Genomic DNA, 72,089 nt, shown 5'->3' on the forward strand with positions numbered 1-72,089 from the left:
TTAACCTCCACCCTCTGGCGTCTGTCCGACAGCCAGTTTCTGATCCAGTTCACCACTTTGGGTCCTAACTTCAGCCCTTCAAGTTTGTTCAACAGCCTCCTATGAGGAACTGTATCAAAGGCTTTGCTGAAATCCAAGTAAATTACATCTAGCATATGTCCTCGATCCAGCTCTCTGGTCACCCAATCAAAAAATTCAATCAGGTTCGTTTGGCACGATTTACCTCTTGTAAAGCCATGTTGCCTCGGATCCTGAAACCCATTAGATTCAAGGAAGTACACTATCCTTTCTTTCAGCAACACTTCCATTATTTTTCCAACAACTGAAGTGAGGCTCACTGGCCTGTAGTTTCCTGTTTCATCCCTGTGACCACTTTTATGAATAGGGACCACATTCGCTCTCCTCCAATCCCCAGGAATCACTCCCATCTCCAGAGATTTGTTGAACAAGTCTTTAATAGGAATCGCCAGAACCTCTCTGAGCTCCCTTAGTGGCCTGGGATGGCGATGGATGTGTGGAACGACCTCCCACTGGAGGTAATAGTAGGGTTACCAAATTTTCCTTTGGGGAAATCCAGACCCATGGCCACACCCCCAGGACCGCCTCTATCCCGCCCTGTCCCTCCCCAGATGGCATCCGTGCATGCGCCAGCACGACGCAATGATGTCACCGTGTTGAGTCCGCGCATGCACGGATGCCATTTCCCAACGCGATTATATGAAAAGCTTATGAAAACCTGGACAAAGTGCCGGGTTTTTGAAAAGCCATCCGGACCCCCGGACATGCCCTCAAAAGGATGACATGTCGAAGGAAATAGAGGCAAAGACCGTATTCTGAATTCAAGAAAGCATGGGACAGGCATGCGGATTGTCTTAGGGAGAGGAAGAGAGAGTGGATGGTGTGGATGACCAGACTGGATAGGTCATATGGCCGTTATCTGCCTTCATTTTCTCTGTTTTGAGATAAATTGATATAATGATATAAAATACCTTTCAATAAATGTACAAGAAAGTAGACACCAAAATTAAAATATTTTACCACACATTCAAGCCCACGGCAAATTGCATTCAGCTGTCCCTGTGGAAAAAATGATTGCACTTCTGATGTTTCAGCCCGGGTAAATTAATACTTAGATAAAGTTGGAACTTTTTGGCTTAAAGAGTCATTAGCCACGGTACAAAGCCAAGATTAAGGTACACCGGGCCTGATTCTAAAAACCATTCAGTAAGTTAGAAACATGACAGCAGCTAAAAGCCAAATGGCCCATCTAGTCTGCCCATCCACAATAACCATTATCTCTTTCTCCAAGAGATCCCACGTGCCTATCCCAGGCACTTTTGAATTCAGACACAGTCTCTGTTTCCACCACCTCTTCCAGGAGACTGTTCCACGCATCTACCACCCTTTCTGTAAAAAAGTATTTCCTCAGATTACGCCGGAGCCTATCATCTCTTAACTTCATCCTATGCCCTCGCATTGCAGAGTTGAAAGAGACTCGAATCATGCACATTTATATTACGTAGATATTTAAATGTCTCTATCATATCTCCCCTCTCCTGCCTCTCCTCCAAAGTATACAGATTGAGATCTTTAAGTCTATCCCCATAGCCTTATCACGAAGACCACACATCATTTTAGTAGCCTTCCTCTGGATCGACTTCATCCTTTTTATATCTTCTTGAAGGTGAGGCCTCCAGAATTGTACACAATATTCTAAATGAGGTCTCACCAGAGTCTTATACAGAGAAATCAATACCTCCTTTTTCCTACTGGTCATATCTCTCTCTATGCAACCTTGCATCCTTCTAGCTTTTGCCGTCACTTTCTCAACTTGTTTGGCCACCTTAAGATCGTCACATACAATCACACCCAAGCCCCACTCTTCCATAATGCATATAAGTTCTTCACCCCCTAAACTGTACCACTCCCTTGGTTTTTTGCAGCCATATGCATAACCTTGAATTTTTTAGCAATAAATTTTAGTTGCCAAATTTCAGACCATTCTTTAAGCTTCGCCAGGTCTTTCTTCACGTGTCTACTCTTATTTTCGTATCATCCACAAAGAGGCATCCCTTCAGCAATATTGTTTATAAAAATGTTAAAAAGAACAGGCCCAAGAACAGAACTTTGAGGCACACCACTGATAACATCCCTTTCCTCAGAGCAATCTCCTTTGATCACTACCCTCTGTCGGCTTCCATTCAACCAGTTCCTGATCCAACCCATCACTTTGGGACCCATCCCAAGGACACTCAGTTTATTTATTAGACATCTGTGTGGAACACTATCAAAGGCTTTGCTAAAATCTAAATACACCACATCTAGCGCACATCCTCTATCCAATTCTCTGGTCACCCAATCAAAGAAATTGATCAGATTTGTCTGACAAGATCTACCTCTAGTGAATCCATGTTGCCTCCAGTCCTGTAATCCACAGGATTCCAGAAACTTGACCATTCTCTGTTTTAAAAGTGTTTCTATTAATTTGGTTACCACAGAAGTCAAACTTACCAGCCTGTAATTCCCTACTTCTTCCTTACTTCCACTAGAGTCGGGAGTGGGACCGGAGGACTGGAGGAGACAGTTCCAACCTTGTCAGTTTGGCTGAGAACTTTTCAGCAGCCCCTCGTAGGTGTGCACTGGGGACAGAGTAGGGTTACCGGCCTCCCTATCACCTCCCTGACCCCTCCACAACTTACTTTTTAAAACCTGGTGGTCTAGTGGGGAAGGAGCGATCTTCCTGCGGCTCCTGCCCCATGCAGAGCTATGAACATAAAATGGCTGCCGTGAGTTCCCGTGGTCTCGTGAGATTACCGTGGGAATTCACGGCAGCCATTTATGTTCATGGCTCTGCATGGGGTAGGAGCGCAGGAAGACCACTCCTTTCCCACTTCACCGCTAGACCACCAGGCTTTAAAACGTAAGTTGTGGAGGGGTCCGGGAGATGGGGGTGGGTCAGAGTCAGCCCTAAAGTTATTCACAAATTTTTCTTATTTGTGGGCCAGTTTTGCCCTTAACCCCGTGCTGTGACATAGTAATTGGGGGGGGCAGTCTTTCCTTGGGCGCCGTCTGAGCTGGCACCCCTCCCCCTCTCCATCCCCTCTTTCCTTCCCACTCCTTCCCCCCACCGCGCATGAGCCTTCACTCTTCCCCCCATACCTCTAGCTCTTCGCCGACACGAGCAGCAACTCCAGCCTCTTGCTCGCGCCAGCGTCGGCTCTCCCTCTGCCACTTCTGCGTCCCATGCCTAAGAAGTGACATGGCAGAGAGAGCCAACGTCAACGCGGGCAGCAAGTTGGTGACGTTGCTCGCGCCAGGACAGTGAAAGAGGAATGGGAGAAATTAAGGGGGGGGGTGGGAGAGGAATGCCAGTAACCCAAGTGCCTCTCACCCTCGCTATGCCATTGCCCCCGTGAATATGGAGAGGAAGTGTAATGTGATTTATCTGGGCTGCTGACAGCAACTTGCGCTTGACCCATGTACATGCCCACTTGCAAACTAATCTCTTATAATAAAATGCTAAGCGCGCATGCGCACTCGCACCGCTTGTTGCCTGATCTTTAGTTCCTTGGTCGGCGGAGTGCGCATGCACGCTTACCACGCACGGCCAGACAAAGTTCAGATGCGCTCCAGGTTGGCGAGTCGATAGTGTCTAGGATCCCTGGTAGCGGGGGGGGGGGGTCAGCGCTGGGGCCAAGGGGGGAGGTGGCGACGGGCCCGCCATGTCGATGAGGAGGAAGAGATGCGGGGTGCGAGCACGGCCAAAGGGAGCCATTGGGGCTTGCGCGCGCTGACCTCTGGGCACACGGGCAGGAGTCGTCGCCGCCGAGGTGGGCTTTTAAGGTGGACTGGGACAGTTGCAGTCAGGCGCCCTGGCGGGTTTCCGTCTTCAGCCAATAGGGAATAGTTATGGTCCACCGGTTCAAAACTGCTAAAATTGCCTCTTTAGAGGAAATTATTTGATCAGTAGCTCTTGCAGTTTTAGCACAAGTCCCACTTCATTACTAACACTAAAATAACCTTTTATATATATATCTACTAGCACCCGTTAATGTAACGGGCTAAAACACTAGTAATAATAATAATAATTTATTTTTATATACCACCTAACCGGCAGTTCATAGCGGTTTACACAATAGGTACTATCCGAGATATGCGTGCAATTATAGAGTAACACTGAGCCACATCTGTTGTAGCTTACACATAAATGTCAGCATCTACTTTATTAGAATTACCACCAAAATATCGTTATCTAATCTGGGCTTCTACAAAAAGTGCCAACAGCAGTAGAGAAGCCTTTTTTTTTTTTTATTTTGTCTGTTTGTTTATTTATCACCCTCCCTTATCCAGGGCGAGGTGCAAGTTAATATACAAAATAAAACATAACATTTATCGTTCAAATCACATCAAGAAAACACTATAACAAATTACATAAATACATAAAAAATCAAATTGCATATGACATACACGTCACATCAACGACGAACATCATTTAAGGCCAAAGTACTGGCCAACCCTATCATAATACATCAAAATGTAAAATTGCATAAGGCATACAAGATGCCTCAATGACGAACATCGTTATACCAAATAAAGCAGATCAGACCATCGAAAGCCTCCGTGACCAGCACTCAGCACTCAACAGGCATCACTCCTTCCCCCTCAGCCAAACTCAGACCACATATTTCATCTTGTAGCATCTTCCTATGAGAAGAGGCAATTTGAAAAGGTCTAAATATTGACTTTTGACCAAAACAATATGTTGTTGAGCTCTAGATAATGCATTAATACATGGAGGGTTAGATGCTTCTTCTGAATCATCTGCCGTGTAATTTGTTTCATCCTCAAATCGCACTACGTATACTAAAAATATGTTACCACACATAAATCAGTCGCTTTTGGCAAGCTTACATTGCTAGACAAGTGCTGAAAAGCTGCTAAGCCCGAATGAGAGAGAGATCATTTGGCATAAGGCAGGTCACACTTGCTTCGCAGAGGTTTTGCGAAAAGCTCATAAGCGGGGAAAAAAGTTGCTAGCAGAAAAATAATAAAAGCAATTGCATACGTGCGGTTTCCAAATAATCGAAACGACAGCATCAAGAGTTGGAAGGACAAAAGAAGATTAGGTAGAGCCTTACGTCAGAGATCGCATTTGGCGGAACTGATCGCTGTAAAGAAGTTCAGCAGATATTCCATTTATTTCAAACAGATAAGATAACCACCATATTTCAGGCCTCCCACTCACAGGAAAGGAGTGTATGTTACAAGACAGACCTTATTTGTGAATCATTCTGAAAGACTTTATGCCATGTTATATCTAACCGTTCAACAATGAGCTGGTGGGGCAGCGGTACCGACATCTGCGCACTGGACGAATGCAAGCCACCAGTTCTGCCGCTATCACACTTTACCGTTAGCGTTCTGAAGGGGATAGGGGTGGGGAATCCCCGCAGTACACTTAGAACTGTCGCACTCCCTTTGAGGGTTGGGAGGAGGAACCCAAAGCTTCCGTTCTCTTACTGTTTAGGAGTTTTCAGTGTAGTGGGGGGTTCCCCCACACACACCCCTAGCAGGAGTGCGAGCAGTTATAAGTGTAGTGGGGGGTTCCCCCCCACACCCTCGGAACACTAACGGTAAGGTATGAAAGCAGCAGAACTGGTGGCACGCATGGGTCCTGCGTGCAGAAGTCGGTGCAGGATTGTCGGCGCGCCAATGTCTGACGTGCTTTTGACATGCCACCAGGGCGGTACACCGATGTGTTTTTGACGTGCCACCAGGGCAGCTGACCCGCAAAATCCCCTGATACCAAGATATGGGTTTGTGGTGCAAAGAAGGGCATCCGTCATGAAAAAAAGAGTGGGACCACCCCAGGCACCATTTTGGTGGGGGCATCGGCACCTCTCCTCATCCCGCCCCTGCCCCACTCCTTTCTCCTCCTCCCTCGCCGTGCATGCGCGCCTTCACTCCCCCCTCCCACCTTATGTCTAGCTGTTGCCGATGCAAGCAGCCGCTCCAACCTGTCGCTCACGCCGGCCTCGGCGCTTCCCTCTGACGTTAATTCCAGCTCCCTCGACTAGGAAATGACATCAGAGGGAGAGCCGACGCTGGCGCGGGCAGCAAGTTGGAGATGTTATGCACGTCGGGGAAGTTAAACAGGTAGGGGGAAATGGAAGGGGCGTGCTTAGAGCAGGGGAGGCGTAGAAGAGGGCAATAGAGCCTTCCACCCTCACTACGCCAGTGGGGAAAGGATGGAACAGCTGGTTTCCCCTTGAGGAAAAGCTAGAAATGTTCAGCTTTGCAGCTTGAAGAAGAGAATCCAGTGATAGAAGTCTATAAATTAATAAATAGGGTGGAACAGATAAATAGGGAAGGCAAATTATTTCAACCCCCACACCTTTACATGGTCACATGGTAGACTATACTTCTCCCTCCGTATTCGTGGTTTCAGCAATCGCGATTTTGATTATTTGCGGTTTTTAGCTTGCTGGCTTCTACCCTACCCCCTCCAAAAAAAATTGCGTCAGCTTGTATAGAGAAATCGCTGATTCCAAGCGTTTACAGAGAAAAATCGCCAATTCCCTCACTTTTTTGCCTCTCCTTCAAGAACAGGCCAGATCTCCCACCATGTTATTCACGGTTTCACCACATTCACAATGTTTTTTAATAGAATACAGCGAATAACATATGAAAAAGTTATTCGCGGGCCTGTTAATCCCCTATCACAGTGAATACGGAGGGAGAAGTGTATTTTAAAAGTTAACAGCTCGTTGCCAAAGTTTACCATTGTTCATATTCCTGTCTCTGTACCATATTTTATTATTGTCTATGCTTTTCATTTAGATGCCAAATTCCACCTTGTCTTTGCCTAGCTCAGCACCAAACTGTATCTCTGCCATACGGAAAGCGCTTAGCCGCTAACCGCTTCTCACCGCTCCCCCTTTGATCCACCCCTAAAAAAAAAAAAAAAAAAAAAATTAAAAAACTCTCATCCCTTCTCTTGGCCCTGCACTCAGCCAGTTTAATCCAAGTTCTCCTGCTACTCCCTCCTCTACCTCTCTCCCCCCCCCCTGCTGCAGACTCTCACACATCAACCTCCCAGTCCTAATTCCCCGCCATGAACCCTTCCTTCTGGATCCTTCTCCTCCTACTCTGCTCACCTCTCTATACCTCTCTCTGTCTGAAACCTCCCTCTCCCAACCTACTCGACCCCGCTCACTCCAATAACATCTGCCCTGGACTCAAAATCCCCACACTGATTCGCACCAGAATTCCCCCTCTCAAGAAAAACCCTCGAAAAGTCAACCAAGATTCTCTAAAACCCCTGCCCACTGCCAATCTTCCCAACACTGCCTCAGACTCTCTCACCCCAGTCCCGACACTTTATTGCAATGCCAGATCCGTGTGCAATAAGACCCAAATCTTGAAAGACCTTCTAGACGAGCACGACCCTGGATTCCTATGCATCACTGAATCATGGATCGCCAAAGACGATCTATTCACACAAAACGAACTCCTCCCCCACGGTTACCAAGGCCTCTTCTCCCCCAGACCCAATCGAAAAGGAGGTGGTCTAGCACTCCTCTACAAATCTTTCTTTGACGTCCAGCTCCTTGAGACGGGCACTCACGCTTCCCTAGAATATTTGCTTGCCTCTGTCAATGACGAACTCCGCACCCACCCATTGGGCATCCTGTTACTATACCGCCCACCCACCCCTTGGACCAAATCCTCCAATATCGTCTTTGAGACCATAACAAATGCCTTCCTTAAATTTCAAAGACTTCTGATCGTTGGTGATATTAACCTCCACCTTGATGACACCAACAGCAAGGACACGACTGAATTCAACAACTTCCTTAACTCTCTAGGCTTCCCCTCACCCACCCCTTCTCCAACCCACGAAAAAGGGCACACTCTAGACCTCACCACTTTCCTTGATCTCACCGACTACAAAACTTCAACCGACGACACTCGCTGGGAACAAGTCCCTTGGTCCGATCACTTCTTAGGGACTACCTGCCTCCCCATTTTCATGTCCCATCTTGACTCCCCACCCCACCCCTCTCATTCCATAACCTTTCGCAAAAAAACCTCGAGCAATCTATTCTGGTCCAAATTCCTCAACCAACTCTCCTCCAACCCTAGACCTACAGACCCCGAATCCCATTGGCGCAAATGGACTGCCCTCTCCGAGTCCACCTACCACTCCCTTGCTCCAATATCCACTAAAACCATCTCCTACCCCCGAAAGGCCCCCTGGTACTTACCTCTTCACAGAGAACTGAAACAGAAATGTCGCGCTCTAGAGCGCAAATGGAAAAAATCCAAATCCCCCTCTGATAGACAGACCTGGAGGATCAATATTAAACTTTACAATTCTACACTAAAAAAAGCCAGGAAAAACTTCTTCGGAGACAAGATCTCTAGATCCAACAACCAGATCAGTGCGCTGTTCAACATCTGGCGCTCCCTAACTACAAAAAAGGACCCATCTGTGCTCCCACCGTCTCTATCAGCCGATGCCCTCGCAAATTTCTTTAATGAAAAGGTTACCACCCTAAGATCCTCCTTCCCACCCACAGTCTCCTACAATTCCCTGACCTCTACTGACCTCAACCCTACCTTACCTATATCCACCCCCATTCCCGCCGACAGATCTTGGACCGCCTTCGAGCCTGTTTCCGAATCGCAAGTCTCCAAACTCTGCCTCAAACTAAAAACCTGCAAGTGCACTCTGGATCCTTTCCCCTCCTATCTATTCGAGAATATCCCTACACAGGCCATCGCTTCCCTCACCGAACTCATAAACTCTGCCCTAACATCGGGCCTTTTCTCCCCCAACATGGGACACATTTCATTGACTCCTCTACTGAAAAAGGCCGAACTTGACCCCTCCATGCCATCAAACTACCGCCCCATAGCAAATATCCCTCTCCTAACCAAGTTATTAGAATCCATCATATCCACCCAACTCTCATTCTACCTAGAAAGATTCTCTATTCTCCTACCCCACCAATTCGGCTTCAGACCCAACTTTAGCACCGAATCCCTCTTGGCCTCACTAATCTCTAAGGTGCAACATCTCCATTCTCGCAACAAATTTGCTGTTCTCCTACAATTTGACCTCTCCGCAGCCTTTGATGTCGTCCACCACGACATCCTAATCTTCCAACTCTCCGAAATAGGCATAAGCTCCACAGTCCTAGATTGGTTCTCGAAATTCTTACGCTTCCGCTCCTACACCGTTAACACAAACGGTACCTCTTCCCCCCCCTGGAAGCCAAAATGTGGAGTCCCGCAAGGCTCACCCCTCTCCCCTATCCTTTTCAACATCTACATGTCCTCTTTGAAACTCCTCCATCTATCCCCCCTAGAAACTCTCTACTCCTACGCTGATGACATCCTCATCCTCCTCGAGACCGACTCAAACCTCTCAAACCTTGCTGATAACATATCCACATGTATAACGAATCTCCAATCCTGGGCCCAATCTGTACAAATGAAACTGAATGAGTCCAAAACAAAACTACTTTGGCTCGGCCCAATTTTAGATCATTTACCCACCTCCATCCCACTACCATCCGGCCCCACTCTTCAGCTTGAATTTTCAAGCAAAGTCCTAGGCATCGTCATAGACTCCTCTCTCTCCTTCAATGATCACCTCAACTCCTTGGTAAAAAAATGCTTCTTTAGCCTTCATATGCTGAGGAGAGTGAGATCCTGCTTTCATCATTCTCACTTCACCGTTCTCGTTCAATCTACCATCCTCTCTAGACTGGATTACTGTAATTCCATCTACATAAGCCTAACTAAGAAAAACCTCCATAGACTTCAGCTAATTCAGAACGCCGCGGCCAAGCTTATTTTCGCAAAAGGCAAGTTCGATCACGTCTCCCCACTCCTCTCCAAGCTTCACTGGCTCCCAGTATACTCCAGAGTCCTCTATAAATGTGCCTGCTTAGTCTTCAAAATCCTACATGGCGTCCTCCCTCCCGTTATCCCACTCCTTTGGAACTCCTCAAACCCACACCCCACTAGACCCTCACAAAAACTGAAACTGTCTTTCCCCTCTATAAAAGGTATATCCCGCGCAGGAAAACTTGGAACATCCCTCCTCTTTAGAACCACAGAACTCTGGAACAATCTCACACCTCCGCTCAGAAATTCAAGCTCCTTCCAATCCTTCCGCAAACACTTGAAAACTTGGCTCTTCTCAAAAATCTAATTACTTCCCGTTCTCTAGCAACCGGTCCCTCTCTAACTTCTTAGTCCCTCTCCTTTATCCCTTCATTGTAGTTCCTTTCCTCTTAACTTCTGTAAACCGTGCCGAGCTCTGCGCTTGCGGAGATGGCGCGGTATACAAACCTAAGATTTAGTTTAGTTTAGTTTAGTTTAGTTATGGGTTTAAAACCCCCAGGGCTCCTTTTACAAAACAGCGGTATAGGTTTCTACCGAGGGCCTCCGACGCTCATGGGAATTCTGTGAGCGTCGGTGCATTTTTCTCGCTGGTCCACAGTAGAAACCTCTTCTGTTGCTTTGTAAAAGCCAGCGTTCGTGGAGTAAAATAAAATAAACTCCAAAAAAGCTACTGTTTATCCCTGGATATAAGCAACAAGGTCTATCAATTGATCTGGATGGGCTTCTGCCGGACCTATAGTTTGACCCCCATGTCTTGTGTCCTTGTCACAGAGCTTTTTGGAAACACAAGTCCTAGATAAAACTGGATTCTTTGCAGGTTGTTTTTACTGAACCAATCAAATAATTATCCAAAAATACTGAAACGCGAGAGCTTTTGAGAAAACACAGATCCATTTCATAATCGTAGCTAAAAGTATGTTTATGCTTACCTTTGCTTGATATACCTGCCTTTCAGGACCTATCAATCAAAATGGCTTATAGAAAAACAAATGGGGAAAAGATGCCAAGTTATTGACAAAAAAAAGAGACAGGAAAGTTATAGCAAATCCTTAGAGGAAAACTTTTTTTTAAAAAAATGAATAGAATCTAATTGACATTGGCTTCCATAAATGGAGATCATACTGTAGCCAGAAGTCCATGAGTAGGTTTGGTGGGTGCACATTTCATCTCCCTGACCCCACCTCCCACTCTGCCCCCAAACCTCATCCACCTGCTCCCTGCCCCCTGCTCCTCCACCAAATTTTAATATTAAACAACTTAGCCAGCAAGAAAAAAAACCAGGGGGGGGGGAGGAATAGAATTACCAGACATCTGGGAAAACCCGGACATGGCGGACTTTCCAAAACCCGGCAGTTTGTCTGGGTTTTGGAAAGTCCCGAGCTCCATCCACATCTGGAGGGCATCTGAGCATGTGTAGATAATGTCACACACATCTGAGCATGCTCCAGAACCCCCCACCCCCGGATGCGGCCAGAGCCTATCAGGGAAGAAGAAAGGAGGTCTGTGGGGGCAGGGCTGGAGGCTGAACTGGGAGGGACTGGGGCGGAATGGGGCAGAGCCAAAGGCGAAACTGGGTGGGGTCGGAGGCGAAACAGGACAGGGCCACGTGTCTGGAATTTTGCAGCCTGAAAAATGGTAACCCTGCAGAGGGGGGAAGTCATGGGACTTCATATACCATCTTTCTGTGGTTACAACATGTGAATTGCATATTAAATACAGGTACATGTACTCGTCAACTTACGACCTATTCAGGTTACGACTGTTCGACTTTACGACGCGTTTACTACAGTTTTCCCCGCCAGCTGTTAGCAGCCCCAATCTCCCGCACTCCCAAGTCTCGCTACGCAGCAGTAATAATATAAAGAGGAGGAGGCGCCACAACGAATGTTCACCACAAAGGGATTGTGCTATGCTTGACTTAGAAAGTAAGAAAATGTGGATAAAATATTACTTTAAGATGATTACAATATCATTACCCAGTCTAATACAGTATTCTTACCTTAGTCTAACATAGGCCGACTTACGACTCGATGAACTTACGACCTGTCAGTCGGAACCAATTACAGTCGTAAGTTGACGAGTACCTGTACTTATTTTTTATACCTGAGGCAATGGAGGATTAAGTGACTTACTCAGAGTCACAAAGTGTTCCCCAGGATCAGAGGACACTGTACTAGGCACCAGTGGCATAGCAAGGATGAGAGGTGCCCCGCCTCCGCCCTCTTCTCCACCCACCCCACCCCATCTGCTCCTTTCTCGCCCCTTCCCCTTTAATGTTCCTGGCATGAGCAGCAACCCCAACGTTGGCTCTTCCTTTGACATCACTTCCTAGGCACAGGTCCAGGAAGTGACATCAGAGGAAGAACCGACGCTTGAGCGAGCAGCAGGTTGGTGTTCCTTCTCACGCCGGGATCATTAAAGAGGTACAAGGGATAGGGGCACTCACGGTAGTGGTGGAGGGGGCAGGGAAGGAGCGGGTGAGTGGAAAGATGGACAGGTGGCGGTGCCCCAACCAAGATGGCGCCCAGGGCAGACTGACAACCCCACCCCCACCCCTTACTACGCCACTGCTAAGCACTAGGGCTACTCCTCTACTTGGAACCCTAAGCTCTGCCAGCTAAAGATGTCAGAACCCACCAAATAGTTTATAGTTTGTTTATTTATAGTCTGCTTTTTCCAAAGGTGCCAGCGTCCACACCAAGGTGGCGACCGGGGCAGTCTGCCCCACCCACCCTTATTACACCACTGGGGCCAGGGATCTCTGCCAGCTACATCAATAGCATGCCAATGTGACTGCATGAGAAAAAGAAGACATTTGTATAAGACAGCTCCATTCTGTCTTAATGTTCATCCTTATCTTAATTTGATGTATTTTATCTGTATGGCATGTTTTTAACTTGATGTTATTTTACTTACATTGTATGTATTACCTTTTTGTTGTGAACCGCTTAGAACCTTTTAGGTACAGGCGTTATATGAAAAATAAATTATTATTATTATTATTATAGTATGTTCCATGCATAGTTTTAAAGAACTATTAGAATTCCTGAGAGGAGATTCTACCATTCTGTGTCCATGGAAATCCCACCTCCCTCCAATATTTTTTGAATAAGGTCTTATGTCTGCTAAAACCTCAATTACCCTCGCTTTTTCAATCTTCTAAAACAATCCCACACGTGGACTATTTAATTGAAGAAGAACACAAGCGGTCTCAGAAGAGATTCGCTTATTTACAAGCAATAAGTTGTTTGAGCAAGTACAATGAAACATCTGGAAACCACAAGAAATGCAGAGAAAATGTCATTTAGCTATTATTTTTCCATTTATAAGAATCACATACTTGCTGGAGTCAGAGACTCAGGGTTATCATATAAAAAAAATAACATCTATGAAAGAATAGAAGAAAAAAAGCAGAAGGAGGTCTCTCATATGATTATTAAAACACTAGTCTTTAAGCCCGTTACATTAACGGGTGCTAGAATAGATATGTGTGCCTGTCTTTCTTTCTTTCTATCTCTCTCCTTGACCGCTGTCTGTCTTTCTTTCTGTCTCTCTCTTTCCTCGGCTGTCCACCACCACCCCTTGCCTGCTCCCTTTGTCTAGCAGTAGCCCTTCTCCCTTCTTTTTACCTCCCCCCTGTCCAGCAGTAGCCCTTCTCCCTTCCTTTTACCTCCCCCTGTTCAGCAGCACCCCTTCCCTGCTCCCCCTGTCCAGCAGTAGCCCTTCTCCCTTCCTTTTAACTTTTCCCCGGTTTTCATGGTGGTCTGCAGTAGTTTTGGGGTCGCAGCATCGTGGAAGAAAGGCAATGTTTAAACCACCGCAGGCTCCTACTGATGGGGAAACTTCCGCACGCTCTACTGCGCCTGCGGAAACCACCGAATGAAACAGCTGCACTCTCCTTCTGTCTCCTTGTGCCCCACGCTCCGCAAGCCGCCCCATGCGCCTCAAATCGAATTTGGCACGGAGGCACACATCACAGCGGCAGGGATCACGCCATTTCAACAGCGCATGCGAGGGTAAGGGTTTTATTAGAATAGATAATAAAGCCCTAACGCATCAATGAATTCTAATTAAGGAGTTAAAATTCAGTCTGCAGCTGATTAAACTGCTTCTGGCCACAGGCTGAACTAACGCTGGATATTCAATGCTCGGGCATGCACAGGTATGTCTGCTGACCTGGAAGTTAACTAGGCACCACCCAATATTCAGGGCAATGCCTGGTTAAGACAGCTGCTTTGCTGTCCTCTCGTCATGCAGTTATTTATTTATTCTGTTTTCTATGCTGTGCTCCCAAGAGAGCTCAGAGTGGTTTATCTGAATTTATTCAGGTACTCAAGCATTTTTCCCTATCTATCTTGGCGGGCTTACAATCTGTCTAATGTACCTGGCGCAATGGGGGGATTAAGTGACCTGCCCAGGCTCATGAGGAACAGCGTGGGGTTGAACCCATAACAGGGTGCTGAGGCTGCAGCTTTAACCACTGCACCACTCTAGAAATCAAAATGGAGTAAAAGTGAGCCAGCATCAGGCAAGAGGAGTAGAAGCAGCAAGGGAGAAAAGCAGTTTTAGAAGCAAAAACGAGCAGAGGAGGGAGACAGAGGAGAGCAGGAGGCTAGGGGCTGGGCGAGAGTTAGCTCCGCCCACCCCCACCGCGTCAGAGGAGTCAGCACCCGAACCCCCCATAAAAGGGGGCGGAGCCAACGACGAACGTGGTGCACAGCATCAGGCAAGAGGAGTAGAAGCAGCAAGGGAGAAAAGCAGTTTTAGAAGCAAAAACGAGCAGAGGAGGGAGACAGAGGAGAGCAGGAGGCTAGGGGCTGGGCGAGAGTTAGCTCCGCCCACCCCCACCGCGTCAGAGGAGTCAGCACCCGAACCCCCCATAAAAGGGGGCGGAGCCAACGGCGCACAGCCGTTAGGCGCGCGGCGAAGGCGAAGGGCCTCAAGAAGGGCCAAGTCACTACACCCAAGAGCACAGGGAAGGACTGAAAGGTGAGTTAGTGGCAAGCAGCGCAGAAGAGACGAACACACAAGCAGCAGTAAGGTAAGGAAGAGAAAAGACAACACACACAAGAAAGCAGCAAGGCAAGAAGCAGATACAGAAGGAACAACCACACACAAGCAAAAGTTAGGCAAGGTTGTGCAAAGGCACCAGGCACAGAAAGAACAATCACACAAACAAAAGTAAGGAAAGGTAGAGCGTAGGCAGTCCATACAAAGGCAGAAGGCAGTAAAGCAAGAAGCAGGTGCAGAAGGAAGCAGGCACCGAAGGAACACGTAAACTTATCTGTTTTTTTTTTAAAGTAGTAACCCCGATGGAAGCAGAAGGTAACCAGAAGATGAGCTTTCCAGTGTTCTGCGCGGACTGTCATATGTATGACTACCTCCCCTCGGGGAGACAGTCATACGTATGCAGTCGGTGTCAGGAGCTGAAAAGCTTGAAGAAAGAAGTCAAGCGACTTGAAGACAAGATACAGGAGCTAGAAGGACTTTACACCACGGAGGACCCTACCAGGGCATTTGAAGACTTCAGGAGTGAGAAACACATCGAGAAGGAAGTCAGGGAACTCGAGGAATTCATTGAGGAAGCATACAGGAGGAGGGTGGAAGAGAACGAACTCCAGATGAGAGATGATGCAACACCAACTTGGAAGGGGGAGCAAGAAGCAGATGACCTCAAAGAAGACACCCACAGAAGAATACCACACGAGGGGGAAGAATTGGCTAGTCGATGCCCAGAAGAAGAGAGAGCTAAGCACACCGAGGACATTGACCTGAGACCGATAAGAAAATTGAAGAAGGGAAAGTCAGCGATCCTGGTGGGAGACTCGATATTGAGGCATGTGGACAGCCACATAGCAGGAGGAAGAGAGGATCGACTGGTGACCTGCCTCCCAGGAGCGAGAACCAAGGACATCGTGGACAAAATTGGGAAGGTCCTGGAAGGAGCGGAGACGGAAGAGACCGCAGTAATGATCCACATCGGGACGAATGATGTCAGCAGGAGAGACTACAGAAGAGGCACGCTGATAGAACAGTTCAAGATTCTAGGAAGGAAACTGAAGATGAGGACCCAGAAGATAGCATTCTCAGAGATCCTACCGGTACCGAGGACAGATGTGAAAAGGCAGGAAGAACTACAATCAATAAATGCATGGATGAGGAGATGGTGTGAGGAAGAAGGGTTCCACTTCGTGAGGAACTGGACAACGTTCTGGGGCAAGAGCAAGCTCTACAGGAGAGATGGACTGCACCTGAGCGTGGCGGGAACAAGACTTCTAGCAAACAACGTCAAGAGAGGAATAGAACAGGCTTTAAACTAAGAGAAAGGGGAAAGCCGACAGTCGACCTAGCGTCGATGATTCGGAAAAAGGTATCCCGTGAAGATACTAAGGGGAAAAAAGGCAGGGAAGAAACAAGAGACAAATTACAGGAGTCAACTAACCCAGAAGAGGAGGTTAGAAAGATTGTAGCAAAAGAGAAGACACCAAAGACTGAAGCACAGGGAAAAGAAATGAAGACGACAAAATGCCAGGATCTAAACTGCATATATACTAATGCAAGGAGTTTAAGAAACAAAATGGGGAGCTAGAAGCCATGGCCAATGCAGAGGACATAGACATCATTGGAATCTCTGAAACGTGGTGGAATGAGGAAAACAAATGGGATACAGCACTGCCGGGGTACAAGCTCTATCGCCGGGATAGATCAGGTCAGAAAGGAGGAGGAATAGCCCTATACGTAAAAGAAAGCATACAATCGACAAGAATGGACACAGCGGAGATGATCAACAAACTGGAATCGCTATGGGTTAAAATACCGGGTAGGAAAGGGCATGAAATAAAGATGGGCCTATACTATCGTCCACCCGGGCAAACTGGAGATAGCGATAAAGAAATGGATGCCGAGATGAAGCGAGAATGCAAAAGTGGTTACACAGTTGTTATGGGAGACTTCAACTATCCTGGGATAGACTGGAGTCTTGGAAGCTCAAGATGCGCTAGGGAGACAGAATTCCTGGAGGCTATACAAGATTGCTTCATGGAGCAGCTTGTTAGAGAACCGACGAGAGGAAATGCCACTCTGGATTTAATCCTAAATGGACTAAGGGGACCTGCAAAGGAAGTGGAAGTAGTGGGACCGTTGGGAAACAGTGATCATAATATGATCAAGTTCAAGGTTGAAGTAGGCATACCGAACGGAAAGAGAACCATAGCGACATCTTTCAACTTCAGGAAAGGAAACTATGAAGCAATGAGGGAAATGGTAAGGAAGAAACTTAGGAACACTTCCAAAAAATGGCAAACAGTAGAACATGCCTGGTCTTTTTTCAAAGACACAGTGAGCGAGGCACAAAATCTGCACATCCCCAGATTCAGAAAGGGGTGCAAAAAGGGTCGAACAAAAGACCCAGTATGGATGACTAAAATAGTGAAGGAAGCGATAGGCAATAAGAAAAATTCATTCAGGGAATGGAAAAAGGACAAAACTGAAGGGAACCAGAAGGAGCACAGGAAGTATCAAAAAGAATGTCACCGTGTGGTTCGAAAAGCCAAAAGAGAGTATGAAGAGAGGCTAGCCAGGGAGGCACGAAATTTCAAACCGTTCTTCAGATATGTTAAAGGGAAACAGCCAGCTAGGGAGGAGGTAGGACCGCTGGACGAAGGAGACAGGAAGGGAGCGGTGAAGGAGGAGAAAGAAGTCGCAGAAATACTCAACATGTTCTTCTCGTCTGTATTTACAAACGAAGACACAACCAACATACCGGAACCTGAACAAATATTCAATGGAAATCAAGCAGAAAAATTAACATCCATGGAAGTGAGCCTTGATGATGTACACAGGCAGATAGAAAAACTTAAAACTGACAAATCCCCGGGTCCGGACGGAATCCATCCCAGGGTTCTGAAGGAATTAAAGGAGGAGATAGCGGAACTACTGCAGCAAATTTGCAACCTATCCTTGAAAACAGGCATGATCCCGGAGGATTGGAAGATAGCCAATGTCACGCCCATCTTTAAAAAGGGATCAAGAGGTGACCCGGGAAACTACAGACCAGTGAGTTTGACTTCGGTTCCGGGGAAACTGACGGAAGCACTGATTAAAGAACACATCGATGAACATCTGGAAAGAAACGAACTTTTGAAAACAACCCAACATGGTTTCTGCAGGGGGAGATCGTGCCTAACGAACTTATTGCACTTCTTCGAAGGAATTAACAAACGGATGGACAGAGGAGACCCCATAGACATCATATACCTTGATTTCCAAAAAGCCTTTGACAAGGTGCCTCACGAACGTCTACTCCGGAAACTGAAGAACCATGGAGTGGACGGAGACGTACATAGATGGATCAGAAACTGGTTGGCGGGTAGGAAACAGAGGGTAGGGGTGAAGGGCCACTACTCGGACTGGATGGGGGTCACGAGTGGTGTTCCGCAGGGCTCAGTGCTCGGGCCGCTGCTATTTAATATATTCATAAATGATCTAGAAACAGGCACGAAGTGTGAGATAATAAAATTTGCGGACGATACAAAACTATTTAGTGGAGCTGGGACTAAAGAGGAATGCGAAGAATTGCAAAGGGACTTGAACAAATTGGGGGAATGGGCGGCGAGATGGCAGATGAAGTTCAACGTTGAGAAATGTAAAGTATTGCATGTTGGAAACAGAAACCCGAGGTACAACTATACGATGGGAGGGATATTATTGAATGAGAGCAACCAAGAAAGGGACTTGGGGGTAATGGTGGACATGACAATGAAGCCGACGGCACAGTGCGCAACAGCCGCTAAGAAAGCAAATAGAATGCTAGGCATAATCAAGAAGGGTATTACAACAAGGACAAAAGAAGTTATCCTGCCATTGTATCGGGCGATGGTGCGCCCGCATCTGGAATACTGCGTCCAATATTGGTCTCCGTACCTTAGGAAGGATATGGCGTTACTCGAGAGGGTTCAGAGGAGAGCGACACGCTTGATAAAAGGGATGGAAAACCTCTCATACGCTGAGAGATTGGAGAAACTGGGTCTCTTTTCCCTGGAGAAGAGGAGACTTAGAGGGGATATGATAGAGACTTATAAGATCATGAAGGGCATAGAGAGAGTAGAGAAGGACAGATTCTTCAAACTTTCGAAAAATAAAAGAACAAGAGGACACTTGGAAAAGTTGAAAGGGGACAGATTTAAAACGAATGCTAGGAAGTTCTTCTTTACCCAACGAGTGGTGGACACCTGGAATGCGCTTCCAGAGGGAGTAATAGGGCAGAGTACAGTACAGGGGTTTAAGAAAGGATTGGACAATTTCCTGCTGGAAAAGGGGATAGAGGGGTATAAATAGAGGATTACTGCACAGGTCTTGGACCTGTTGGGCCGCCGCGTGAGCGGACTGCTGGGCATGATGGACCTCAGGTCTGACCCAGCAGAGGCATTGCTTATGTTCTTATGTTATGTTCTAAGTATAGCCCAACAAAGCCATTGTGACATCACTGATGAGGTTGGCTCTTAGGCACTGGTGGAATGAAGCATTATGATGTCACAATACTAGCTCTCATTATCAGAGGCTGAACCTCTTCACACTATTTATTCAATTTTTTATACTGTTCTCCCAGGGGAGCACAGAATGGTTTACATAAAATTTGTTCAGGTTCTCAAGCATTTCCCCCTATTTATCCTGGGGGGAGGCAGGGTTCATGTACTGTGATGTCATAATGCCTCATTCCACCAATGCCTATGAGCCAACCTCATTGGTGATGTCACAGTAGCTTGGTTTCCCTATACTTGTGCCCATTTACTAGATGCATTTGCCTCATTGAAACGAAATGTGTGGAATAACTTTTAAGTTCCATGGCTCCACGTCATATTTACATATTTATCTGACCCTTCAATCCTGCTCTTCTCTTACCTCTTCGTACTCGTCCCCTGTTCCCACCCTACCACCTTGGTCACTCAACTGTCTCCCACTCCTTCCCAATTCTTTCTGATCTGATGTAACTTTGCTGTCTTGTTGTATACTCCTGTTGGTTACTCCTGTCCTCTGAAAAGGCTACTTATGGCACTGCCCATTTAAGTGCCATAAGTAGCGTAGCAAGGAGGAGAGACGCCCGGAGGGGTGGCGTCCCTTCTCCCACCCGCTGCCTGCCGTGCATGTCTCCCCCTTCCCTTCCGCCGCACCTCTAGTTGAAGTTGTTGCTCGCGGTAGTCAGCAACGTGCTCCTCGCCACCCCGTCGGCTCTCCCTCTGCCGTCATTTCCTATGCGCGGCACCCAGAAGTGATGTCAGCGGGAGAGCCGACGGAGTCGCGAGGAGCATGTTGTTGACCGCTGCGACCTACAACTTCAACTAGAGGTACGGGGGAAGGGAAGGGGGCGTGTGCGTTGTTATTAATTGGGGGGATGTACAAAGGCAAAGATGGGAGGGGAGGAATGGGAAGAAGTGGGAGAGGGGTGGAGAGGACAGGAGTAACCATAGTAATGAAAATGCATTCATGTGACTTATATTGAAAACGCAAAAAGTCAAGGGAACCATACTGACAACGTGGTGATGTGATCACGTGTTAACGTACTGAATGTGCACGTGGCCTTCGTTCGGCAGGCGTCATCTAGAGGCGTGCTGAATTGTCATTGCGCTGAGTTATCGTTGCGCTCAATTGTCTGGTGCTCAGTTATCGTTACGCTGAATTGTCTTGCGCTGAGTTATCCTTGCGCTCAATTGTCTCGTGCGCTATTGTCTTTGCGCGGTATAGTCTTTGAGCTGAGTTGTCTTCGCGTTTTTGTCGGCGCGCGATTGTCTTGCGCGCAATTGACCTGTCACCCAGGAGGAGGAGTGCTGGCGTCCTCATGAACGTGGCGCCAGGGCCGGACCTCCCCCCCCCCTTACTATGCCAATGAGTGCCATCAATGTTGGGTTCCAGCTCACTCAGGGAGTTTAAACTGGCAGGAGTCTCTCCTGCCTAGTTAAACCCTTTTGAATATCAACCTTCCCCAGAGGACAAATAAAGACGAAGGTGTGTTAAGGAAATAGTGTTTGATAAACATTTCACTTGGTAGAAGCTGTTCCGAAGCTGGTTTTTAATTTTACCAGCTTTGGGCAACTAATAAATGAGCCCTGATCTGAAAAAAAACAGAAAGTCAAATCTATCTCTGTCAGCCAGGAAACCATTTTCCACAACACAACCTCTCATCAGAGTTCGCCTATTGCTTTGGGCACTGAAGGAGACAAAGAACAGGTGCGTGTGAACACATCTCAGCGATTGTTTTGTAAATTGCTCCATGCTTATTCATCTTAGGGTTTTTTTTTCTTTTGTCCACAAGACTGACAGTTGGGAGCAGTAAACTGAACTGAAGTAGTCAAATTTCACGACTTACATACCAGTGCATGGTTTAAGGGGAAGTAATATTGGAGGACGTGCGCCCATGGCAAGGATTTATTTTGTGCTTCTCTTGAAGTTAAGGACAACAGAAGAGCTGGCAGTGGACCACTGTGCTCATAGACAGAATAGGCGTTAGACTGCACAAGATGAGTCATGAGATCGGAAGCTGTAGACGTGAAGAATCATAATTCCAAGTGGCTATTGTTATTCGTACAAGAAAAAAAAAATATTCTGTTGTGAAAGACAGATCAAGGGGCTAGATTCACTAAGCCCACCGATCAACTTCCGACCACTTAGTGACCCCTTTACGACCCGATTTCCCTCCGACCCGATTCATTAACCTGTGTCCCGATCATCCTCCGAACCACTCATGCAAATGAGGGGGAACGGCGTTCAAATGTACGCAGGCAGTGATTCACTAAAATAAAAAAGCAACACCGACTGGGCTGGCCAATCAAGTTTCAAGTGTAAATTAATTTTAATACACCGACCATCGACTTGCACCTGGACGGTTTACAATGCTAAAAATGAAAGGTTAAAATAAATTGTTATAGGGGGAGGGGAAATGTGAACATTAAGTGGACAAATTACAGATGCAAACATGAGCTTGAGGGTGAAGGGGGAGGGGAAAGTTAATAATTACATCATTAAAAACAAATTAAAAAAGGGAAGGGGGAGGATATAATATCAGGGAAGGGGATCGCTTCTTAAAAGTGGTTCATATTTATTTTCCAAAAATAAGCAACTGCTGAGGACTAGTCACTGAGGTCCTTTCCGACTGCCCTGCCTTCTGCCGCCCTGCTCTCTCCTGCCTGCCCCAATCTCCTGCTCTCGCCCTGAATCTCTCCTGCCGCCCCAACTCTCCTGCCCTTCCCCGCAGCGCAAGCCTGTGGTTTTAACCCGAGGGCTCGCAAAAATGTTAAAAACACTTTAAAAAAAATTTCTCTGCCGGGCTTGGAGGGCTAGCACATGCGTTGGGATCACTATAGAGCAGGGGTGTCCAACCTGCGGCCCAAGGGCCGCATGCAGCCCCGTGAAGTATTTTGTGTGGCCCCGGTCGAGGGCGATGCACTGTTTTCCTCTGCTGCCCCCGGTATTTACCGTCTTGCTGTCTCCCTCCTCTGTCCTGCTGCAGCGTTTGCGCATTTGTGCGGCCCCAGAAACATTTTTTTCGGCCAATGTGGCCCAGGGAAGCCAAAAGGTTGGACGCCCCTGCTATAGAGCGATCCGTGCAGGCAGTTGGGGGCGTGATTCTGATCACCCTCATTTGCATGAGGGCGATTCATGAATCAGCTGCACAGACACGGATCGGATCCGATCTGTGCCCTTAGTGAATCTAGCCCAAGGTATAGGTTGTACCTTGCCATAATTCCTTCTGTCAATTAATACATATTTACTGGTACAATTAAATTTATAAGGGTCAATGCCCAGCATGGTTTTAAGCATCTACTACTGCTATTATTACTTATCATTTCCATAGCACAGCTAGACGTACACAGGGCTGTAAATGAAAACATTCAAGAGACAATCCCTGCTCAGTAGAGCTTACAATCTAATCTAACAGTCAAACAGGACAAGTAGAGGGTTAGAGAGTTTCTCTGGCATGGGTACTTTACAAGTGAGTGGGGGTTAGGAGTTAAAGGCAACCTCGAAAAGACAGGCTTGTAGTCAGGATTTGAATACTGCCAGGGATGCAGATTGACATACTGAGTCGGGCAGTCTGTTCCAGGCATATGGTGCAGCAAGAGAGAAAGAACGTAGTATGGAGTTGGCAGTAGAGGAGAAGGGTACAGATAAGAGATGCTTGTTCCCGGGAAGGAGTATAGGGAGAGATAAGAGAGGAGAGTAACAGACCACCTGGACCGGATGGTATACATCCCAGAGAGCCGATAGAATTTAAAAATGAAATTGCAGAACTATTGTTAGTAATTTGTAATTTTTCTTTAAATTCCAACATAGTACTGGAAGACTGGAGGATCGCCAATGTGACGCCGATTTTTTTAAAGGGTCTGATGTCAGTGCTGAGCAAAATGGTAGAGACTATTAGAAAGAACAAAATGACAGAACATATACCCCTCCTTTTAGAAAACCGCAAAAGCGTTTTTTAGCGCAGGCTAGCACGCTGAATGCTCTGCGCTGCTCCCGATGCTGATAGAGCTCCTATAAGCGTCGGGAGCAGCACAGAGCATTCAGCATGCCAGCCTGCGCTAAAATACGCTTCCATGGTTTTATAAAAAGGGGGTCATACGTATGGATTAATGAGAGAAAGCCAACACGGATTTAGTCAAGGGAAATCTTGCCTCATCAATCTACTGCATTTCTTTGAAGGGGTGAATGAACAAGTGGATAGCTACTTAATACTGTGTATTTGGATTTTCAAAAGGCATTTGACAAAGTACCTCATGAAAGACTTCTGAAGTAATGTCCTATTAAGGATTAGGAACTGGCTGAGAAATAGAAAACAGAGAGTAGGTTTAAATAGTCAATATTCTTAATGTAGAAGAGTAAATAGTGGAGTTCCCCAGGGGTCTGTGCTGGGACCACTGCTTTTTAACATCCTTATCAATGATGTGGAGATGGGAATAGTGAGATAATTAAATTTGCCGATGACATAAAGTTGTTAAATCGCAAAAGGATTGTGAAAAATTGCAAGAGGACCTTGTGAGACTGGTCATCACAATGGCAGCTGCCATATAATGTGAGCAAGTGCAAAGTGATGCATATGGGAAAGACGAACCTGCACTAAAGCTACGTTATGCTGGGTTCCACGATCGGAATCACTGCCCAAGAAAAGCCTGACTAAGAAAAGTCTTCAAAGACTTGAGTTGATCCAGAATACTATGGCTAGGCTGATCTTTGCAAAAAGTAAATTTGATCATGTTTCTCCTCTTTTGCTAAAACTCCATTGGCTTCCAATTATTTCTAGAGTCTATTTCAAATGTGCTTGCTTTACATTTAAGATATTGCAGGGCATCTTTCTTTCCTTCCTTCCTCTATTTTGGAATTCTACAAGATCTGAGATTACCAGACCTACTCGAAAACTTAAATTATCCTTTCCTACGCTGAAAGGCATCATCCATACTGGAAAACTAGGGAAGTCTCTTCTTTTCAAAATTACAGGAATAATTTTCCTTTCCTGTTGCATGATCTTGGCTCTCTTCAATTATTCCGAAAACATCTGAAAACTTGGCTTTTTTCAAAATTGTGATCTTCGTTTCTCTCTATATTATCCCTATCCCTATTTCATTTTTTTTCTTTAATTTTCTGTAAACCGTGACGAGCTTTATTTTTTATAGAGAAGATGCGGTATATAAGCTTAAGGTTTGGTTTAGTTTCGTTTTGTTTAGGTGTCATAAGAACATAAGAATTGACGCTGCTGGGTCAGACCAGTGGTCCATCATGCCCAGCAGTCCACTCACCCGGCGGCCCCTAGGTCAAAGACCAATGCTCTAAATGAGTCCAGCCTCACCTGTGTATGTTCCGGTTCAGCAGGAACTTGTCTAACTTTGTCTTGAATCCCTGGAGGGTGTTTTCCCCTATAACAGACTCTGGAAGAGCGTTCCAGTTTTCCACCACTCCCTGGGTGAAGAAGAACTTCCTTACGTTTGTACGGAATCTATCCCCTTTTAACTTTAGAGAGTGCCCTCTCGTTCTCCCTACCTTGGAGAGGGTGAACAACCTGTCTTTATCTACTAAGTCTATTCCCTTCAGTATTTTGAATGTTTCGATCATGTCCCCTCTCAGTCGCCTCTTTTCAAGGGAGAAGGGGCCCAGTTTCTCCAATCTCTCACTGTACGGCAACTCCTCCAGCTCCTTAACCATTTTAGTCACTCTTCTCTGGACCCTTTCGAGTAGTACCGTGTCCTTTTTCATGTACGGCAACCAGTGCTGGACGCAGTACTCCAGGTGAGGGTGCAGCATGGCCCAGTACAGCGGCATGATAACCTTCTCTGATCTGTTCGTGATTCCCTTCTTAATCATTCCTAGCATTCTGTTTGCCCTTTTTGCCGTCACCGCACATTGCGCGGACAGCTTCATCAACTTGTCGACCAGTACTCCCAAGTCTCATTTCTGGGGGGTCTCTCCAAGTACCGCCACAGACATCCTGTATTTGTGTATGAGATTTTTGTTACCGACATGCATCACCTTACACTTATTTACGTTGAAACTCATTTGCCATGTCGCTGCCCATTTCTCGAGCGTGGTTATGTCACATTGCAGATCTTCGCAATCCCCCTGTGTCTTCACTACTCTGAATAACTTTGTATCGTCTGCAAATTTAATCACCTCACTCGTCTTACCAATTTCCAGATCATTTATAAATATGTTGAAGAGCATGGGTCCAAGCATCGAGCCCTGCGGTACCCCACTGGTGACGCTCTTCCATTCTGAGTATTGTCCATTTACCCCCACTCTCTGTTTCCTATCCGCCAGCCAGTTTTTAATCCACGTGAGGATTTCATCCTTCATTCCATGGCTCGTAATTTTACGAAGTAGTCGTTCATGGGGAACCTTGTTGAATGCCTATTGAAGATACATTGAAACCCTCAGCTCAATGTTCGGTGGCAGCTAAGAAAGCAAACAGAATGTTAGAAAATTTCAGGAACCGAATGGAAAACAATAATGAAAATGTTATGGACGCACCTCGAATATTGTATGTGTAATTCCGGTTGCCGTATCTCAAAAAAGATATAGCAAAATTAGAAAAGGTACAGAAAAGAACAACAAAATGATAAAAGGGATGGGACAACTTTCCTGTTAAAGCGGCCAAGGCTCTTCAACTTGGAGAAGAAAGGGCTCATGGGTGATATGATAGTGGTCTATAAAATACTGAGTGGAGTGGAAAGGGTAGATGTGAATCGCTTGTCTGCTTTTCTAAAAATACTAGGACTAGGGGGCATGCAATGAAGCTACTAGATAGTAGATTTAAAACAAACTGGAGAAAATATTTCTTCATACAACATGTAATAAAACTCCAGAATTCATTACATGAGAATGTGGGGAAATCGATTAGATTAGCAGGGTTTAAAAAAGGTTTGGAAATTTCCTAAAAGAGAAGTCCATAGACCATTACTCGGACTGTAGGAGGGTCACGAGCGGTGTTCCGCAGGGTCGGTACTCGGACCGCTGCTGTTCAATGTATTTATTAATGACCTAGAAACAGAGACGAAGTGTGAAGTTATAAAATTTGCGGATGGCACTAAACTCTGTAGCAGGGTTAGAACTGCGGAGGAATGTGAAGACCTACAAAGGGACCTGGACAAACTGGAGGAGTAGGCGAATAAATGGCAGATGAACTTCAATGTAGAGAAATGCAAAGTCATGCATATAGGGAAAAAGAACCCTATGTTCTGCTACAAAATGGGGGGATTAGTACTAGGGGAAAGTAACCTTGAAAAAGCCTTGGGTGTGCTGGTGGATACAACAATGAAATCAACGGCACAATGTGCAGCAGCCTCACAGAAAGCAAACAGAATGTTGGGTATTATTAAGAAGGGTATTACAACCAGAACGAAGGAAGTCATCATGCCACTGTATCGTGCGATGGTGCGCCCGCATCTGGAGTACTGTGTCCAATATTGGTCACCGTACCTTAAGAAGGACATGGCAATACTTCAGAGGGTTCAGAGAAGAGCGACAAGAATGATAAAAGGTATGGAAAACCTTTCATACGCTGACAGGTTAGAAAGGCTAGGGCTCTTCTCCCTGGAGAAGCGGAGACTCAGAGGAGACATGATAGAGACTTACAAGATCATGAAGGCCATAGAGAAGGTGGAGAGGAAAAGATTCTTCAGCCTATTGGGAACCACAAGAACAAGGGGGCACGCGGAGAAATTGAAAAGGGACAGGTTTAGAACCAATGCTAGGAAATTCTTTTTCACTCAGAGGGTAGTGGGCACCTGGAATGCGCTTCTAGAAGTTGTGATAGGTCAGAGTACATTACGGGGTTTCAAAGAAGGATTGGATAAATTCCTGAAGGATACGGGGATTGAGGGATACAGATAGAGGTAGAGATAGGATTATGAAAGAGTGTAGATAGAAGGATAAATAGGATTGAAGGGTTTTAGACAAAGGATCACCTTACAAGTCGTGGACCTGATGGGCTGCCGCGGGAGCGGACTGCTGAGCGCGATGGACCTCTGGTCTGACCCAGCGGAGGCAACTTCTTATGTTAAACAGCACAAAATCTGTTTTACTACTTGAAATCTAGCTGAGTACTTGGGACCTGGGTTGGCCACTGTTGGAAACAGGATACTGAGCTTGATAGACCTTTGATCTGTCCCAGTATGGCAATTCTTATGTTCTTATGCAGAGTGAATACACTTGTAAGTCAATAAGCGGAGTTTGAACTGTATGTGGAAATGGATAGGGAGCCAATGAAGTGACTTGTGTCTCTCCTCTTTTCTCTCTCCTTGTGCACTTCCCAGAGAGCTCCGTTCCTTGGATGGGCTGCTCATGGCTGTGCCCTTCTCCTCCTCTGCCAATTCTGGTCTTCGTTCCTTTCATCTGGCTGTCCCCGATGCCTGGAGTGGACTTCCCAGGTGTGTCCACCAGGCCCCTTCCCTTGTTTAAAAGCAGACTGAAAACTCACCTTTTTGATATAGCCTTCAATTCATAACCTTACACCCCACTACCCACCAACCCAGCCAGCAGATTAACTGTTCCCCTTATCTGTAACCATGACATCCTGACAAACACAACTTACTCCACCCCACACAGTCTGGCTTCAGAGCCAACCACAGCATGGAGACTAATGGACACTGCCAGACAATACCTCTGTACAGGCAAGAAAATCCTGCTCATATAACTAGACCTTTCTGCAGCCTTCGACCTGGTTGATCAAGGCATTCTCATACAAACTCTAGACTCCATTGGAATATCAGACAAGGTACTTTCATGGTTCAAAGGCTTCTTACAATCCAGAACCTACAGGGTTAAAACAAAGCAAGAAAAATCAGAACCCTAGTTCAACCCCTGCGGAGTTCCTCAGGGATCACCCCTATTACCCACATTATTCAATATATACATAGCCTCCCTCAGCTTCTACCTAGACAAACATGGCATAACCTCATACAGCTATGCAGATGACATCACTATTCTCCTCCCCTTCGACCACCCAGAACCCACCATGACAAGCACAATACACAGAACACTCGAAATAGTAGCAACATGGATGACAGAGCACAAATTAAAACTTAACCCTGACAAAACAAACTTCATCCTCCTAGAAAACAATAAAACTCCTACCTTAACAAATCTAGTAATAAACTCGATCTCTTACCCTATTCAACCCACACTAAAACTTCTGGGAGTACTAATTGACAGAGGCTGTACCATGCAACCACAAATCAACAAAGTAATAAAAGCATCATTCATGACCATGAGAAATCTAAGACAAATCTGAAAATTCTTCGACAGGAAACAATTCCTACTTTTGGTACAATCCCTTATCCTTGGACTAATAGACTACTGCAATATACTATACCTCCCATGTACAGCAACTATGATAAAACAATTACAAACTATACAAAATACAGCCCTAAGACTCATCTACTCATTGAAAAAATATGACCATATCACAGAAGCATACCATGACTCACACTGGCTCCCAATACAAGCAAGAGTACACTTTAAATTCTACTGCCTACTATTCAAAGCTATTAATGGAGAAAGCCCAACCTACTGGAATAACTGACTAACTCAATCCTCCTCATCCAGGCACAGGAGAACATATTCACTTTTCACACATCCACCATCCAAAAATGTCAAACAAAAAAAAAACTATATGACAACCTAATAGCCACCAAAGCAGCTAAACTGGACAGACAAATCACCATTCTGTTGTCATTAACCACAGACTAGAAAACCTTCAAGAAAGATACTAAAACCCTACGCTTCAAAAAATACATAAAACCTATCTAATACGACCAGTTCCTACCTAAACCCCACCTACCCACTCTACACCCTTAATATACTCTAATATGCTTCTAACTACCCAACTAATGCCAAAATGCCTCTATTTACCAAACACTTACCACCTTAAGATCTCGACAAGTCTTAGGTAATTCTTATGTTATTCTTATGACATCTCTTATGCTACTCCTGTAAACTTTTATGTAATCTCTGAAAACTTTTATGTAATCCGCCTTGAACCGCAAGGTATTGGCAGAATAGAACTCTAAGTACTTTCTCTTCATCTTAATTAATCTTACTTATTGCATTTCTTCTGTTTCTACTGTAAACCGCTTAGAACCTCACGGTACAGCGGTATATAAGAAATAAAATTATTATTATTATTATTATAATGTAATGTTTGTTTAGATTGTAAGTGCTTTCAAGCAGGGACTGTCTTCCTTGTGACTCTGTACAGTGCTGCGTATGTCTGGTAGCACTATAGAAATAATTCATAGTAGCAGTAGTGGTGTGAAGAGTTTCAGTTTTTGGGAAGCAGAGCTGAGATTGTGATGTCATAATGCCTCATTCCACCAGTGCCTAAGAGCCAACCTCATTAGTGATGTCACAATGGCTTGATTGTCCTGAATTCCCCTCTGCCTTCCTACCCAGCCAGCAGATTAACTGTGAAGGGACACGTATCAGTATCATGTACCTTGGTAGTTTTCCTTAGGCTATATGGTTTGAAGCTGTAAGAAAACCAGACCCTGTTTGTTTTTCCTTTTCTGATGTTTGATAAGATGTGTGTTATCTTGTTGTGAAGTGACTTCAATTGTTTTGTTAAGCAGTATTTGCAAACAGCTTTAGATGAGAGGCTTTGCTGGCCAAGGCTCTTCTGACCTTTTGGACTCCAGTCTTGAGATAGAAAAAATGCTGATTTCTTTAAAGTTTCATGTGACCTGTGTCCATATATGGTTTGCTGACACATGCTGACAACACTGATTCATTTAGAATGATATAAAAGAGATGTAAAGCTCACAATAAAATTGGACATGTTTGAAAGATGATTTCTGGTCTTTAAGATATGTCCCCAGGTACCTGACTTCTGAAATGACAGAGACAGAGAAAGTATGGGGCAGGAATCGGGACCTAATCCTTTTCAAACTGTTCCCCTTATCTGTATCCATGATATCCTGTTTGTCTGTCTTGTCTGTTTAGATTGTAAGTGCTTTCAAGCACGGACTGTCTTCTTTGTGACTCTGTACAGCGCTGTGTTTGTCTGGTAGCGCTATAGAAATAATTAATAGTAGTAGGGGTGATGTGGGCATGGCTTCTCTGGTGGAATATGTCATGCAGCAGAATTTTAAATGGATTGAAGGTGAGAGAGATGGTTTTGTCAAAGACCTGTGAGAAGCAAGTTGCAGTAGTCTAGGTGAGAGGTGATAAAGTGCATGGATAAGGGTTTTGGTAGTGTGCTCAAAGAGGGTCAGATTTTGGAGATATTATATAGAAAGAAAAGACAGGTTTAGGCAGTCTGTTGGATCTGTGCATAGAAAGAAAGGGAGGAGTCAAAGATGACCCCCGAGGTCGCAGGTTGACGAGATAGGGAGGATAAGAGTGTTATCCACTGAGAAGAGTGGAGGGAAGAGGAGAGGTAGGTTTAGGTGGAAGGTTAAGAAGCTCAGTCTTGGTCATGTTCAGTTTTTCGTGGCAATGGGACATCCAGGCAGCAATGTTGAGGTTGAGACTCGGACCTGGATACCTGTAGAGATTTCTGGTGTAGAGAGGTAGATCTGGGAGTCGTCAGCATAGAGGTGGCATCTCCTACCCTGCCCTTCAATTTTAGTCCAAATCTCATTCATAATAAAGGGAGGAAAGCTGTTGTTTCACAAACACTGGACCTGCCTGAAACATTTTACATATTTTTCAAATGAATACTTTCTGGAATGTCCACTTGCTTATTTTGTCTGTCTAGGTTTTAGAAACCGGCTATGTCTGTTGCTTGAGGAGAAACCATTGAGTCATATTTCTTGGCTTTTATTACATGGGCTAGGTTTTATAAAGTATGCAGTAATGAGGGTAATTATCCTGATTTAAAACTTTTGGTGGAAGGAGATACCGTACATTTGGTTATGCCAGAGTAGAATGAAAATGTGAACTCCGAGGCTGGTATCACCAGTAGTTCAATATCTCACGGCAAATCAACAGATAAATTTTAGCCATATAAGAACATAAGAACATAAGCAGTGCCTCTGCCGGGTCAGACCATAGGTCCATCCTGCCCAGCAGTCCGCTCCCGCGGCGGCCCAAACAGATCACAACCTGTCTGAATCATCTGAAGGGGCTCCCCTGCCACCTTGGCCTCCCAATTTGGTCCTGCCTTCCCATCGAAGTCCCAGCCCTCCGGTCCTGCACATGCACGACCTGGTTGGTTTATACTCATTACCTGACAAACTTTCTATACTTTTGTTACATCCCAGCTCCTCCCTCAGTATCCCATGATCCCTTTATCCCTCAGGAATCCGTCCAATCCCTGTTTGAATCCTTGGACCGTACCCTGCCTGATCACTTCCTCCGGTAGCGCATTCCAAGTGTCCACGACCCTCTGGGTGAAAAAGAACTTCCTTGCATTTGTTCTGAACCTATCTCCCTTCAGTTTCTCAGAATGCCCCCTTGTATTTGCTGTCCCCTTCAGTCTGAAGAATCTGTCCCTATCCACCCTCTCTATGCCCCTCATGATCTTGAAGGTCTCTATCATATCTCCCCTGAGCCTCCTTTTTTCCAGAGAGAAGAGCCCCAGCCTATCCAGCCTCTCGGCGTATGAGCAGTGTTCCAGCCCTTTTACCATTTTCGTTGCTCTCCTTTGGACTCTCTCAAGTACCGCCATGTCCTTCTTGAGGTGCGGCGACCAGTACTGAACGCAGTATTCCAGATGCGGACGCACCATCGCTCGATACAATGGCATGATGACTTCCCGTGTTCTGGTTGTTATGCCCTTTTTTATGATGCCCAGCATCCTGTTGGCTTTTTTCGAGGCTGCCGCGCACTGTGCAGATGGCTTCAGTGATGCATCCACCAGCACACCCAAGTCTCTCTCGAGTCTGCTGTCTCCCATCAATACCCCCCCTAATTTGTAGCTGAACAACGGGTTCTTTTTCCCTATATGCATGACCTTGCATTTGTCCACGTTGAAGCGCATTTGCCATTTGTTTGCCCAGTCTTCCAGCTTGTCCAGGTCTCTTTGTAGGTCCTCACACTCCTCCCTGGTCCTAACTCTGCCGCACAGTTTGGTATCGTCTGCGAATTTTATAACCTCACACTTTGCCTCCTTTTCCAGGTCATTGATGAATATGTTAAAGAGTAACGGCCCCAGCACCGATCCCTGTGGCACACCGCTCGTGACTCCCCGCCAGTCAGAGTATTGACCCTTTACTCCAACCCTCTGCAGTCTACCCGACAACCAGTGCTCGATCCATCTGTGCACATCCCCTCCCACCCCGTGGTTCCAAAGCTTCTTAAGTAGCCTTTCATGTGGCACCTTGTCGAAAGCCTTCTGAAAATCGAGGTAAATGATGTCTATGGGCTCCCCTTTGTCCATGCGACTGCTTATTCCCTCAAAGAAGTACAGCAGGTTCGTTAGGCACGACCTGCCCTTACAGAATCCGTGCTGGCTTGTTCTCAGTAGGCCATTCCTCTCAATGTGCTCGCAAATGCCGTCCTTGATCATAGCTTCCACCATCTTCCCTATAATTGAAGTCAGGCTCACCGGCCTGTAGTTCCCGGGGTCACCCCTCGATCCCTTCTTGAAGATGGGTGTGACATTTGCCAATTTCCAGTCCTCTGGTACCTCACCCGTTTTCAAGGATAGGTTGCAAACATGTTGGATTGTGCCCGTTATTTCCTGTCTTAGTTCCTTCAGAACCCTTGGGTGGATCCCGTCCGGGCCCGGTGATTTGCCGCATTTTAACCTGTCTATCTGTTTGAGGACATCCTCCTTACTTACCTCTATGTGTTCTAATTTCTCAGCCTGTTCCCCACTCATGAGGTCCTCTGAGTCCGGTATATTAGAAGTGTCTTCGCTCGTGAAAACCGACGAGAAGAACGTGTTCAACCTCTCAGCTACCTCTTTATCCTCCTTAATCACTCCCTTCCTGTCCCCATCGTCCAACGGCCCCACCTCCTCTCTCGCTGGTCGCTTCCCCTTAACGTAACTGAAGAATGCCTTGAAGTTTTTCGCCTCCCTGGCCAGCCCCTCTTCGTATTTCCCTTTTGCTTTTTTAACCTCCCGGTGGCATTCCTTTTGGCATTTCCTGTGCGCCTGACGGTTTTCCTCTGTTGGGTCCTTTTTCCAACTCTGGAAAGATACTTTTTTGTCTTTTATCGCCCTCTTTACTTCTATTGACATCCAAACCGGGTCCTTTGATCGCTTGTTCTTGCAGCCTTTCCTGAAACTGGGGACGTACATTCTTTGCGCTTCCTGCAGGGTGTCCCTGAATAGGGTCCAGGCGCTTCCCACAGTCTCCATCCTAAAGATGTTTCTGAGCTTCCTCCCCACCATTTCCCTCATAGCAACATAGTTCCCTTTCTTGAAGTTCAGCGCAGTTGTTGCGGTCCTCCTAACTATGGGTGTCCCTCTTTCTAATGTGAATCTGATCATGTTGTGATCACTGTTTCCTAGCGGTCCTCCCACTTCTACCCCTCTTGCTGAAAATGTATCCAAAGCCCTATATCCAGATTCCATGAGGGTCAGATACTCTAGAGAATTATTTGTGTATTATGAAAATTTGAATGCACCCTTTATAGAACTTAAATTTTGAACAACTGTCTGCTAGTTATGAAAGGAGATTTTTTTAAATGAGGAAAGCTTATCCATATAATCTGGGGCACGAGAGGTGGGGGGCCAGAAGTTAGAATGGTGATGTTCAGTTGCAATTGATATTAGGAATCTAAGTCAGACCACAGAAAGAGTGATGATAACTTGATTCATATAAGGTCCAGCTGGAATATTTAGTAGTCTAATCTGAATGGGCAGTGTAGGTGAAATTACGCACAAAGAAATTAAGATAATTTTATGGCTGTTTTTTGGTGCACTTGCCAGGGCACTGAGCAAGGCCGATGTTAGACTTGTCGGGGCCAAGGGCTCAGTGATTTATCTGCCAACGCTGGGGAGAGTGTGGCACAGTGGTTAGAGCTACAGCCTCAGTACCCTGAGGTTGTGGGTTCAAATCCCATGCTGCTCCTTGTGACCCTGGGCAAGTCACTTAATCCCTCATTGCCCACAGGTACATTCGATAGAGTATGAGCCTGCCAGGACAGATAGGGAAAAATGCTTGAGTACCTGAATGTGAACCACCTCAGCTATAAGTGGTATATAAATGCAAAAAAATACATTTGTATTCCAAGCAGATACAAAAACATATGACTTTTTCTAAAAGTAGAAAGAACGGCTGGCACTGAAACTAGTGCTTTGAGTGAAACTGAACCTCACACTGAGTAATCTAATAAATACTTAGGGGTCCTTTTATTAAGGTGCGTTGGCCAATTTAGCGCACCTTATATTCTATGGACGCATTAGCATTTAGCGCGTACTAAATCGTTTACCACACCTTAGTAAAAGATGGGGTTAGTTGCTGCCCACGCCCAAGATAAAAAGGTATGGTAGAAGGTGAAGGGGGCGGAAGGGGGGGGGGCGGAGAGCAGGAGGGGTGCCAGCGCCCCAAGGAAGACTGCGCCCGTGGCGGACCGCTTCCCCCGCACCGCCCTTACTACGCCACTGGTTAGATGCGCTGAGCACAAACACATCCATTTTTGAATTTTTTAAAAAAACCCAAGACAGATGTTTTGTGATTTTGAAAAGAGGCGTGTTTGGTCCTGGATTTTTGTGCGTGTTCCACGAGATGTCTAAACTCGGATAATTCAGACGTTATATCGTAAATGTCCCTCCACGCCTCATTAGCAGGCTCACTCACTTTTCTCAATCTGTAGAAAATTAATTTTGTAAGGAAGAGACATAGGCCAGGAAATCACAAAAGTAATATACTGTGGGCTAGATTCACTAAGCAAACCGATCGTCTACCAATCGGTTTGTGACCCCTTTGCGACCCAATTTCCCTCTGACCCAATTCACTAACCTCTGTCCTGATCATCCTCTGATCCGCGCATGCAAATGAGGGGGAACGGCATTCAAATGTAGGCAGGCAGCAATTCAAGGGCTGGCCAATCAGCAAACAAGCGACTGCTGAGAACCATTCATTCATATAGTTTCCAACTGCTCTGCCCCGAAGCCACGATTCTCCTGCCACCCTGCTCTGCCCTAAATCTACTGCTCTTGCCCCAACTCAAGCCACGATTCTCCTGTGCCCTGCTCTGTTCCAAATCTCCTGCTCTCTGCCCCGAAGCCGCAATTCTCCTGCTGCCCTGCTGTGCCCCGAATCTCCTGCCCGATTCTCCTCCCTTAATTCTCCCCAGCTCTCCTACCCTTCCCCGCTGTGCAAGCCCGTGGTTTTAACACACGGGTTTAAAGCAGGTTAAAACCACAGGCTCGTGAAAAAGAGTTTTAAAAAAAGTAAAATTTAGCTCTGCCGGGCACGGAGGGCCAGCGCATGCGCAGAACATCTACAGATGGTCTGCGCATGCGATGGGATCGCTATAAAGCGATCCAGGCAGGCGGTTGGGGGCATGTTTCCAATCGCCCTCATTTGCATGAGGGCAATTCATGAATCAGCCCCCTGGACACGGATTGGATCGGATCTGTGCACTTAGTGAATCTAGGCTTGTATCTTGAAAATTCTTTGGGGATAATGCAAAGAAGGTATCTTTGTTTTGAGGGATTATGGGTGTGGGTAATGCTGTCATTTTTAATCCATTTAACCGTGCCAGTCTCAGGTGGCATCCTGCCAGGTCTATGAGTAGTCAAAAAATTTTTTAAAAAACAACATGAAACCCAACTATTATTATTTTTTTGTCTAGCCCATTTCTGCGAATAGCATTAGTTTATTTTTAACTTTTTGGAAAATAAGGATGGGAAATATTTGAAAAAAAATAAAGGTCAACAGAAAATGACACTACACAGTCTGTTTTCATAAGGGGAGTTGGCATCATTTGTTACTGTATGGATCGTACTCCAGAGAGCCTCTAATACTCAAGTCCAGAAGAAAAGTGCCCGGCTGTGACTACTGCAGAAAGGACATAACAAGCTGAATTTGCTAGGACCTGATTTTACTGTATAATGAGTTACAAGCATAGGCAGCAAAACTGTGTGGGTCTGTCCATGTCGGGAAATATCATAATCTTATCACCAGAAAATTTAGCCTCTACTGACTCTTCAGACCACCAATTTTTTGGGATGTTTTGGTCCCTATGGCCTCCCCCGTTCCAACGCCTATGGTTACAAGTAAAAAGTATGGCAAAAAAAAAAAAAAACCCAGCAACTTGTTACATATGAAAGTACACTTATTCCTCCGTATTCACTGTGATAGGGGATTAACAGACCCGCGAATACAGAAAAACCGCAAATAACTTTTTCATATGTTATTCGCTGTTTTCTATTAAAAACCATTGTGAATATGGTGAAATCGCGAATAACATGGTGGGAGACCTGGCCTGTTCCTGAAGGAGAGGCAAAATACGGTGAAGAAAGTGCTGAGAATCGGTGATTTTTTTTCTGTAAACGCTTGGAATCAGCGATTTCTCTATGCAAGCTGATGTCATGGGGATGGGAGGAGCCAGCAAGCTAAAAAACGCGAATAATCGAAACCACATTTGCTGAAACTGCGAATACGGAGGAAGAAGTGTACTGACAATTGTACTTATATAACGTAACAAAATAACTGTACTTTGTTACTGCCCAATATCTGTGGTCAGGCAATCGGTGGCGGAGCGAGAGTGAGAGGGCCCGGAGCAGAGGCGCCACTTTCCCTTCCCCTATAGCTCTAGTTCGCTGCCGCAAGTAACAACTTCTACGTGCTCCTTGTGACCCCAGCGGCTCTCTCTCTGACATCACTTCCTATGCGCGGCACCCAGGAGAGCTGACGTGGTCACGAGGAACACATCGAAGTCATTGATCGCAGCGGTGATGAACCAGAGGTGCGGGGGAAGGGAAGTGGCGCGCGCGTGGTGAGGGGAAGAGGGAGCGGAGAGCCACCAGCACACCGAATGGGGCGGACCTTCCCCCCCAGTAGCCATAAAGTTATTCAGCTGCTGACCAATATTCAGGGCTAGTACCTGCTTGCTGTTCTCGGTCACTCGGGGTGGGGGTGGGGCATTGGGCTGTCTGTTTTGGTTGGGGGGGTATTTTGGGGGTAAAACATGCACAGACTAACATTCTTTTTTACCGTGTTCTTTGCACTTGTTTTGGTGGGAGCCCTTCCACTGTGGAGACATTTTGGTTCCTGTAGGGGGGGAGGGGGAGCATTTATTGAGATTGAAGTGTCTATTTTCTGGTTACGTTGTATTTGTATTTTTCTTCTTATGCCTGTGGCTTGGTGGATAAAAATTATTACAAACAAACGAACAAAAAAAAAAAAAAAAAAAAAGACAACACTGACTTTTGTACAATCCCGTCTGTCTGCTTTAGTTAGCCATGCACAGTGCTTGTGTAAGTATCCGCTCTTCCCTCATTCCACCCCAGACCACCGCAGCACTCCCCGGTGGTCAGTGCCCCCAAATATGAGCGTCTGGTCTGCTCAGCGTGCTTTAAGGGGGGCAGGAGCCCTTCCTGACCCGCTTAAGCCTTGCTGAATACACTGCACAACAAAGTTTTTGCTTCCTGAACACTGCTGGGTGTTTCTTATAGAATTTTGGGTGCTGATCATGAATATTACATCAAAAATTACCCATCACGTACCATTTCAGAGAAATCTTCAATTTTGTCGTGATTTTTTCTTATATTTGGATGCAAACAATTTTTTCTCCCATAAGTGTCTTATCAACAACGGTTTGTGCCGCCTGGGTATGTCCATGCATAAAATCTAGCCAGGTTGGAAGCTGTTTTATGGAAGATGACATCCTGGGCATGTCTGGGCAGGTCTGAACGAGCTTGCGCTGTCTCACCATGCTATAATGGTGGCTTCCATACACCGATCCTGCTCATTTGGTTAATATAGATAGTCCGTGTGTGTATATAGTATCAGTATAGTAAAGTATAGTAGTATAGTAGCTGTAGCAATATAACAGTAAGTAAGCTTGATGCTATAGACGTTTTGGTGTCGGGCAATATGTCTCGTCGGTGTCGTAACAGCCGCGACACATTCTGCTATATCTGTGGGGAATATACACTTACGCCTCAGAGACGTTCGATGACTGCCCTTGTAAAGAAAGCCTATCATCTGTATTTTGGCTGCAAAATAGGTGATCAAGACAAGCAATGGGCGCCTCACATTTGCTGTGCGACATGTGCTGTTAGTCTGAGAGCCTGGCTCAGAGGTACTCGAAAGACGATGCCATTTGCTGTTCCGATGATATGGCGAGAACAGAAAGACCATGTGACGGACTGTTATTTCTGTTTGACTAATGTGTCTGGTTTCTCTGCCAAAAACAAGAAGTCAATTGAATATCCTAATCTGCCTTCAGCAATGAGACCCATGCCACATGATGACAGTCTTCCAGTTCCGAAACCACCAGAGGATTGGACCTTAGACGAACCAGATGAAGAAACTGCAGTGCAGGGTTCTAACAGTGACATTGACCCGGATTTTGAACCATCCTCATCAGGCGATCCACATCTGATAACACAGTCCGAATTGAACGATTTGGTCAGAGATTTGGGTCTGTCAAAAGCAAAAGCTGAGCTGCTAGGTTCGAGACTGCAGGAATGGTGTTTGCTATCACCAGGTACGAAAATTTCTGTGTTTCGAGACCGGCATCATGATATAACCAAATTTTTTGCACAAGTCGACAGTCTCTGTTTCTGTTGTGACATTGAAGGATTGTTCTCGGTCTTTGGTTGTGATCACAACCCGGAAGAGTGGCGTCTTTTCATTGATTCGTCAATGTTAAGCCTGAAAGCTGTTCTGTTGCACAATGGCAACGTTTATCCTTCAGTACCTGTTGGCTATGCAGCACATATGAAAGAAACATATGAGAATATGGAAATGTTACTAAAGTATGTCCAGTATACCAGGTATAACTGGAATATCTGTGGAGACCTCAAAGTCGTTGCTCTGTTACTAGGACTGCAGCTTGGCTATACAAAGTACTGCTGTTTCATCTGCGAATGGGACAGCCGAGACAGAGAGTCGCACTATTCTAGAAAGAACTGGCCACTCCGTAAAAAGTTAGTTCCAGGACAGAAAAATGTAGCACATGAATCGCTTGTTGACCCGACAAAGATATTTTTGCCTCCTCTTCACATTAAACTGGGACTCATGAAGAATTTTGTGAAAGCAATGAACAAGGAAGGGGAAGGTTTTCGTTATTTAAGACAGATGTTCCCAAGAATAACTGATGCCAAGATCAAAGAGGGTATTTTTGTTGGCCCCCAGATCAGACATGTTATGAGTGACAAGCGATTTGAAGATCTGTTAGTTGGGCCGGAAAAAATTGGCTGGAAAGCCTTGAAAGACGTTGTTGACAATTTTCTGGGCAATTACAGAGCCCCAAACTACATTCAGCTGGTAGACAAACTTCTCAAAGCATACAAGAGAATGAAGTGCAATATGTCACTCAAGATTCATTTCCTCCATTCACACTTGGACTTCTTCCCCGCAAATCTCGGTGCTGTGAGTGACGAGCACGGTGAAAGGTTTCATCAAGACATAGCTACGATGGAGAAACGATACCAGGGCAATTGGAATCCGTCAATGCTTGCCGACTATTGTTGGATGCTACAACGTGATGCACCAGACACTGAATATAAAAGAAACTCGGGAGCAAAACACTTTTAATTCTGTTTCATTTAGTCGCTTGTGCGAAACGTAAACTTGACTATATATTTTATTGTCAGTAAACATAAAAATGTCTATTTCTCATAGTTCTTACGTGATGCAGTAAAACCAAAACCATATTTGAGCATACCAAGTTGGTACCTGTCATAATCACCAAAAACTTTTCAGGAATCAAGACTTAACCAAAAAATTGTTGTGCAGTGATATTGATCACCTGGATGACAGATGAGCTGCATTTGGGCATTTATATGCGCTTAACATAGAAACATATTATATGACAGCAGATAAAGACCAAAGTGGCCCATCCACTCTGCCCAGAGGAGGTTAGGTTTATAACAGCTGTTCTGTGCAGCTTATCCCTCTCCCCCCTTCCACCCCTCCACTCCAATATCTTCGTTCAGGGATTGCAACTGCTGCTGGTGGTGATTTTGCACGAGCAAAAAATAAGTCGACCAATTTTCAGTTTTTTCCCCCAAAATTTTTCTGGTATCTTTTTGGTCGGTTGTTTCCCCAGTTTGTTATAATAGATTTTTTTTAATGTGTGCTAAATCAACTTAGCTACGCAAAAGGTTTATTAAAAAAAAAAAGTGCTTACTAATGAAGGAAAAAGGATCTCAGGAATCCACGCCAAAAGATTATTACGATCTCAAAATGGCTCAATCGTGGATTGTTTTTCTTTAATATAATATTATAAAATTGGTATGTTTCCCACAAATCATGCAGTAGCTTCTTTTTTTACTGAAAGATGTTTACCAAAGCACTTATCTCATTTAAAGCACATAAAACATTTCTACTTAAATTGTCAGTGTGTTGGCTTTTATCATATCAGTTCAATTGTGCATTCAATACCAAAATTTATCCACTTATCTTCCATGTTTTCCAAGTTTGATTTAAAATTTGATAAAACGCTTACAAACATTTCTAAGTGATTTACATTAAAAACTGGGATACAGGGTATTGACACAAGCATTAATAAAGGGGTTCAGCCGAGTTTATAAATAGATTTATCAGGTTCCTGAAAAACACAACTGCCAGACAGTATGGATAGGCTGCTACACAAAGCACCCCTTCATAATGCAAAGGGCCCCTCTAGATCTTTGTGCCCCTGGACCTGGGCTCAATAGGCCATTGCAAGGCTTCACCCCTACATATGATTTCTGGTGCAGACCCTGTACCATTTTGGTTACTTTTCTCTGGACAGCCTTTAGCTTCTCTATGTCCTACCTCTTATATCAGGGATGTCCAATGTCGGTACTCGAGGGCCGCAGTCCAGTCGGATTTTCAGGATTTCCCCAATGAATATACATGAGGTCTATTTGCATGCACTGCTTTCATTGTATGCTAATAGATCTCATGCATATTCATTGGGGAAATCCTGAAAACCCGACTGGATTGCGGCCCTCGAGGACCGACATTGGACACCCCTGTCTTATATGATTTCTAAAACTGAACACAGTATTCCAAGTGAGGTCTCACTAATGGTCTAGACAGAGGCCTTATCCCTCCTTCCCATCATGCCTCTCTCTATGCTACCCAGCATCCCTTTAGCTCTGGCCACTGCCTTATCTCACTGTTTTGCCTCCTTGCGATCAACTGGGCCGATTGGATGGACCTTGTGGTCTTCATCTGTTGTCAGTGACTATGTTACTATAGGGCTCATTTTCCATACCCCAAAGATTACTATGGCACTTTGTATGTCTAAGTGCTTAGAAAATGAGCCCTATGTCATCTTAAAAAAAGGGGATGGAGTGAGGAACTTTAGATCCAGTGCTGCTAGTAGACCATGCTGATGTGGGCAAAGAGTGTTAATTACAGTACTGAAATACATGAAAACAGAGAATCAGAGAAAATGATGGCACGTAAAGACCATATGGCTTATCCAATCAGCTCCATTATACCATCTATTATCTCTTCTACCCCTAGAAGCAGTGGCATAGTAATTGCAGAAGATGCCCGGGGAGGTGGTGCACCCCCATGTCTTCCCCATGCCCACACTCCTTCCACACCCCCTATTCCATACTTGTGCTCTCCCTCCCCTCCTCCGTACCTCTTAATCCTCGCCAGCGCAAGTGGCTTCTGCAAGCATGCTCCCCGCGCCAGTGTTTGATTCCCTCTGATGTCACTTCCTGTCCCCATGACCCAGATGTGATTCAGAGGGAAACCGGCTGGCACGAGCAGCAGGCAGAAGTTGCTTGCACTAGCGAAGATATTACGGAGGTACGGGGTGGAGGGGAGGGATGGTGCGAGGGTGGCATAGTGTGTCAGGGCAGGGTGGAGAGGTGCCAGTGCCCCCACCGACTTGGTGCCCGAAGCGGCCCACACCCTCTGCACCCCCTTTACTACGCCACTGCCTAGAAGGTCTTATGTGCTTGACCCATGCTTTTTTTGAATTCAGATAAAGTCTTCGTCTCCACCACCTCCACTGGAAAGCTATTCCACAAATTCATCACACATTTCCTTAGATTACTCTTGAGCCTGTTCCCTTTCACCTTCTTCCTATACCTCCTCATTCCAGAGCTTACTTTTAATCGAAAGAGACTCGTCTCTTGTGTATTTATGCCATGGAGATATTTAAATACAAATATTTTGTCAGTGATCATTTATCCATACAGATGCCAGTGTAGTGGTCCGATTTTCTCATCAGTAGTGCAGTGATTCTAATTACCATGACACTCACCAGCCAGTTGGCATTGTGGGAAAAGTAATCATCACCTAAATTAGGCCTTAATATAAATCTTGGGAAAATTTCAATGGGAACTGGTCCAAAGAGCAGGAGGGGAAAAGGGGAATGAAGGTAACGCTGCCAGGAAAGGCTCAGAACAAGAGATTTAAAAATGACCTTTAATGACAACCTGATACCATCAATCTCATCGATGGGGAAATTCTGAAAAGCGAGAAAGCAAATGACTGAGGGCATATCCAGTTTCAGAGATCTAGAATGACTGAAGTTGTAGGGGTTCTGTAATTAGAACGCACCCCCCTCCCCCCACACACACACACACCAGGGGAACAGAAATGCCAGGGTGCCACCTGAAATTCAGAGAAGCATTTTCTCCCGTACACTGTGCTCTCTTGTTCAGTTGCTGGATCGGTACAGCCTGTACATTCGGGGAAAGTATTACAAAGCTGTCACAGACACTAGTGCGAAGGCGGATTATGCTACTTAGCATTTCTTTGCTGCCCTGACAGGTAAGACACAGGCAAAGGAGAATAAATGCAATAGGAGTCTAGAAGTCCTTGGAAAACAAAACACTTGTCCTTCCTCAAACACACTCGCAGCGTGATCTTGGCTCAGCGCAGCATCAACGTAAGGATGAAAGCTTAAAAAACAATTTCGGGCATTGGCAGGTAATGAAGACATGTAAAGCTCTCCTGCAGCTGAACAAAGTGGAATTAGAAGCAAAATTCAAGAAGTCCTTACTTTAGGTCTAAATCGGGACCTAGTTTCAGGATATCCACAATGAATACGCATGAGATAGATTTGCATACGGTAGAGGTAGTGCATGCAAAGTTATTGCACGCATATTCAGTTGAGGGTATCCTGAACACCTGACTGGATGAGTGTGTCTTAAAGACACTTGAGAATTCCTGGACTAATTTGAACAAAAGCATGTCTGTTCTGGGTAATAATTTCACTTTCTCCAACTTCAGCAACTCAAAGATACCCATGCTTCCTGTGCAAAGGTCTAGTTTTGGGATAAAGAAGGAAGATTATTTACTAAATGCAGAGATCTGTCTGACTTTGAAAATGTATGCAAACACAAAAAGACTGGAGACTTCAATGTTCTTGACTTTACTCTATTTCTTGCCAAAATCTTCGAATGATATCGACAACTTATCCACATTGATAGAAATTCCACAGACCCGACATGGGCCGTGTTTCAGCAAACAAAGCCTTCCTCAAGGGTCCAAGGAAGGAAATTTGGAATGTGCAAAAGTGAACTAGTTGTCCGAATTTTGGAATAACAATACAATACCTGAAGCAAAAAACGCAATGTGGATAAGTTGTCAATATCATTTGAAGATTTTGGCAAGAAATAAAAAGTCAAGAACATTGTAGTTTCCACAGTCTTTTTGTGTTTGGATTGCTCCGTCTTCTGTGGAAAATTAGGTCTGCTTTTTCCTGTTTTCCCATTTTGAAAACTTATGAGCAGCTATAGATCCCTCACGGAAATCTGGTAGGGGAATGTCTTGAGATGAAGAAAATGCCATTGACTAGACAAATTTTATTTCAATGTGGCTCTATTTTCTTAAGAGGTATGCAAATTTCCACCTAGATCTCATATATCTCTGTCATCTTCTCAGCAGGCTGTAGATACAAGGGAAAACAACACAATTTGAAATGTCTGTTTACAAATGCTTGAAGTCTAAACTAAACTAAACTAAACTAAACTAAACCTTAAGTTTATATATCGCGTCATCTCCACGGAAGTGGAGCTCGACACGGTTTACAGGAATTAAAACAGAGAAAGGAACTCCAATGGAAGGAAGGAGGGCTGGTAAACAGGAAGGAAAGAGGGGACTTGGAATAATGGAGGTGGGGGGTAGTTACATTTTGGAGAAAAGCCAGGTTTTCAGATGTTTTCTGAAGTGTTGGAGGGAGGTCGAACTCCGAAGATGGGCAGAGAAGCTGTTCCACAGCTCGGTGATCCTGAAGAGGAGGGATGTTCCAAGTTTTCCTGTATGGGAAATGCCATTTAGAGATGGGAAGGATAGTTTGAATTTCTGAGTGGACTGTGGAATTTATGCCAATTTCAGAAAGTTGGAGGATTAGTATGTCATGGTGGACAATGTCGAAAGCTGCAGAGAGGTCGAATTGAAGAAGGACAGCGAACTTGTTGCGGGAGTGAAGTTGTTGGACCTTTGAAATTAAAGAGGCTAAGAGGGATTCAGTGCTGTAGTTGGGTCTGAATCCATGTTGGTAGGGTAGGAGAATGGAGAATCTCTCAAGATAGGATGAGAGTTGGGTAGCTATGATGGACTCCAGCATTTTGGTCAGGAGAGGGATGTTAGCTATTGGGCGATAGCTGGAAGGAGTGGAGGGGTCCAGATCAGCTTTTTTCAAAAGAGGGGATAGGGAAATGTGTCCCATTTCTGTAGTAAATAGGCCTGAGAGCAGGGCGGAATTTAGAAGTTTGGTGAGAGATGAGATGGCCTGTGCTGGAATGTTCTCGTATAAGTAGGAGGAGAAAGGATCCAAAATACAGGTGCAGGATTTTAACTTGAGGCAGAGTTTAGAGACCTGGGAATCAGAAACGAGCTCGAAGGCGGTCCAGAATCTATTGGCTGGGATGTGGTTGGTCTCGGTTAGATTAGGGTTGGAGGTAGTGAGCACCAGAGAGTTGTAGGCGGGTGTAGGGGGGAAGGAGCATCGTAAGGTAGTCACTTTCTCATTGAAGAATTTTGCTAGATCATTAGCAGATGGAGAAGAGGGGAATGAGGAGGAATCATGTTTAGTGGATATGGAACGCCAAATGTTGAACAAAGTGTTACTTTGGTTGTTGGATCTGGAGATTTTGTTGCCGTAGTAGTTCTTCCTTGATTTTTTTAATTCCGTGTTGTAGAACTTGATAAGAGCCCTCCAGGACTGTCTGTCGGTGGGGGATTTGGATTTTTTCCATTGACGTTCCAGTGTTCGACATTTCTGCTTTAGTTGTCTGTGGTAGGGAAGATACCAGGGGGCCTTGCGGGAGTAGGAGACAGATTTTGTGGTTAGAGGAGCAAGGGAGTGGTAGGTGGTCTCAGAGAGGGTGGTCCAATTGTGCCAGTTGGATTCAGGGTTTGAAGGGTTTGGGATGGTTGGAATTAGGTTGAGGAATTTGGCCCAGAACAAATCGCTCGCTATTTTTTTTCGGAAGGTAATGGGATTGGAGAAACGAGGGGGGGGTTCGAGGAGGGACATGAAAACGGGGAGGCAGAAAGCCCCTAGGAAGTGGTCGGACCAAGGGACGGGTTCCCAGTGGGTGTCGTCGATCGAAGTTTTGTATACGGTGAGGTCGATGAAGCTGATGATGTCTAACGCATGCCCCTTTTCATGGGTTGGGGAGGGAGCCGGGGGGGGGGGAAGCCTAAAGAGGTGAGGAAGTTGTTGAAATCAATTGCATCCTTGTTGGTGGTATTGTTTATGTGAAGATTGATATCCCCAATGATTAGTAATCTTTGAAATTAGAGGAAGGCGTTTGTAATGGTCTCAAGGACGAGGTCAGATGATTTGTTCCAGGGGGATGAAGGAGGGCGATATAAAAGTAGGATACCTAGTGGGTGTGGGTGGAGCTCGTCATTGACAGAGGCGAGCATGTATTCAAGGGAGGCATGGCTACCCTTTTCAAGAAGTTGGACGTCGAAGAATGATTTATGGAGGAGTGCCAGACCACCTCCTTTTCGGTTAATTCTGGGGGAGAAGAGGCCTTGGTAACCGTGGGGACAGAGTTCGTTTTGAGAGAATGTGTCGTCTTTTGCGATCCAAGTTTCAGTGATGAATAAGAATCCGGGGTTGAGATCTTCAAGAAGATCCTTCAATATTTGGGTTTTGTTGCATGCGGATCTGGCGTTGCAGTATAGAGATGGGACTGGGGTGAGAGAGTCTGAGGAGTGGTTGGGAGGGTTGGCAGGGGGAATGGGCTTTAAGGAGGCGTGATTGATTCTTCGGGGTTTTTTTTTGGAGGGGTGACTTCTGGTGCGCAAAAGCGTGAGGATTTTGGCACCAGGGTAGATAGGACTGACAGTGATAGGGTTCGGTAAGTTAGGGGGGGAGGGTTCAGGCAGAAGGAGAGATTGGAGGATGAGCAGATAAGGAGAAGAAGGATCCATAGGTGTGGTTTCATGGTGGGGGGTTTGGAGGACCTTTGGAGGGTGGGAGGCGAGAATAGTGGAAGGTTTGGAGTTGAGGAGAGCAGGACGATTGGGCAGGACTAAAACTGTTGGATAGAATCTGGTGGAACTGGTAATTGGGCAAGGGCTTAAGCAGTAAAGAAGAATCTGGAGATCCTTAGCAGGGGATAAACGAATAAAATCTGGGGATCTTTAGCAAACTGGAACAGTAAGTAGAATCGATTGAGAGCAGAGCAAAAACAGTTGAATAGAATCTGGTGATCTTTGGCAAATTTAAATAATGAATAGAATCAGGAGAGCCTTAGTCGGGCTTGAATAGGGATTGTTGACTAAGTTAGGATGGAACTTTACAGTTATAAAGAGACTTGACAGAAATAAAGACAAAAAGTTGAGCCACAGGAGGACTCGGTTGGCGGAGCTGGACTCCCACGCAGCCCGAAGTTGCTGGTCTGAAGAGGAGCAGCACCGGATGGCAGAGGTGCTGCTCCTGAAAGATCAGTGAGGCTTGCAGGGGGTTTTGGGGGCGGAGCAGGGCTCCCACGCAGCCCGAAGTCGCTGGTCTGAACAGGAGCAGCACCGGATGGCAGAGGTGCTGCTCCTGAAAAATCAGTGAGGCTTGCAGGGGGTTTCGGGGCGGAGCAGGGCTCCCATGCGGCCCGAAGTCGCTGGTCTGAAGAGGAGCAGCACCGGATGGCAGAGATGCTGCTCCTCAAAAATCGGTGAGGCTTGCAGGGGGTTTCGGGGCGGAGAAGGGCTCCCACACGGCCCGAAGTCGCTGGTCTGAAGAGGAGCAGCACCGGATGGCAGAGGTGCTTCTCCTGGAAAATTAGTGAGGCTTGCAGGGATTTCGGGGGCGGAGCAGGGCTCCCACGCGGCCCGAAGTCGCTGGTCTGAAGAGGTCTAAAAAATAAAATAGGAGAGTTAGAGTATATAGCACTGAATGATGGGGTAGATAGTTTCAAGTTTATTAAAAGCTTGTTATACCACCAAATCAAGCTTCAAGGTGGTATACATCTAATAATTAAAATATTAAAAAATAACAAAAGGGTATTACATAGTATTAAAAAAAGGCGTAAAACCAAGAATACATTTACACAATTGGCATCTCAGAGACCTGGTGGAAGGAGGATAATCACTGTATTACCTGGGTATAAATTATATCGCAAGGATAGAGAATCCCATGTTAAAGGGACTATGGGCATGAATAGTCCATGTACAATTTTGAATATCACGCAAGCGCATTTAAATTAGATTCTAAAATGGATGGGAAGCCAATGTAAATTTCTCAATAGTGAAAATACATGGTCAAACTTATCTTTTCAAAAAAATTAATTTAGCCTCTGTAGTCTGAATCAGTTGTAACCGATTAATATTTCCTTTACTCAAACAGATATAGATGGAATTACAATAATCTAACCGAGCCAGAATAATGGCTTGCACCAATACAGCAAAGTGTTGTTTGGAAAATAACTGACAAACTTTCCGTAGCATACGAAGACTGAAAAAAAAACATTTTTTTGAAAGATGATTCACCTGACATTGAAATGAAAGAGAAGAGCCAAGCAAGATACCCAACACCCTAGAAGAAAAAATCTAGCTTCAAAAGATCTCCAGAGTTCAAAGTTACCGAAGGTATATTCTTTCCCTTTACATGTAGAATTTCTATCCATATGGATTTCACACTGCTATCTATGTCATGCAAACTGTTTATTTTGTTTGATTCAATTCCCTCTTTAACATATAGCGCACCCTCCTCCCTTCCAATTTGATCTACTCTATCCTTGTGATATAATTTATACCCAGGTAATAAATACAGTGTTCCATTGATTGTCCTCCTTCCACCAGGTCTCTGAGATGCCCATTATATCTTCCCCATCATTGTCTGTCTCAGGTAGTTCTCAGAAGTATAAACTTTCCTTTCCTTCGTTGAAAGGAATAAAGTCTGTTGGTAATATTTCAAGGTCTTTCTCATATATGTTTACAATGATTTGGATTGATAGGTCTTGCTATATTAGAACTCTTTTCTCTCTTCAAATCTTTCGTAAATCGATGAAAATGATGCTATTTCAGCAGCTTTTGGGTAACCATGATAAGGAGTATTAACAGTTTTCTCTTTTTTATTCATTCTTATGATTAATTGTGTCAACTGATTCCCCGCTTATCTAATTTAACACATATTAGCTCATGAATGAATATATATTAAACTGATTAGCACATGTTAAAAAGTTTTAATGAGGGTTACATTTTTTTTTTAATTAATACAAATAAATCAAATAAACCAAAAAAATATTTGGCTTTTCCCCAAAAGATTTCAATTTTTTTGTTCATTTGATTTATTTGTATTAATAAAAAAAAATCTTAACCCTCATTAAAACTTTTTGACATGTTATATAAAAATTGACAATTCTAGACAATCTTTAATAACTTGAGCACTAAAAAAAAAAAGATTTTGAATTGCTCAAGTTACTAAAGATTGTCCAGAATTGTCAATTTCTATATAACTGGGGGGGAAGGGTTTCTTTCAAGTGCTTGACATCATCTCCCAATGCAGTCAGTGGATTGATTTGTAGTTTGTCCACTGGAGATTGATACAGGGCATGGAATAGATTTTTATTATTATTTTTTTTATATATTAGCTCCTGCTCACACACTGTGTAAACACTCGAGGCTTATTCTAACTGAAACCCTGAGTCTCTCAAAGAAAAACTTGCACAGGGTCAGCCTATAATTTTGACAGTTAATCTATAACAATGTTTTTAAATCAGGAAATTAAATGCTGTATCAGTATTTTCTTTAAACAGCTTCATCGTTGATTTACAAAGACCAAAGTGTCATGAAATTCCCGGGAAAACATTATTTAAATTGATTGCCACAATAAAATCAACTCTTCACGTTTCTGTTAACTATAGCAAAAACAAAATCGTCACGTGACAGTATAACCACATGGCTCCATGCCAGAAGGAACAAGCTGAGCCACTCCAGGTGTTATTTCCATTAGTACATACAGGGAGTTGTAATTCCACATTTGCCTACAAAGATCATTCTTACAGTACCTGAATATCACGTGACTTGAACTAGCACCGAAAAGTTATGAACTAAATTCTAATCCAAACATGAATAGAGTATCTCCACGCAAGCAGTGAGGTTCAATCTGCACTGGTTTTCCCTGCCCCCTTTCACCTCATGGTAGTGGAAAAATGAGAGCAGAAAACCCCCAGCAGGGTACAAAAGATTGTTCCCACGTAAAACCAACAAAGAAGCAAAGGGCCAGGGCTTGGACACAATGGGCTAGATTCACTAAGCAAACTGATCGTGTACCGCTCGGTTTGCGCTCACTTTTAGACTACGACTCGATTCACTAACCTTCCACCAGACCCCATCCGCACCCAATCCGATCTGCGCATGCAAATGAGTACAAAGGCATGTAAATTTCTTAAGGCATCGATTCATGAAACCATTTCGTCCAAACTGATCGGCCTATCCATTCCAAAAAGTTTCGACTGCTGAGCACCAGTCGCTTTACATCCTCGCCGACTATTCCTGCCTAGCAACTGCCGCATACATATTAAGAACCCCATAAAAATATATATATCTACCCCACAAAAAATCCAAAATATATCTAAACTTTAAATATATGTAAACTTTCATATACATAAGCCTTCGGCTCAATGCGCGGCGGCGGCGAAGAAAGCAAACAGGATGTTGGGCATGATTAAGAAGGGGATCACGAGTAGATCGGAAGAGGTCATAATGCCACTTTACAGAGCAATGGTCAGACCTCACTTGGAATACTGTGTCCAACACTGGTCTCCATAACTTAAGAAGGATATGACTCTGCTGGAGAGGGTGCAGAGGCGAGCCACGAAACTAGTCAAAGGTATGGAAAATTTGAGCTACAAAGAACGCCTCAGAAAACTGGGACTATTCACCCTCGAGAAGAGAAGATTGCGAGGGGATATGATAGAGACTTTTAAAATATTAAAAGGATTTGATAAAATAGACCAGGAAACAGCATTACTAACATTTTCAGAGGTGACACGGACGCGGGGTCATAGCCTGAAACTGAGTGGCAGCAGGTTTAGGACAAATGTTAGGAAGTTCTGTTTCTCACAGCGAGTGGTTGGCACTTGGAATGCTCTCCCAGAGGAGGTTGTGGCGGAGACTACTGTTCCAAGTTTCAAGCGCAAGTTGGATGCACACCTTCTTGAAAATCATATTGAGGGATACGGCAAATCCGGGTCTCCAAAAAGGTGTATTTAAATGGGCCACCGCATGCGCGGATCGCCGGACAAGATGGACCTCGGTCTGATCCGGTGAAGGCATTTCTTATGTTCTTAGAAATATTTTTTTGATTTTTTTTTTTTTTTGGAATGCGCATAGCAAACGCGGGAGTGAATCTCAGATTTGTAATGGGAATGGCGAAAAAATCGCAGATTAACCCAGTGCTCCCTTTGCACATTGTACATTTCATATATCAATGTCAAATTTTAAAAAAATCAAAAATCCACGCCTAGGAAGTGACGTCAGAAGAGCTGGCAGGAGCAGCAGGTTGGGGTTGTTGCTTGCACCGGGAACATTAACGAGGTACGGGGGACAGGAAGGGGTGCGTACACGCGGCAGGAGGGGATGGGAAAGGAGCGGATAGGGTGGGGGCAGAGAAGAGGGAAGGGGCGCCTACCACCCTCGCTATGCCACTGTATATGATATATATCTTAAAAGAAAATAAAAAGTTCTAACTAAGAGAGAAACATTTTTAGGCTTTGAATAGTAGGTGAGCTCTGTAGAAGCTTTTCTCTGATGTGGTTTACTTGACCTTAGTACCCCCAAGATCGAGTGTTAGGTCTATCATGTTTTGAACCATGTGAGGTAATGCACATCCCAGTAATTGTCAAACACAATTGATCAAGCAACATTCTCAAAAGAGAGCAAAAAAGGTATGCCCCATTCCTTGCTATCCTACCCCCAGCAATCTGATTTGGGGGGGAGGGGGCTGGAGGAGTTGTGGGGGTGTGGTGGTACGGGGGGGGCTGGGGGTTTGAGGCACCTTGTAATCTGGGAGGACATCAGAGTCCAGTCCTCTCGGGGGGGGGGGGGGCCTTGTCTTATTTACTTCAATTCTTGTCTGCCTTTTTGAATTTGTTGGTGTATGGTTTATTCTTGTTAATAAAAACATTTAAAAAATAAAAAAATTATAGCCTAAATGAAATCGGTCCAAGACACAGACTGTTTTGTGAAGTATCTAGTTTCTCTTCCCTCGATCTTATCTTAAAAGCTGCACCTAGAGAGTGCACGGTAGGGAAGATGGGAGAGGCCGCCCGGGCCTGTGATTGGGTGCAGAGTCAAACAAAGAAGCTGCCATAAACTTTACTCATAAAAACCAGCTCTGAAGCGATTCAAAAGAGCTAATGCCCGCAAACTATTTGGTCAAGCCACAGCACGAAAGCTTGTGGGTGAGTGGCAGAATGCTTGCCAACACGAGAGGGGAAAAGGTTGATGCAGCTTGTTGAAACGTTGTGCTCTTGGCAGCTACTGCTGACTCTATTTAAAAAAAAATTTTTAAAAAGTTACATATGAGCATTCAACCTTTGCCAAATGGGTGAGCAACCGGTGTTGATCTCTAATCATTGGAAGTTACTCAGGCATTCAGACTTTCTTTGCCACCCTAACGGAATCAGGCATGCAGCAGGTGAGTCATATCTCGCCAGGCAAAGCCTGCCAGAATCTCAGGGCAGAATAACTAAGGGCCCCTTTTATCGAACTGTGAAGAACAGTGGTCTCAAACTTGCAGCCCAGGGGCCACATGCAGCCCGCCAGGTTTTATTTTGAGGCCCTCGATATGTTTATCATAATCACAAAAGTAAAATAAAACAGTTTCTTGATCATATGTCTCTTTAGCAATAAATGACAATATTATTATTAAGACTTAGCCAAAAGGAAAGATTATAAACTATAAAGAGTTTTACCTCATGCAAAATTGTCATTTCTTTAATAAGACATTAACTATTTTTTTCTGAGGCCCTCCAAGTACCTACAAATCCAAAATGTGGCCCTGCAAAGGGTTTGAGTTGGAGACCACTGGTGTAGAGCATTTTAGCCTGGGTCGCTGAGGTAAATTTTCTGTCGCTCATTCAATTCCTAATAGTAGGTTTTGCCAGATTTTCCAATCGGAAAATCCGGTCCCCTAGATCCACCCCCAGTCCCGCCCAGTTCCACACATCCTCGCCCTGTAATGCCCTAATCCCACCCCCAGTCCCATCCTTGCCCCGCCCCCCCTCCCTCTGCCTGCTCGTCGGGTAGAGAGGAAGTCCGTGCATGCACGGATGCCATGCGTGACGTCATCCGCGCATGACCGGGCTTCCTCCCTGCTCGATGCAATTTGAGGAGGCTTTTCAAAACCCAGACAAAGTGCCGGGTTTTGAAAAGCCGTCCAGACCCCCGAAGAGGCCGAGGCAGAAACGAGCGGAGACGAAGCGTATCCAACACCGCACCGATGAACTGGAGAGATTGGGACGGACACAACTGGGATTTGGGGAAGTTGATCTTGAAACCCAGACGCTGAAGAAACAGAATAGTCTTTTAGGTCACTGAAATAACCTCCGGTCGAGACGACACCTTGATGAGCCAGTCATCGAGATAAGGGAATACTTGAAAACTCTGCATCCGCAGGGCTGCAGCAACCACTACCAGACATTTTGTGAACACCCTTGGGGAAGACGCGAGTCCGAAGGGGAGAACACGATACTGTAGATGGAGATTCCCCACCCGAAATCTCAAAAACTGGCGAGAGGCCGGATGGATCGGGATGTGCGTGTAGGCCTCTTTGAAAACCAGGGAGCATAACCAGTCCCCCTCGTCCATCAGGGGGTACAAGGTCGGAAGAGAGAGCATGTCTGGGGAAATCCAGATGTCTGGTAACCTTACCTGTGAGCACTGGAGCATTTACATCGCCAACCTGCGCCAGAATGCTCTACCGCTGCTCGATAAAAAGGGGGCCTAAATTAATTGCTCCAAAACTGAAAATGTCCCGCTTTGATCTGAGGCTCGCCATTTATTTTCTTTTATCATTTCATGCAAACACAGTTATCAGTTTCGTGGCTGCACCGGTAATAGTGCTTTGGCCTATTAGTGATAGTCTATAGCAGGGGTGGGCAACTCCGGTCCTCAAGGGCCGGAATCCAGTTGGGTTTTCAGGATGTCCCCAATGAATATGCATTGAAAGCAGTGCATGCAAATAGATCTCATGCATATTCATTGAGGACATCCTGAAAACCCGTCTGAATTTCGGCCCGCGAGGATCGGAGTTGCCCACCCGTGTTCTATAGCAGTGGTCTCCATCCTTTTTCATTTGAATATGAGAAATCTCTGAGGGCTATTGTGGCAGAGTCCAGGTTTTCCAGGACCCTGTGCCCACTCAAACAGCCTGGACACTCTTGCAGGTATAACAGATTTTTTTTTAATTTTTATTTTTTAATTAAGTTCAGACCTGAGCCTGTTTCCTAAAGCAAAACCCTTTTTCAGCTCAAGGTTAAACAGGTAGATAAAGCCCAGTTAGGAGAGAGGCCTATGACTGACAGAACTGCAGTAACCAATTGTCAGCAAAACTGAGTAGAAACATAGAAACATAGAAAAAAGCAGCAGAAAAGGGCTGCCCATTCCAAATATCCCTTCCCCTGCATTTACTCCCTTAAAGATCCCACGTGAGTATCCCATTTTCTCTTAAAATCCGTCACGCTGCTGGCCTTTATCACCTGGAGTGGGAGTCTGTTCCAATGATCCACTACTCTTTCGGTGAAGAAGTACTTCTTGGAGTCACCATGAAACTTCCCTCCCCTGATTTTCAGCGGATGCCCTCTGGTGGTCGAGGGTCCCATGAGCCAGAAGATATCATCTTCTGACTCGATGCGTCCCGTGATGTACTTATATGTTTCAATCATATCTCCCCGTTCTCTTCTTTCCTCAAGTGAGTACAGCCGCAATTTTTTTAATCTTTCTTCATACGTGAGATCCTTGAGCCCCAAGACCATCCTGGTGGCCGTTCGCTGAACCGACTCGATCCTCAGCACGTCCTTTCGGTAGTGTGGTCTCCAAAACTGAACACAGTACTCCAAGTGAGGCCTCACCATAGCTCTGTACAACGGCATCATAACTTCAGGTCTCCTTCTGACGAAACCTCTGCGGATACACCCCATCATTTGTCTTGCCCTGGAGGAAGCCTTCTCCACTTGATTGGCAACCTTCATGTCCTCACTAATGATCACCCCTAGGTCGCGTTCCGCCGTGGTCCTAACCAAGGTCTCACCATTTAGTACATAAGTTCTATGCGGGTTTCTCTTACCCAGGTGCATTATCTTGCATTTTTTAGCATTGAAGCCTAGCTGCCAAGTAGTTGTCCATTGTTCCAGCAACAGTAGGTCGTGTGTCATATTATCAGGTAATAAGCTTTTGCCTATTATGTTGCAAAGTTTGGCATCGTCGGCGAACAGTGATACCCTTCCTCTAAGTCCTTGCGTCATATCTCTCCACTGATCACGTCCGATGCTTCGGATAGGGTACCGTTCACCACCACCTTCTGAAGTTTACCGCTCAGCCAATCCCCAACCCATGTAGTTAGAGTGTCTCCTAATCCTATCGATTTCAGCTTGTTCAGTAATCTTCGATGAGGGACGCTATCAAATGCTTTACTGAAGTCCAAATATACCACGTCCAGTGACTCTCCGGCATCCAGTTGTCTAGTAACTCAGTCAAAAAAGCTAATCAGATTAGATTGGCAGGATCTACCCTGGGTGAACCCATGTTGGTGTGGATCACGCAGTTTTTCTTCGTCTAGGATTGTGTCAAGATTCTGTTTGATCAGTGTTTCCATGAGTTTACACACTATAGATGTGAGACTCACTGGTCTGTAGTTTGCTGTCTCTGTCCTGCAGCCCTTTTTGTGGAGTGGGATTACGTTGGCGGTTTTCCAGTCCAAGGGGACCCTTCCTGTGCTTAGGGAAAGATTGAAAAGAACAGATAATGGTTCTGCCAGACTTCCCTTAACTCCCTGAGCATTCTGGGGTGTAGGTTATCCAATCCCATGGCTTTGTTTACTTTGAGTCTTGATAGTTCGTCATAGACGCTACTGGGCGTAAATTCGAAATCTTGAAACGGGTCTTTCTGGTTATTTCCCGTCTGCAGCTGTGGACCAGCTCCCGGCGCTTCGTGGGTGAACACTGAACAGAAGTATTTGTTTCGTAGTTCTGCCTTCTCAGAATCTGATTCCGCAAAGTTACCGTCCGATTGCTTCAGGCGTACTATCCCATCTTTGTTTCTTTTCCTGTCACTAATATAGCTGAAGAAAGATTTATCCCCTTTCTTAATTTTCCGTGCTAGCTCTTCCTCCATTCGGAGTTTGGCTTCTCTGACTGCTGTTTTGACAGTAATTATGATAAAAGCTCAACGTACATTATTAATCTTAATGGGCCTACAGTTTGAAGAAAAATTGACCTGGATTCTTCAGAGAGGCTTGAATTAGGGTTACCAGATGTCAGGTCAAACTCGGATATGTCCTCTTTTTAAGAGAACTGTCCGGGCTCCCAGACGGACTTTCCAAAACCGGGTTTTGCAAAGCCCCGACCAGTCCCACCCGCAACTAGAGGGCCTCTGAGCATGCATGGATAATGTCACACATGTCTGCGCATGCTCTGGGCCCTCTATATGCGGTCGGAGCTGGTTGTAGAAGAGAAGAGGCTTGCTGGGGGTGGAACAGAGTAGGGCTGGGGGCAGAATGGGGTGGAGTCAGAGGCAAAATGGGGCGGGGCTGGATGTGGAACAGGGCGGGGTTATGTGTACAGGGTTTTGTTTTTCAAAATATGGCAACCCTAGCTTGAATACAACAAATGCCATTAAGACAAATATCAGCGTAATACAAGTTGCATTTAATTCTGACCAGTAATTGTCTTTAACAATAGCCAGAGTGTGTCAATCCTATTATTGCATTCTTCAGTTTCCTCCTTCAACATATGTATTTTCTCCATTAGAGCAATTTTGAAGCTCTGCTTGTAGTAAAAATACAATCAAGGACAGGCTTGTCCAATTTATGCTCCACAGACCAGAACTCAGCTCGAGTGTGCCCACAGAAGTTTGGCAACTATTGTAGTGATGCACAGATTCTTGCCACGGGATTCCTACTTCCCTGCCATGACTTGTCTATCCATGAGCTTTAGTTGAATTTCAGGTCTCACCAGAATCTGCAGCTAAAGCCAAGCAAGAGGGTATTTAAGAGAAAAAGAGAAAGAGAGAGAGATTGACATTGGGTGAAGGTTGGGGGGTGAGAGAGAGAGAGAACTGTGTTCTAGGAAAGCCCCAACCTCACCAATGAAGACGAGAGGCAAGCAAGGAGATCTAGGTATTGCAAGCGTACCTAAACGTAGAATGCAGGAGATGCGTCGTGAATCTGAGCTTTGCACAACAAATAGAGATGAAATAAACACCTGGCAGGCCACGAATCTTCCAGCTAAAAATCTTCATAACATGAGTCACTCCATCTGCCAATTAAGTGCCAAAACGTTCTACTTTTTTTTCTGAGGCTTGCAAAGATTTATAAAGAGAAAATACAGTATAGGGGGGCTCTTTTATTAAAGTGCACTAAGAAGTTAGGAGGTGATTCTTTAGAGCAGGGGTGTCAAAGTCGGTCCCTGAGGGCCACAATCCAGTCGGGTTTTCAGGATTTCCCCAATGAATATGCATGAGATCTATTTCCATGCATTGCTTTCATTGTATGCAAACAGATCTCATGCATTTTCATTGGGGAAATCCTGAAAACCCAACTGGATTGCGGCCCTCGAGGACCGACTTTGACACCCCTGCTTTGGAGTGTGCCAAAAATAAACAGGCTCCAAACCTTTGGTGCAGTAATGGGAGTTCATAGAAGTTTGGTGCCAAAACGGGACTGAAATGGCAATTAGTTGCCCCAGTGCACTTGGGGGCTATTATATAACATGATGCCTAAGTGAGGAATTCATTAAGGGGTGTTAACTGATTTAGTGCATGCTAACAATTAGCACGCACTAGATACTAAGACACTCATTATATTCCTATGGGTGTCTTACCATTTAGTGCCCGCTAAATCATTTAGTGCCCCTTGATGAATTTCCCCCTAAGGGCCTCTTCTATTAATCAGCGCTAGCAGTTTCTAATGCAGGGAGCTGCGCTGAATGGCCCCCACTGCACCTGATGCTCATAGAGTTCCTATGAGCGTCAGGGGCAGCACGGGCCATTTAGCGCGGCTCTCTGCGCTAAAAATTAATAGCGCAGTTTAATAGAAGAGGGGGGTAAGTGTTTTAGTATGTAACTGCAAAGGGGGCATTCCCATGGGAGGGGCATGGGCGGATCACAGGTGTTACGACTGTTTCAGCATAGGGTTACCAGATGTACGGATTTACCCAGAAATGTCCTCTTTTTAGAGGGCATGTCCGGGCATCCGGACAGCTTTTCAAAACCCGCCACTTTGAGTTTTGAAAAGCAGATCGCGTATGTTGCCCTTCCGACCGAGAGGAGCAGGATGAGGGAGGGCGGGGCTAGGGGCGAGGTGTGGGCGTAATGGGGCGGGGATGGGTGAAACTTGGGGAGGCTGGTCTATGGGTCTGGATTTTACATAGGTAAAATCTGGTAACCCTATTTCACCATGCACTTCATACAATAGTTGCACTGAAGCGCCCGACTGCTGATTTTATGCCAGCATTTACACCAGTCATAGACGTGGCCTAAGTGGTCGCACCTAAAGTTTGGGGAAACAAATCCACAAACTCAAATACATAAAATAAAGAGTGGAATTGTCTTAATCAGACTGATGACCACAACCTATTATAAAAATGTCCTTCTACTCATCCAATGTTCAATTCACTTTATTCATCCAATAACTCAATGATTCGACATGCAAATGTTTCGGCCGCACAGGCCTGCTTCAGGAGTATTACGAAACTACGGAGTTAGAACAGATGGTGTTTTGATTAAGTGAATAGTCTTTTAAGACAATGCTACGTTGTAAGAACTTCGAGACCTTTTTCGGCTTTGAGCACTGGCGCTAAAGTATTCTATAACAGATTTAGCACACAACTCTGCCATTATCGAATACTAGCTTAGCACCAAGTTTTTTCTACTACTACAATTTATTATTATACATGAATACAAGATGTCCGGTGCAGTACTCGGAGAGACCCCCCAGGAAAAAGACTTGGGAGTACTGGTCGACAAGTCAATGAAGTCGTCTGCACAATGTACGGCGGCGGAGGCAAAAAGAATGCTAGGAATGATTAAGAAGGGGATCACTAACAGATCAGAGAAGGTTATCATGCTGCTGTAGCAGGCCATGGTACACCCCCACCTGAATACTGCGTCCAGCACTGGTCGCCGTACATGAAGAAGGACACAGGGTCCAGAGAAGTGCAATTAAAATGATTAAGGGGCTGGAGGAGTTGCTGTACAGTGAGAGATTAGAGAAACTGGGCCTCTTCTTCCTTGAAAAGAGGAGACTGAGAGGGGATATGATCGAAACATTCAAGATAATGAAGGGAATAGACTTAGTAGATAAAGACAGGTTGTTCACCCTCTCCAAGGTAGAGAGAACGAGAGGGCACTCTCTAAAGTTAAAAGGGGGTAGATTCAGTACAAATGCAAGAAAGTTCTTCTTCACCCAGAGAGTGGTGGAAAATTGGAACGCTCTTCTGGAGACTATTATAGGGGAAAACACCCTCCAGGGATTCAAGACAAGTTCCTGCTGAACCAGAATGTACACAGGTAAGGCTAGTCTGAGTTAGGGCACTGGTCTTTGACCTATGGGCAGCCAGGTGAGCAGACTGCTGGGCACGATGGACCACTGGTCTGACCCAGCAGCGGCAATTCTTATGTTCTTAGCGCAACTAGACACATTCAGCACTGTATGTTAAACACACAAGAGACGGTCCCTGCTCGAAAGAACTTACAATCTAATGATGACAGACAAACTGGGCAAAAATGGTGAATCAATAGTCGCTGCTCATGTAGAGAAATTCAAAGGGATGAAGAGGTGGAGAGGGCAGACGAGTACAAGGAATGACAAACAAGTACGGTGGTTTACAAGTCGGTCAGTGATGCAGCAGAGGGAAGTCACGTTCATCGCGCTGTCGCTGCCGCTGTTTTGGATTTTTTTGGAGTGAAGGTATGTCAGGCTCATGGTGGGAGGGTCGGTGGGGTTCCGCTGCACAGATGGATGGGAGGGAGGGATAGAAAGATGCTGCAGAGAGAAAGCCCAGCCCCGGCAGGAAATGCTGAGGAGCAGTCCGTTCAAAGCACTGCCACTGTTTTTGGAGGCCTTGGGAGCTGCTGCACCAGGGGATGGGAGAGAGGCGAGGAGAAATGCTGCATGGGGGGAGGAGAGAAAGGAAAGAGAAAGTATTGGGGTGGAGAAGAGGAAAAGATAGATGATTGTTGTACCTGAAAAAAATAAGACATCCCCAAAAATAGGCCTTAGTGCGTTTTTGGACCCAAAATTAATATAAGACACTGTCTTATTTTTGGGGAACCACGGTAGTACCTTGTCCTAGTTCTTGAATGAGTACCATTATATTTTCAACTCTAGTAAAAACTGGCCAATAGTCATAACTTTACCATATCTGACCCTCTTCCTCCCAATTAATAGACATGACAGCATCTGAGGAAACAAAACTGAAGTCCTCATGTAGAAATTTTAGATAATTCCAGATGGATCCAATAAGAAGATTTCCAAGAAGTGCAGAGAAGATGCCAAATTCAGGATTCGTTTGCAGCTATGTCGGAATTTTGTTATTTTTTTTGTTCTGCTGTCAAGATGTTTGAATGCTTAACATCCCTTCTGTTTTTCCACTAGAATGGGCTCATCTGTGTGATCTCTAGGACACTGTTACATGCTACTTTTATTAGCTCTTGGTCAAGATGTCTTGGTCAAGATGTAACCATGAAAGATTTTTCTCGGAAGTTGACATACACAAAGGCTCACTGTGTTCAGAACAGAACAATATCACCAAAAGTGAAAATGATTTAAGCCCTATTTGTTTTGTCTTCCTCATAGAATTTATGGGAACAGACTTAAAATCTAAACATGTACACTTCACCCTTGTTATTCACAGGGGTTAGGGGCAGAGCCGGACCGCGAAGTGTGAAAAATCGCGAATAACTTTGTGCCGACTCTGACCCACCCCCAGACCTTACCTGGTGGTCTCTGCCTCCAATAGTTTCCTTCCGTGCATGTTTGCAGGGGCCAGTGCGGGTGCTTCTCCTCTTTCCCCACTTCGGTGTCGGGCCCGGCAGAGCGAAGATCATTCCTCTCTGGGCTGGGCAGCCTGTGCCGGTCTTACCTGGTGGTCTAGTGGGCTTTTGAGGCAGGAGTGATCTTCCTACGCTCCTGCCCCGTGCAAATCGCCAATAGGAAATGGTTGCCGTGAGCTCCCGTAGTTTTTTGGTTTTTTGAATGTAGTAGTTATCCTAACTTGAGCAACAAAGCAATCAAGCTCTGACAGAAATTAAATTGAAAAAAAAGAGAACTGCAAATGGTGGATGACGAAATGTGTGCTTGCTTATCAACTATCAAGCCACGTTTTGAGTTAATTTGCACTCAAAAACAAGCACATCCATCACATTGGATTAGCAATTCTATCTACTTTAGTTTCACCATTGTTCAATTACCTATGTGTAGCTTAAAGAACTTTAAATAAATAACTCTCCAATTTAATTTTTTGTTGGTTTTGCAATTTTATAATTTCAATTATAATGTGCCATGAAAACCATTTGCTCCATTTAGTGTGGCGGAGGTAAAAAAAAAAGTTTGAGAGACACTGCTTTGCTGAAAGGAAGCATAACTCAGCCTCCCAAAGGGTGCAGGGGAGACAAAGATAGAAACTGAATTCAACAAAGCGTGGGTAAGCACAGAAGATCTGTGAGGGAGTGGGAGGGATTGCACACAATGTCTGGAAAAAATGGGACCCCAACATTTTAAATGACCCCAAAACAAAGATAGTATTATTTTGTTTTTAAATGTACTATTAATGACAAGTGTTACTGCAATGCTGTAGAAACTGGATGAACCCTGGTTTCAAAATGACATCATTCAGGAAATGACCATTAAGATCTGTTTTAGCAAAATGGAGTTTAGCAAAGAACACAAAGTTGCAATTAAATTTTTGTCGCACAGTGTTTACTAAGAGAATTTCCTAAAAAGAGATGATATACTTGCCCTGTTACAATACATGAGCTTCGGTAAAGATGTTACAATACATGAGCTACGATTTATGAGTTTTTACAATATTTACAATACATGAGCTTCAATAATGGTGTTACTATACATGAGATATAAGTTATGAGCTTCTATGATGATGTTATAATACATGAGCTTCAGTACTGGTGTTACAATACATGAGCTACGATTTATGAGTTTATACAATGGTTACAATACATGAGTGTCAATAATGGTGTTACTGTACATGAGCTATAAGTTATGAGCTTCTATGATGATGTTACAATACATGAGCTTCTTTAATGGTGTTACAATATAGTAGCTTTAGTACAGGGTTAGGGTGTTTCTATGATGGATTTCCATACTTGAGCTTCTGAAGTGTTCTATTATTGGTTTTGGTGCTTTTGGGCATCCTGTCGTGGTGCACTGACAAATCCTTTAAGAGTGTACAGTATTTACAAAATTCCATGCTGCCTATCCCCATGGAGAAGCAGCGGCTTTTCCTGGGTCTACCTTAATAACCATTTATGGACTTTGCCTCCAAGAATTTGTCCAAACTGTTTTTTTAAACTCTCATTTATTAACTGTTTTGGGGTGTTTTTTTAAGCATATCCTCTAACAACAAGCTTCAGAGCTTAACTGTGAAATATTTTCTTCTATTTGTTTAAAAATATTGATACATAACCTACACTGGGTTTTAGTTAACGGCGCTAGACGTTTTTGGTGCAGGCTGGCAAGGTAAATTCTCCGTCACTCGTAGGAATTTTATGAGCGTCGGAGCACTTACCTTGCCGGCCCGCGCTAAAAACCTCTAGCATAGTTTAGTATAAGGAATCCTTACCCCCCTCTTTTATGAAGGTCATCATGCCGCTTACCGGGCCATGGTACGCCACCGCCTGAAATACTGCATCCAGCACTGGTCGCTATACTTAAAGAAGGACACGGTACTACTCGAAAGGGTCCAGAGAAGAGCAATCAAAATGGTTAAGGAGCTGGAGGAGTTGCGAGAGATTAGAGAAACTGGGCCTCTTCTCCCTTGAAAAGAGGAGACTGAGAAGAGACTTGATCGGAACGTTCAAAATACTGAAGGGAATAGACTTAGTAGATAAAGACAGACTGTTCACCTTCTCCAAGGTAGGGAGAACAAGAGGGCACTCTCTAAAGTTGAAAGGGGATAGATTCCGTACAAATGTAAGGAAATTCTTTTTCACTCAGAGAGTGGTGGAAAACTGGAACGCTCTGTTATAGGGGAAAACACCCTCCAGGGATTCAAGACAAAAGTTAGACAAGAACGTACGCAGGTAAGGCTAGTCTCAGTTAGGTCACTGGTCTTTGATCTAAGGGCCGCCGCGTGAGCGGACTGCTGGACACGATGGACCACTGGTCTAACCCAGCAGCGGCAATTCTTATGTTCTTATGCTTTTTAGCGCGTGATAAATATTAGCGCATGCTAAACACATGCTATACGCTAACGTGTGCATGTTATCCCATGGACACATTAGCGGCTAGTGCATGCGTTGATTTAGCATGCACTAAATACACACTATAACGCTTAACGCACCTTTGTAAAAGTGGGCCTTAATTGCATATCCCCTAGTCTTTGTAATTTTTAAAAGGGCGAACAATCGATTCACGTTTACCCATTCCACTCCATATAGGATTTTGTCAATCTCTGTCACATCCCCTCTCAGCTGCCTCTTCTCCAAGCTGAAAAGCCCTAACCTCATTAGCCTTTCCTCATATGAGAGTCATTCCTTCCCTTTAATCGTTGTGGTCACCCTTCTCTATATCTTTTCTAAATTTCACTGAGGGGCCATTTTACTAATGTTTAGTATAGGTGTAAAACAGGACATGCAGCATTTAAGGGGCATTAAGGGCCCCTTTTACAAAGCTGCGGTAGCAAAGCTGCCACGGTAAATGTGCCAAAGCCCATTCAATTCCGATGGCGCCTTAAGCTGTACACGCAAAGTGGTAGAAACTGCCAGTTTTGGGTGCATACCTTAGGCCCTCCTTTACAAAGCCATGCTAGCGCTTTTAGTGCCGGCCATGGCGGTAAGAACTCTGATGCTCATAGGAATTCTATGAGCGTTGGTGTTCTTATTGCCGTGGCCGGCGTGAAAAACGCTAGAGCAGCTTTGCAAAGGAGAGGGTTAATTCTTTAATAAGTTCAATCGGCACTAATAATTGCTAATTAACACCTATTAATTGATGCTCATTGGTATTAATTAGAAGTCATGCACATAGCTTGGTAAGTGAATTCTATTTTATTTTGAAATTTTCTTTATTAAATTTTTCCATAAACTTACAAACCAAACACAAACAACAATGCGTCCTGACCAAAATGCAGCTTAACTAAAGTCCGGAGCAACCAAAACAAAACTGCAGACTGTGTACAAGATGCAGGCAAATTTTAATATGACAAGAACACAATATATAAAACCCTTTTACCAATAAAGGGACCCGACACGGTCCGTGTTTCGGACAAACCTTCATGTGTTGCTTAACTAAAGTCCACCATGTGCTTCCTTCACGGAGGCTTGCAGACTCTCAACCAACCAAAGAAATCCCCCCACCCTTCCCCTCCCCCCAACCCATCTGGTAGGTGTATTCTATAAAGTGGTGCGTGTCGTTTCCAGTGTGCGAAAATGAAAAGGGGACGTGGCCGGGGGAGGAGCATAGGCGGATCTTGGGGGGTTCCTAAAATGTAATTTCCTGGAGGAAAAGTCCATAAGCCATTATTAAGATGTATGTGGGAAAATCCGCTGCTTATACCCAGGGTGAGCAGCATAAAATCTCTTTTATTCTTTGGGTTCTTGCCGGGTACTTGTGGCCTGGGTTGGCCACTGTTGGAAACAGGATACTGGGCTTGAGAGACCTGCAGTCTATCACAGTATGGCAGCTCTTATGCCCTCTTTTACTAAGGCGCGCTAAATGATTTAGCGGATGCTAAACGCCTGCATGTTAGTCTATGGACAGGTTAGCGTTTAGTGCACGCTAATTCGATTAGTGCATGGGAATCGGTTAGTGCACCTTAGTAAAAGAGGGGGTTATTTTCTTATGTAGTAAAAGGTCCCTTTAATTACATAAGAAAATAACCCCCTCTTTTACTAAGGTGCACTAACCGATTCCCATGCACTAATCAAATTAGTGTGCACTAAACGCTAACCTGTCCATAGACTAACATGCAGGCGTTAGCGTTTAGCATCCGCTAAATCATTTAGCGCACACTTTAATGAAATGTTGGGATTGGTGCTTTTTTTTTATATGCACCCATAATATTTCAAATAAAATGCTGCAATAACCACAAAATTCCAAATGTCATTCCTTTGATAGATGATTTAATCATGAGAAAAGATTATACAGAGAATTACTGTTTCTGGAAGGTTATTTTGTGCAGTTTGGCTATGACTATACAATTAATTAAAAAAAAAAAAAAAAAGGCTTATAAAACAATCCTTTGAGCAATCTGTTTAAGGTCTCCTCCACTTCACTGCTTTTCTGTTTAACACAGCATTGAGTTAAAAGCCTCCCATTTTTAGATTCCAAGAAGGCTATTTCTTGGTTTTTCAGATTCCTGGAAAACAGTAAGAACCTCCAAGAACAAACTGAGAACCATAAAAGCACAAACAGCAGCTGTAAATATTTTATAACAAGTTGCCTGATTCTGTGTACGGAAAGAGAATATATATTTTAAAAAAAACCTCACATCAAAGTACAGGTTCGTGTAATCCAGTGGTCTCCACCCTTTTTCATGTCAAAGGCCCCAGTGTGAAGACGAGAAAGCTCGGGAAAAGGGGGGGGGGGGAGGCAAAAAAGATTTCAAGCGTACACATGCTACTAATTTTGTAAACCACCTTGATCTGTTTGTTCAGACTGGTATCAAAATTAAAATTAATACTAACAGAACACTACAAGGATATATATATATTTTTTTTTTTAGTTCAATCTTTATTAAATTTTAACATCTTACAGAATGCAATTCACAAACAGATCATAACATATGTATACATACATTAAGAAAATCCTTGCAGAAACACATCTATATCTTATCTACCCATCCCTCCCTTCCCCAAACCCCCCACCCTCTCACTTTCCCATTTGGCTAGCAGATCATTCAAACAATCACACATATTGCTTAACAAAACCCTCTAAAGCAGAGGTATCCTCTCGAACTCAAACCCTTTGCAGGGCCACATTTTGGATTTGTAGGTACTTGAAGGGCCACAGAAAAAAATAGTTAATGTCTTATTAAAGAAATGACAATTTTGCATGAGGTAAAACTCTTTATAGTTTATAAATCTTTCCTTTTGGCTAAGTCTTAATAATAATATTGTCATTTATAGCTAAAAAGACATATGATCTAGAAACTGTTTTATTTTACTTTTGTGATTATGATAAACATACCGAGGGCCTCAAAATAGTACCTGGTGGGCCGCATGTGGCCCCCGGGCTGCGAGTTTGAGACCACTGCTCTAAAGGGTCCCACACATCTACAAAGGAGGCCATATTCCCAGATCTTTCAGCTAAATTAGCTTCATATCGATAATAAAGGCGATACTGTTACCCAACAAAAATGAAAGCTCAAAAGAATGAAGGATAAATTTTAAAAACTCATTTTATTTTGGATTGTCATCAGTGGCAAATTCCTTAAATGAGACACCTGAGTAACACACTTAAGAGAGCGCTTGCGGTTACTGTATCGGGTGGGCACGACTGAAATAAACACACTTATAGGATTTGAGGAGCATTTTGGCCAACGGTTTGAGGGCCATAATGGAGGACTTCAGGGGCCTCATGAGTAGGGTTACCATATGGGTCCAGAAAAAGGAGGATTCCATTGCTTTCAATGGAAGTAAAACCCGGATGTCTCAATCCGTCCTCCTTTTTCTGGAGCCATATGGTAACCCTGCTTATGAGGCTGCACATTGGAGACTTCTGGTGTAATCACTGATTATTATATTGGCTCAGACTCAAACACTCATCCTATTTTCCAATTCAGAGAAGAAATGTTGATTATTTAAAATATATTTTTGCAGCAGTCACCTTCCATCCTGGGAGGGAGGGGGGATTGGGAAGGAGTAAAAGGGAAGGGGGTTTAAAGGGGGGGGAATAGGATTTGTCTTATCAAATATTTGGAGGAATGCCAGTATTTAATGGAATATATGGATTTGAATTTTCAAAATTGGTGAAATTATTTGTAAAGAATATCTATATGTATTATATAATTGTTTTACTTTGTTCCTTCAATAAAAATGTTTAAAAATTTAAAATATATTTTTGCAGCAGATGTGTACATTTCTCAGATGCCTGAAACTGAGGGTAGTGAGAATGACGGGGGGTTATTTTTAATTTCTTATTTTTGTTGGGATTGTTTAATTTTGCTTCCCCCCCCCCTGCTTTTATTTTTAGGATTTTTCTTTGGGGTTCTTTGATACTGAAGTTTTCCCTTCTCTTGTGCCTTTTACTCACTTATAGTATTGAATTTATCGTATTCCTTCCTCCTCTGTATATAGGTAAATGTAAGTAATTATTTCTTTCATAGGTACTATAGTTAGATTGTGAGTCCGTTGGGACAGAGAGGGAAATTCAAAGTACCTGATTAGATTTTTGGCCATTACTTAAGTCAATTTAATTGTTTTGTAAACCGCTTCGAATCCTTTGGGAGATTTAGCGGTATATAAGACACTACATTAAATTAAATTAGGATGGCACCCTGCACAGAAGGCTTGGCAGAAACATTTCCTACTTTCTCTATCTATCACTGACCTATCAATTATTCTGGCTCCTTTGCTTTTGACATTTTATTCCCCTCTCCTCTATTCCTACTGTCTAGTATACAGTACATACAGGGGGAAATTCTATAAGTGGTGCCTATGATGCAGATTAATGAAAATACATTTCAAAATTAGCATTAATGTCATCATTAATGGGCTTTAACGAGCTCATAATGTCAAAAAATGAAGGCTAAGTGGGTGATAAGCTCCTTAGTCAGTAGTTTCCAAGTTTCTTATTTTCTTGATATACCGTCCATCAAAATATGTCTAGACGGTTTACAGTCCATAGAATAAATTTAAAAACATATGTTAAAAAAAAAGAAAAAACCCATCACAAAATTTAGTGAGAGGAGAGGGGAGGTTACATAACTTAAGACTGACATCACAGGGGAGGAAGGTGCAAGAGGTGGTAAAAATATACATCAAGATAAATTTTTAAAAAAAGGGAGGGGGTGGACAGGATATTAGGAGATAGTTCGCCTCTAGGGTAGGCATCTATAGCCAGCCATCTAATACCATGAGGGCGGATCAGGGTGTTATTTTAAGTTAAGCACCTCAATGTAGGCGAGGTAAACCTTGGCCAACATTAGGGACGCCTACGATGTACACGTCTACAATGGAGGCATAAGAACATATGATTAGCCTTACTGGGTCAGACCAATGGTCCATTAAGCCCCGTAGCCCGTTCTCACGGTGGCCAATCCAGATCACTAATACCTGGCCAAAACCCAAGGAGTAGCAACATTCCATTCAGAATCCTACAGAATAGCAAGATTCTGGAATCCCAAAGAGTAACATAAGATTCCGGAACTCCAAACAGTAGCAACATTCCATGCAACCGATCCAGGGCAAGCAGTGGCTTCCCCCATGTCTCTCTCAATAACAGACTATGGACTTTTCCTCCAGGAACTTGTCCAAACCTTTCTTAAAACCAGCTACGCAATCCGCTCTTACCACATCCTCTGGCAACGCGTTCCAGAGCTTAACTTTTCTCTGAATGGAAAAATATTTCCTCCAATTGGTTTTAAAAGTATTTCCCTGTAACTTCATCGAGTGTCCCCTAGTCTTTGTCATTTTTGATGGAGTGAAAAATCGATCCACTTGTACCCGTCCTACTCCACTCAGGCATGATTTTGTTAGCACGCCTAACGCACAATTAACACATCAGTAGGCATTAACAGAATCTGGCTCCCTGTATGTAAACCGCATTGATACTCTGCGTTTAGCGGTATATCAATGTTTAAATAAATTTGGAACTATGTACGGCTAAGAAGGTATTTACAGAAAAGAATTTAGGCAGATACTACTATTACATAGATATGCACGTAACATAAGTAGGATGATTGATTATGGTATACTCATAAATGACTCTGTATTGTACCACCTCACAGATGCCCTTTGCAACTCTGTATGGTAACATCTCTACAGAAGCTCGTGTAAACCGCTCTGAATTGACTCCCCAGTCATTAGTAACGATATAGAAGCTCTCCATAAACATACATATGCACGTATATTCTACATAGTACAGGCAGTCCCCGAGTTACAGACGCCTGATTTAAGTACAACCCAAAATGGAAACTTGCACCATAGCTCATGTGACAACACCGCCGATTCACCATAAGACTCATTCAATTAAACTGTAATGCAAAAATGTGTCCAAGATCTTTTATTATATTACAGACTCTCGATTGGCAGCGAGAGCTCTGCATATGACCTAATTACTGTAATTTGGGCAATTTGGAGGCCAGCAGTTTGCTTTCCATGAAAAGCACAGATGCGCAATTTAGTCTTTAGATACCTCAGTACTGTTTCATGGCCTGGAACTAGTGAGGAAAGGCAGAAGCTGCATCTAGGACAGGCTTATTCTGAAGTTAAGTCTGAACGTGAGGCTCCCACTAGAGCAGGGATCTCAAAGTCCCTCCTTGAGGGCCGTAATCCAGTTGGGTTTTCAGGATTTCCCCAATGAATATGCATGAGATCTATTAGCATACAATGAAAGCAGTGCATGCAAATAGATCTCATGCATATTCATTGGGGAAATCCTGAAAACCAGACTGGATTGCAGCCTTCAAGGAGGGACTTTGAGACCCCTGCACTAGAGCCAGAGAGAGGGAAGCTAGGTACAGGCTAGGGTTACCATACATCCTCTTTTAAGAGGACATGTCCTCCATGGGGTTTTTAAAAAATAAATTTTAAGAAAATATCCTCGTTTTCTTTTATGTACCTTTGGCCTAGACCAGACGTCCAGGAAAACCCGGACATCTCCTCTTTTTAGAGGACTGTCCGGGCTCCTGGATGGACTTTCCAAAACCCAGCATTTGTCCGGGTTTTGGAAAGCCCCGACGAACTCCAGCCGCAACTAGAGGGCCTCTGAGCATGCGTCCGGAAGAAAAGAGGAGGCTTTGTGGGGGTGGGGCTAGAGGCGGAACTGGACGGGGCTGGAGGCGGAACAGGGCAGGGTCATGAGAAAAATATGGTAACCCTAAACCTATCTACATAATGAGAAACCATCTTGGGCCTATTAGTTAGGCTGGACTCTTGGAAGTGCTAAAGAGAAAGAAACTCATTGCTGATCTCCTCTCTGTTTCCGTGCTGGTTGAATCTGTCAAAGGAATTTTGTTCATGCAGCACAACTTTACGCATAAGTCATGCAAAGACTTTTACATGTATCTCAGACAGGGCTGCCATCAGAAATTTCTGGGCCCCTTACTGAGCAATCCTATTGGACCCCTCACGCACCCCTTCCCCCCCCCCCCCGACACCCCTCCCTTCTTCCATGGGCCGAATACACACATACTTTTCTGCTAATGCTCCACCTAAGCCAGTCCCGTAAAATCTTCTCATGTCCATTGGGTGATTTGGCATAGAGGAGATATTCATAAAAAGAACATCCGTCAAGATCTTTACTCATAGACTGTGCCATTTGCTTTAAATCATCTTCCATCATTAATCCAAATTGCACAATTCTTTCTCTGTCTTTGTCCTGAATGGCATCTGGCCACATTGCTGGATCCTTCCAGTCAACAAATTTATGAGCAGGCGCGGAGAACGCATTTTTAAACAAATGTAGTTTATCCTTATACTCCTTATGTAATTTTAATCATCTATGGATATGTTTGTATGTTTATTGTTCAAATGGTTTTATTTATTTCCCCAAATTTATTTTTGTTATACGCATTGAAAATATTTGATATTGCGTTTAAATCAAAATCTCAATAAACTTTAAACTTGAAACGAGTGCCCGTGAGATTGTGGGAGGGTTAAATACTCAAAACTTAGAAGAATAACAATTTACTTAAAGTTTTTGCTATGCCAGCTTTCTGGTATCTTTACATACAGTGGCGTACGTAGCATATGTCACACACGGGGCCCATCATTTTTTGCCCCCCCCCCCATCTGTAAGAAAAACATGATTTTTAGTAACAAACCACACGTCACACATGAATACCTAGGAAAAGGCAGCATCTTACATATTGCAGTGAGCAGTACATCAATACACCCATTGTAAAACTAAACAAGCCAGACCAGCACAGATCAATCCTACACCGTCAATCCTAACAGAAAACCATGTCTTTCGAACACACAAAACACACCTTCGCCTAGTATGGAATATGTCATCACAAACTAACCCCTCACTCTTTTACAAAACTGTAGTGTGGATTTTAGCCACGGTGGTAACAGCTCTGACGCCCATAGAATTCTGAGCATCAGCGCTGCTACCACCACGGCTGGCGCTAAAAAACGCTCCACAGTTTTGTAAAAGGGGGGATAAAATAGAAATACACAGTTTCAACGCTCTAGCTCAGAGGTGCCCAAACTTTTTGAGCTTGTAAGCTACTTTAAAATGACCAAGTCAAAATGATCTACCAACAATAAAATTAAAAAACACAAAGCACACTATACGCTGAGAAAATGTTAATTATCATTCCTATTCTGGATTTTTTTCAAAGAGGTCAAGGCAGATGACTCTATGCATTGTCATCTCAGTAACAACCATACAAAAATAGACAAATATACACTCCATCCTTTTTATTAAACCACAGTAGCAGTTTTTCGCGCAGGAAGCTGCGCTGAATGCCCAGCGCTGCTCTTGACGCTCATAGGCTCCCTGCGCTAAAAACCACTATTGCGGTTTAGTAAAAGGGGACCATATTGTAAAATATAGACAGCAGATATAAATTCAGAACTGTGCATAGTAAG

This window comes from Geotrypetes seraphini, chromosome 7 (genome assembly GCF_902459505.1).
Source record: "Geotrypetes seraphini chromosome 7, aGeoSer1.1, whole genome shotgun sequence".
Lineage (NCBI taxonomy): Eukaryota > Metazoa > Chordata > Amphibia > Gymnophiona > Dermophiidae > Geotrypetes > Geotrypetes seraphini.